Source organism: Hordeum vulgare, chromosome 6H, assembly GCF_904849725.1.
Source record: "Hordeum vulgare subsp. vulgare chromosome 6H, MorexV3_pseudomolecules_assembly, whole genome shotgun sequence".
Classification (NCBI taxonomy): Eukaryota; Viridiplantae; Streptophyta; class Magnoliopsida; order Poales; family Poaceae; genus Hordeum; species Hordeum vulgare.
The window spans coordinates 541430847-541502935 of NC_058523.1; the positions used below are offsets into that span (position 1 = coordinate 541430847).

The window sequence follows — 72089 nt, forward strand, 5'->3', positions numbered from 1 at the left end:
TCCGTGACATCATCCACGGGGTAGTGAGGCGCCGACGGTTCGACTGCAGGACCGTCTTCTAGCTGCAGCTGCGTGGAACCCACGCTGCTTCTATGCTGAGATGGGACGGCATCTGCTACAGGATCGTCTTCTAATTGCTGCCTATCAGCGTCAGGTGCAGGATCTTCTTCCTCCTCTTCAGTGTCAGGTACAGGGTGTCCCCCTTTCTTCAAGAGAAACGACACCTTTTCTTCTAATGTCGCTATCCATTCCAGTGCCTTCCTCTTGCTTCTACCACGGCTTCTGTAAGTGCCAAGGTCCGCCGGAAACCCTTGGTTCCACGGGGTAGTGGCTCCAAAGCCTCGTGTTCGTCCCCACTTTTCGGGGTTCCCGAGTGCCTTCGTCAACTCGTCGTTCTCTCTATCGGGAACAAAAGTTCCTTTTCGAACAGCTTCTATTGCCTTCTCTAGATCTGATACGACTTGTCTTATTTTTTCCGACCATGGTCCCTCCGCAACAATCATCCCAGTCTCAGCGTCCAACGTTGCCCCATGCGCGAACAACTAGAACTTGGACCTATCGGGCCAGTCATGTGTCTGTGGAATGATATTTCTTTTCAGAAGCGCATCTTCATAGCGTCGCCACCTAGGCAGGGCAGTCATGTAGCCACCTGACCCCAAAATATGGTGATATTTCTTCTTCTTCGCATTCTCCGTATTTGTGGCTGATCGGGATGTAAAGACACCCGATTTCTTGTACGCCTTAAAATCAGGCCAAGCGTCTCGTATCTTCACTAGGTGCCCAGTGAAAACTGGATCTTCGTCCTTATATTTCTTCCACAAGTCTTTCTTCCACCTCTGGAATTGTGTGGCCATCTTCTTCAAAGCCCACTCCTCGACTTTCTTCTTCTTATCTTCCGCTACGCTGAAATTTAGCCAGACCGTGTCGCAAAGCACTCTTTTCAATCTGTCATCGACATAAGTAGCTCCAACGTTGGCGCCGGTCTTCGGCTTATTCCATTCTATTAAGTTGATCGGGACCAGGTCTCTTACAACAACTCCGTACTGATTTACAAATTTGCGATAAGTTTCTGGGGGTTCCAGTGGTTTGCCATCAGCAGCAACTTTATCGATCGAGTACCTTGCAGTATCTTTCAACCTTGCGGTCAGGCCTCGTTTCGACTTTGTATCAGTACTTGCGCTAGGTGTTCCGGAGGGCACCTAAACGGGAAAATAATGATTCGTTAGTAAGTGCAATACAAATTAATTGTTGCGTCAACAGTGACTTGAGATATACATTGGCAGAGTTTGTTCCGGAGGGCACTTCTTCATCTACTACATCTTCTATATTCTCAGCTCCGTCACCGGAGTCGTTCAAAAATTAATTGCTAAACGCATGCCCACCGTCGTCATCATGATATATGGCCGTTGCATCTTCAAAAATCATCTGGCACATGTATCTTTCCTTCTCCGCCTCACCCATTTCCGCGAGCTGATCGGCGTGCTGATCATGTGGTTCTTGGGGATCCATAGCTCAACACCTGCTAGTAACAAGAATTTAACTTACCAAAATTATTTACAGAAAAGTTTTACAGAACCGGAAATTTTACGGAAAAGTTTTACGGAATCGTCGGAGTCGTAATCATCGCAAAGTTTTACGGAATCGTCGGAAAGTTTTACGGAATCGTCGGAATCGTCGGAAACTTTCCCCGCAGTTATGGAATTAATCGTCGGAATCGTAGGAAAGTTTTACAGAATTGTAATCGTCGGAAAGTTTTATGGAATCGTCGGAATCGTCGGAAGCTTTCCCCGCAGTTATGGAATCGTCGGAATCGTAGGAAAGTTTTACGGAATTGTAATCGTCGGAAAGTTTTACGAAATCGTCGGAATCGTCGGTTTAGGGTTTTATGGAATCGTCGGTTTAGGGTAAACTATGAATCGTCGGAATCGTCGGTTTAGGGTTTTACGGAATCGTCGGAATCGTCGGTTTAGGGTAAACTATGAATCGTCGGAATCGTCGGTTTAGGGTTTTACGGAATCGTCGGAATCGTCGGTTTAGGGTAAACTATGAATCGTCGGAATCGTCGGAATCGTCGGTCTAGGGTTTTACGGAATCGTCGGAATCGTCAGTTTAGGGTAAACTATGAATCGTCGGAATCGTCGGAATCGTCGGTTTAGGGTTTTACGGAATCATCGGAATATGATGAAGGCGGCTTCACGTAACTTTTTTTTATAGGATGTCCTTACGTGAATATACGAAAATATGGATATACCTTTGACGACGGCGCGGCGAAGAGGCGGCGAGGAGGCGACGTTGCGGCGAGGAGGCGGCGCGAGGATCGGCGAGGAGGTGGCGCGAGGAGGCCGCGCGCGAGGAGGCGGCGAGGATCGGCGAGGAGGCGGCGGCCGGCGCGGCGAGGAGGCGACGGCGCGGCGAGGAGGCGGCGAGGATCGTCGGCCGGCGAGGCGGCACGAGGAGGCCGCGGCGCGAGGAGGCGGCCGGCGCGGCGAGGAGGCGGCGGCGGCGCGCGAGGCGGCGGCGCCGCGCGCGAGGCAGCGGCGGCGCGAGGAGGCGGCGGCGCGGCGAGGAGGCGACGGCGCGGCGAGGCGGCGAGGAGAGATCGAGGTGGCGAGGAGGCGAGAGAAGGAGAGAAGGCACGCGCGGGAAGGCGAGAAGTTGGCGACCCCGGAAAGGTATAGGGCCTTTAGCACCGGTCCGTGTTAACAACCGGTGCTAAAGACCCTTTAGCACCGGTTGTTAACACAGACCGGTGCTAAAGGGTCCAAATTCGGGCGCGAACCGAACCCACCTTTAGGACCGGTTGTTGTTACAGACCGGTCCTAAAGGTCACCTTTAGGACCGGTTGTTGTTACAGACCGGTCCTAAAGGTTTTTTTCCTTTTTCTTTTTTCCTTTTTTCTGTTTCATGTTTTCTTTTTCTTTTTGTTTCCTTTTTCTTTTTCCTGTTTCTTCTTTTATTTTTCTTTTTTCCTTTTTTCTGTTTCCTGCTTTCTTTTTATTTTTGTTTCCTTTTTCTTTTTCCTGTTTCTTCTTTTATTTTTCTTTTTTCCTTTTTTCTGTTTCCTGTTTTCTTTTTCTTTTTGTTTCCTTTTTCTTTTTTCTGTTTCTTCTTTTATTTTTTTATTTTTTTCCTTTTCTGTTTTTTTACATTTATTTACAAATTGTCAAAATGTCATTTTTACACTTAAAAAATAAAAAATGATATTTATCAAAATGATCAAATTTAGTGGAAACTGGTCAAATTTTTAATATTTATCAAAATGGTCAACACAATTACATAAAAGGTTTAATACATTATTACACATCACCAACAACACCCCCTATCTATTTTTCTTCTTGCCTTTCTTCTGATTGCGCCGTAACCATGGACTATCTTCATCATTTAACGGGATGCTTGGATCATCTTTGACTTTGAAGGGAGGAATTTCATCAAATTTATTGTAATCTTCTCACATGTCTGTCTTGTCCTCGACTCCCACGATGTTTCTTTTCCTTGAAAGAACTATGTGGCGCCTTGGCTCATCGTCTGATGTATTCGCTTCCTTATCTTTTGTTTTTCTCGGTCTGCTAGACATGTCCTTCACATAGAAAACCTGAGCCACATCATTGGCTAGGACGAATTGATCATTGCCGTACCCAAGATTCTTCTGATCCACTGTTGTCGTTCCGTACTTCGGGTCTACCTTCAGGCCTGACAGGTTGAACCATTTGCACCAGAACAAAGGGACCTTAAAGGAAGGTCCGTAGTCAAGTTCCCATATCTGCTCTATGTAACCATAGTATGTGACCCTTTGCCCGTTGTCGTCTTTTGCATTAAACTGGACGGCACTGTTTTGGTTGGTGCTCTTTTTATCTTGGTCTGCCGTGTAAAATGTGTTACCATTTATCTCGTACCCTTTAAAGGTCAATACAGTCGAAGATGGTTGCTTGGCCAACAAGTATAGCTCATCTTCAACAATGTTGTCATTAATGAGACGTCTTTGCAACCAACCGCCGAAAGTCTTCGCGTGTTCTTTAGCAATGAAATCTTCAGGTTGCTCCGGGTATTCCGAGCGTAAAATATCCTTGTGTTCCTGGATATATGGAGCCGCCAAGCTGGAATTAACTAGAACTGTGTAGTGTGCTTGAGTGAAAGATTGCTCGTCCATACATGTTGTTGATTTCTTTCCTAGCGTGCCTTTTCCACGCAGTCTCCCCTCATGGCGCGACTGAGGAACACCGATCGGGTTCAGGTCAGGAATAAAGTCAACACAAAACTCAATGACCTCCTCTGTTCCATAGCCCTTGACCATGCTTCCTTCTGGCCTAGCACGGTTTTTAACATAATTCTTCAAGACTCCCATGAACCTCTCAAAGGGGAACATATTGTGTAAGAATACAGGACCGAGAACGGAAATCTCTTGGACTAGGTGAACTATGAGGTGCGTCATAATATTGAAGAAGGTTGGTGGGAACACCAACTCGAAGCTGACAAGACATTGGACCACGTCCTTCTGTAAACTTGGTAGAGTTGCTGGATCGATTGCCTTCTGAGAAATTGCGTTGAGGAATGCACATAGCTTCACAATGGGTACTCGCACGTTTTCTGGCAGAAGCCCCCTCAATGCAATCGGAAGTAACTGGGTCATGATCACGTGGCAGTCATGAGACTTTAGGTTTTGAAACTTTTTCTCTTCCAGGTTTAGTATTCCTTTTATGTTCGACGAGTAGCCAGACGGGACCTTGATACTGCTCAGGACTTGGAAAAAGATCTCCTTCTCTTCCTTGGTAAGAGCGTAGCTAGCAGGACCTTTGAAATTCTCTCGATTCATCAGGTCGTCTCGTTCGTGCATACGTTGGTGGTGCAGCCGTGCTTTTGGTGTATCTCTCGACTTCTTCCCATGCACGCCCAATAAGTTTAGCAGGTTCACGCAAATATTTTTCTCCACGTGCATCACGTCGATCGCAGAGCGAACCTCTAGGAATTTCCAATAGGGTAGTTCCCAGAATATAGATTTCTTCTTCCACAAGGCTACGTGGTTGTCGGCGTCATTCGGAACAGATTGTGCACCAGGACCCTTACCAAAGATTACTTTTATATCTTTGACCATGTCATATATATCAATACCTTTAGGGAGGGTTGGCTTCCTCCGTGTATTTGCCTCGCCTTTGAAATGCTTTCCTTTCTTTCTTACGGGATGCCTGTCTGGAAGAAATCGACGATGCCCCGGGTACACATTCTTGCCTATATGTATACTTTCAGTCTCGCCTAAACAGTGTGTGCATGCGCTGTATCCCTTGTTTGACTGTCGTGAGATGTTACTAAGAGCGGGCCAATCATTGATGGTTACAAACAGCAACCCTCGTAGGTCAAATTCCTCCTGTTTGTACTCGTCCCACACACGTACACCTTCGTCAGCCCATAACTCTAAAAGTTCATCAACCAGTGGCCTCAGGTACACATCAATGTTGTTGCCGGGTTGCGACGGGCCTGGGATAAGCACTGTCATCATAATGAACTTACGCTTCATGCATAACCAAGGAGGCAGGTTATAGATACATAGAGTCACGGGCCAGGTGCTATGACTGCTACTCTGCTCCCCAAACGGATTCAGGCCATCTGTACTTAGACCAAACCTTAAGTTTCTTGGGTCACGTGCAAAGTCCTCGTACTTATCGTCGATGTTTCTCCACTGCGACCCATCAACGGGTTGTCTCAGCATATCGTCTTCCTTACGGTCTTCTTTGTGCCATCGCAGCAACTTGGAATGCTCTTTGTTTCGGAACAAACGTTTCAACTGTGGTATTATAGGAGCATGCCACATCACCTTGGCAGGAACCCTCTTCCTGGGGCGGTCGTCGCCCTCAACATCACCAGGGTCATCTCGCCTGATCTTATACCGAAATGCACCGCATACCGGGCAGGCATTTAAATTCTCATGCTGACCGCGGTAGAGGATGCAGTCATTGATGCATGCATGTATCTTATGCACTTCCAATCCTAGAGGGCAGACAACCTTCTTTGCTTCGTACGTACTGCAGGGCAGCACGTTATCTCTTGGAAGCATCTTCTTCATTATTTTCAGCAGCTTTTCAAATCCCTTGTCAGATATTCCATTCTCTGCCTTCCATTGCAGCAATTCCAGGGTGGTGCCCAGCTTTTTCTGGCCATCTTCGCAATTTGGGTACAACAATTTTTTGTGATCTTCTAACATGCACTCCAACTTCAACCTCTCGTTTTCACTTCCGCAGTTTATCTATTCTTCACGAATGACCTGACGAAGATCATCATCAGACTCATCAACAATGTCCTCAAGTTCAGGCTCGTCTTCCCCCATTTCAGTATCACCGTGTTCACCGAACATAGGATAGTTATCATTATCCTCTTCTTCTTCATTGTCTTCCATTACAACCCATCTTTCTCCGTGCTTGGTCCAACAAAAATAACTGGGCATGAAGCCTTCTTGCAACAGGTGGGTGTGTATGGTTCTTGAGTTAGGGAAATTCCTCTTATTATGGCATTTTTTACATGGACAAAAAATAAATCCATTCTGCCTGTTTTTCTCAGCCACATTGAGAAAACTATGCATGCCATTAAGGAATTCGGGACGACGTCGATCACTGTACATCCATTGCCGGTTCATCTGCATTATATAAATTTATCAAAAACCATTATGCTAAATCATCATGACTAAATTAATTAATTAATACAAAAAGTTCATCACACGTTAAAACCAAAGTAGCGTAGTGACCATACATATATAGTTCTCATAAAAACACACACTGAAACCAACCATAAAAACTCTCTCTAATTAATGCATTTAAAAACAACAACAAATGCGATCAAAATCGCAACAAAGGTAACAATTGACCCGACGGCATAATGATACCAAGCCTCTTTACTAATTGCATATTTTCTAATCTTTCTAATCTTCACACGCATTGCGTCCATCTCGCTCTTGTGACCATCGACGACACCGGCAAGAACCTTTTCCAAGGTCATCTTCTCTCTTTCAGTTTTTTCCAACCTTTCTTCAGTTTTTTTCAATCTTTCTTTCAGGCCAACATTTTCTTGTTCAACTAAGTGTAACTTCTCACCAATAGGGTCGATTGGCATTTCCGGTTCCACTACCTCCTAGATAAAAATATCTATGTCAAGTTGGTCGGCGTAATTAATTGTCATATAATTAGAAAATGAAAATATGTAGTTATAAAATATAATATACCACATCCGAATCATAGACTGGACGAGGGCCAACGGGGACGGATATCAAAACCATGGCGCTATACATATAAAAAAAATCTTACACGATAAGAAAATTATATACAAGTAAATATGTAAATCATACAAATCAAAATTTGTTTTGGTAAATAAAAACAATAGGCTCACCAAGGTTGTGTCGGTGACGGGGCGATCGACGGCGGTGAGGAAGGGGACAAGGCGCGCGACACTAAAAAAAACCACAAATCATAATTAAATTTGAGCTCAAATTGCATATGTATACATAAAAAATGATGAACTCTCTCTAGCTTAGGCATTTCATCAAACACCTAGCTAGCACAACAAAAATGAAATGAGCAAGAAAACGAGCAAAACTTGCAATGCCGGAAGAGGGAATGTTGATGCTAACCGTAGGACCGATGGGTGCCAACAATCTTGACAAATGGTGGAGAAAAATGGGGATGGATTAGAGCTCCCAAGAGGAAGGAGAGAGCAAAAATGGAGTTGAGCTAGATCTAGAAAAAATGGGGTGGAATATAGGGTGCTCAGGGAGGAAGGAGAGGAGGGCTTTAGGACCGGTTTGTGTCAAAAACCGGTGCTAAAGGGTCTGACAGCGGGGCCCTGCAGTTGCTGCAAAAATGAGAAAACCTTTAGAACCGGTTTGTGATACAAACCGGTTCTAAAGGGTCTGTCCACTGGGGCCCCTCCCTGCAGCAAACGGTCCAAAAATCTTTAGGACCGGTTTGTGTTACAAACCGGTCCTAAAGGCCTTGCGGCCATTTGCTGCAGGGAGGGGGCCCAGCGGACAGATCCTTTAGAACCGGTTTATATCCAATCCGGGTCAAATGATGTTGGCTCAATGCCCTGTTTTCTACTAGTGTGGCTTGGGTTTGCCAGAGACCAAGACACTTACAGAAGCCGAGAGAGAGCAAAGAAGCGGCAGCAGGATGAGGAGAATGACAAGTTCAACCAGTTGCTTGCCAGGATTAACGAGAAACATAAGCAGATTGATGAGCTTAGAGGAGTACCACGCCAGGAACATCCTACACTTGATATTACCGGCGCCCCATCTAAGCGGAAAAGCGGCGTGGCTGAATATGAGGCCCCACCCGACGATGAACGAAGAATGATAGAGGGCGGTCCCGGCTACCCCCGTGGATGGAATCAAGGATTCAACATCATGTGAACTTCATCAGAATTTCAAGAACATATCCATGAAGGTGGCCGTCGGACAAGCTTTACCTTCTGGCCCTAATGCACGCTGGCATGGCCGTGAGATTCCAGCTGGCTTTGCTAAAGTCGGGGTGGATGAAATCATGACGGGGTTTAATGATATGGAGCTCGACATAGCTGGACCCGAAGATGAGAGGACACTCAGAGAAGTACTGGGTGGAGTCATCCTATGGGACAAGAACTACATCAAGCTTCCAGGCTCGGCCCCAAGGACAACACCGCCTCCGAGTCATCGCAGGTCACCTACACCTCCATTACCTCCAAGCCCTCCACATGACGTCGGCCAGCACAACACGAGTCCATCTCGATCACCGCCGCCGGACTTGGGTCGTCCGTCTCCGCCGCTGCCCGCTCGGGATACAAACCCTTAGCCTACCACAGATACAAAGCGGGAGCGTGCCACCAAGAACGCTCCGCCGCTGCCCGCTCCGGATACAAACCCTGAGCCTGCCACGGATACAAAGCGGGAGCGCCACCAAGAACGCTCCGCCGCTGCCCGCTCCGGATACAAACCCTGAGCCTGCCACGGATACAAAGCGGGAGCGTGCCACCAAGAACACTCCGCCGCTGCCCGCTCCGGATACAAACCCTGAGCCTGCCACGGATACAAAGCGGGAGCGTTCCACCAAGAACACTCCGCCGCCGCCCGCTCCGGATACAATCCCTGAGCATGCCACGGATACAAAGCGGGAGCGTGCCACCAAGAACGCTCCGCCGCCGCCCGCTCCGGATACAAAGCCTGAGCCTGCCACGGATACAAAGCGGGAGCGTGCCACCAAGAACGCTCCGCCGCCGCCCGCTCCGGATACAAAGCCTGAGCCTGCCACGGATACAAAGCAGGAGCGTGCCACCAAGAACGCAACGCCGTCGCCCGCTCCGGATACAAAGCCTGAGCCTGCCACGGATACAAAGCGGGAGCGTGCCACCAAGAACGCTCCGCCGACGATTCCTAAGCCACAGAGCACCCCAAAGCGCAAACGGTCGCCCCTCCCAAAGGTACGTCATGCTAATCTTCCTATCGGACCTTATGATCGTACCCCCGAGGAAAACGCCAGGATAGCAAAGGAACATCATGATGCGCAGATGAAAAAGAAGGAACCCGAGCCCCGCCCGGAATACACCTAGAAGCAAATAGCATTTGCAAAATACTTCACGACCCTTCCATCACAGTATGACTTACACCATAAGCCTGATGACTATACACACACATTGCAGAAGGAAGTGAAAAAGAGCAGATCTCGATCACCGCCGCCGGACTTGGGTCGTCCGTCTCCGCCGCCGCCCGCTCCGGATACTAAGCGGGAGCGTGCCACCAAGAACGCTCCGCCGATGATTCCTAAGCCATAGAGCACCCCAAAGCGCAAACGGTCGCCCCTCCCAAAGGTACGTCATGCTAATCTTCCTATCAGACCTTATGACTTACACCGTAAGCCTGATGACTATACACGCACATTGCAGAAGGAAGTGAAAAAGAGCAGTTCAACTACAAGCAACAAAAAATCAGACGTTCCTCAGCTTGGACAATAGGCCAAACTGTCGATCCCACCCCTCAAGGTGTTAACCGAGAATGTTCCCCCTCCGATGCAGGGGCTAGCTTTAGAAAGAGCAAAGGAGTTGGCGGCTGCATGTGGTATCTCGGTTGAAGAATTGTTGTCTTTCCAAGACGACAAGATACCCAAGGCTGTGGTAGCCCCTAAGCCAAAGTTTGTCATGGGTGAGCCTTTGGTCAGCAAAGATGATCTCCCAACAAATATGCGTTACTTGCATACATGGTACTTAAGTGAATCAAAGAATGGGAGAACGATGATCGTGCTGAGTGTCCCACAGGAGTACTACGGCCGTCCCGAACAAATCATATCGACTTTGATGAACTCTTCCAGATGTACAATGGCGACGCCCTCGACAAATCGCTTATGAGTTGCTATTGTCTCTAAGTTTTTCAATTCGTTGTCTACATATAACTTGTTTAGTTATTTCAATTCATTGTCTATATATAACTTGTACTCTATTATGCAGAATGAAGATTCTGGATTGTAAAAGTAAGAGCATCCTAAATATTGGGTTTATTGACCAAGATAAAATACATATAGCGATGCTAACTAATTATCCCAAGGAGACGGAGGAAAACCTTCTAAGGTTTCTAACAGATCAAAAAATTTGTGACCACATATTGTTTCCATACAACTTCAAGTGAGGGTCTTTACTCTGTTGTGTCCATTCACTTATAAGTGTAATTGATAAGTTATTCACACACACACACACACACACACACATATATATATATATATACATGTGCAGCTTTCATTAGATTCTGTTGGACATTCAAATTGATAAGGGAAGAATTGATGCCTTCGACCCATTATCGAGACTCTTGGAACAGTTCCAAAGCCTGCAGGACATGCTTCAAGGGTAATTTTAATCATTCTTGCGCTCTATCGGTCTCTTTTGATGATTTTCTGATATATCAATTAATGAAAAACTTAGCAAATCATTATCCTTGTCGGGCAGGGTTTGGAAGCGGTTCAAGTGCGTGACTCCCGGTAAATTTCCTGAGAAGCTGACCTTTAGAGCGGCTCAGGTAAGTAGTAGTATGATATACTTCTATTAATTTTCAATACATTTATGATGCTAGATTATTATTTTAATTATATATATTCTATTCTCGTAAAGTGCGACCAGCAGCCACGGGGAACGCATCTATGCGGATACTATGTTTGCGAGACCATTCGCACGTTTACCTCGGAGCTCAAGGATCACAGATTCGACGTAAGCAATGAACATTCACACCTCTATTTTTACCCGTCATTCTTTCTTATCATGATTGATATTCATATTCATCTCCTCTTCTTATATAGCACACGGCCATGAGGACGAAGGTCCTACCAGAGCAACGCGATTGCTGTTGCAGAGGAGCTTGCGGGATTTCTGAGGACGGAAGCTATAGATGACAAAGGACGATTTAGTGTAAATAGGGGCCATTACTGATGTTCGTCCATGTAATCGAATAGACGGGCTCTAGTTCCGATAATTCAGATCTGCATATAATTGCATCTATATGCTCGCTTGTAAGATAAGTTAATCTTACATATATACTATTTAAATTATATGAAAACTAATTTTCGAACACCAAACGAGGCATCACGTTAATCTCCCGAACACCTAAACCCTAAAACCCCTAAAACCCAAAATTAATTTCATTTAAAAAAACCCCAAAAACCAGCAAAATCTGGAAATCTTTAGTCCCGGCCCGTGTAACGAACCGGGACTAAAGGTCCTGCCCGTGGGGCGCTACGAGACGCCCACATGGAGCACGTTAGTCCCGGCTTGTAACAGGGCCGGGTCTAAAGGTTAGGCCCCTGTCCCCACTAGTGATAAGTCATTTTACGAAACTAAATAATCCCAAAACACTTAGACACAACGCGTTAACTTTCATTTTGTTTTTTGTTTTTTGTCATGAATAAAGGAATCAACCAATAAGAGACGTGAGGCGTGTATGTTTTTAATGACTTGAGACTAACTAGCATGACATGCAGTGGTTAGTTCATTGTATGCAATTGTATTAATTAGCAAAATAACATTAATTTTCTTGTTTTCCTCTCCATCTTGATCACGATGCACAACCTAAGATGACCTATACACCGAGACGGAGGGAGTAGATGTTGTGATATATCATGAACGGCGTCGTTTTTTTTTCTAATTCACTTTAAATGTGTGGCACGGGAGCTATTCGCCAACCACCGAAGAAAAACAAATCATTCAATTGAAGAGAATAGTTCCACTGAAGCGTCGTTGGATAGGGGTTATCAACGAAATAAGTTCGGAAATCAAATGTTATTACAACCATTCAGTTCATAACTCCTGAATTAAAAGCATAGCTTCATGAGCACCGGGTTAAACTGCTTCACCCCCTCCACTGCAACGCCGTCGCCTGCTTCATCTTTCTTCCCCACGGATTCCGACGCCTAGGGCCAGGTGCTGCTGGTGCTGGCCCTCGCGGTCTTCTCCTTGCTGCTGGACGACGAGGATAGAGGGCAGCTGGAAGACAAGCCTGGCCTGACGACGGGGCCTGGGGGCAGCTGGTGTCGCCCCTCACCACCGGCATCTCCTCCTCCCTGCCCCTGCCTTTGCCCCTGCGGTTGGCGCAGTGACATCTGCAGGTTGCTGCCTCCTCTGCGCTGCGCCCTGGCTCCCTCTCCTTCCTGAGCTTCTCTGCAGTATAGGATTAGCCACACGATCACCCGGAAGCCCGCAGAGCCGATTCCCACAACGCTAGGCACCTGTGTATAAACAAGCGAGCACAATTCCTTACGATGCACTGTGATGGGCTTTGAGTTCTGAGTAATCACTGGGAATGTATGCGTTCACAACAAGAGAAGAGCAAGACAGTATAAGGATGCATTGCACTATGTAGCGGTGGCCCAAATCATTACCAGGGTGAACCATATGATGTGACGGCCTACAAGGGCATACGCAGTCCACATTGTGCCATTGGCCAGAGCTGCCATAGATTGGATAACTGAGAGCCTCGCACGATCGGAGTTCTTCCAAGCACCGACCTGCAAACTCATACAAACACAGGTTAGTGCACAATTCTCTAAGTCACCACATTATGAGATATACGATTGGTTTTTCAGTTACCGTTTTGAAGATGGGCGCGAGATACATCGCGACGCCGGAGAGCATAGCGATCCAACCCATGTACGTGCGTGTCCACACGTGCCCGAAGAAGACCGTGCCAAGTAGCAGTCCGAGCAATGCCATGATTGCGACCACGACGCCGATGAGGATGATCATAGGGTTTCTGCGGCGCTCGGCGGCGACGTACATGATGAAGAGGATCACGTACACGAACTCCAAGATTACGCCTACGCCGTTCGCGAGCATTACCGGCTTGTTGGTCTTGTCGGCGAACACAGGTAAGCCGTAGATCACGCACGCTGCCGCATTGAACAACACAGACATGTAGGAGTAGGGTTCCTCTTCCCCAACCTGCTTAGTTTTCACGATCCTCCAGAATGTTGGGCTGCATTCACAAAGTTATCATAGTTCAGGCACATACACATTCGCACTGACCCGTAGCTGTATATGCAGAGAAGTAACAACAGAAAAGGCTCTCCTTTTCGGACAAAGTGCTAGGACCAAGTAAATCAAAATTGGACAGAGCGCCAAGAGCAGAGCATGTCTTGTCAGTGCGCGTGTTGATGAACCAGCGTGTACCTATGCATGTCGAGCATTGGTCGCAAGATGCCCCCAAATGGTGTGTGGTATACCTGCGGACCGGTGTTCCGGCGCCGGCGTGGGGTGCGCTCGCGTGTGGCACCGTCTACCGGGTACGCGCGGTTAAGTCGCCAGTCGCCGGCAGGGTGCGTCACAGCGAAGACGCGGCCCGCCAGCGAGGTAGGTCACAGGCCGGCGCTCAGGAGCTCTCCAGAGGTGCGCGGTGGTGTACGTGCGCCGGCGAGTGCACGCGCAGAATGCACCACAGCGAGATGGGGTACCCGCGGCCGGCGCGTGGAGCAGCGGCGGGCAGAATGCATCACATCCCTCGTAGCCAGCCAGTGAGCTACGCTCGGGCGCCGGCGTGGGGGTGCGCGCCCGAGTGGGCGGATGGTGTCCGTTCTACAGGGTACACGCGGCGGTGAGGTCGGCGGTCGCCGGCAGGGTGCGCTCGCGCGCAGCGCATGGAGGAGCGGCGTGTACATGCTCTCGGCCGTGTGCCGGAGCGGGATCGGGATTCGTGCAGCATGCTCTGCGGCGGCGAAGGGTGCGTGCGCAGATGAGAGAAGTGAGGAGAGGACACTTACATGGGGGATCCGATCAGCAGCAACGCGGTGCCGACGCCCAGGTACCCCAGCAGCAGCTGCGTCCCATCCACCTCCAGAGACGAAGCAGGCGCAGGCGCCGGCGCCACCATCTTGTCTCCGGCCGCCACCGCCGCTCCCTCTCGGCTCTCGCTCGCTACGCTGTCTACTGCAAGATGTGGTCTGCGCTAGTGGTCTCGTAGTGGCAGGGTGGCGGCTGGTCTAAATAGAAGGATGACGGGCCAGGATCACCACGCATGACACCATCCAACCCTTTTTCTTTTTCTTTTGAACGTTGCCCACTAGTTTTACTCTTTCACTCTTGTCTGTCTTTAGGTTAATTACCCTAGATTTATAGTATACCTTTAGTTACCAACTATTTTAATTAGTTACACAATAACAACTTTGGTGTATTTTACAACAATTTTCAAACTTTAACATTTCTACAAACTTGAAATTTTGAATCTAGTTATATGAAATATATTTTTTACCATGCAAATGTTATCTATCATGTATGCATCCACTGTCCATTACTTTGGAGACTTGGAATACATCTTTTTTCATTTCACCAGAGGATGTTTTATTGCAGAGTCTTATTTTTTGAAGTGTGCCATTATGTCTCGTGGTGTACCAACAAAACAAAAATGCACTCTTTTCAATTGTTCTCTAGCTAGTTTGCCATATGCTTCTTTTGTTTCAGAGTGTATCCTAATGTCTTTATAATGTACCGTTGTAAATCAACAAAATCCGGATGCACGAATCTTCAACGCATCGAACGCTGGATCAATGCACCATGTATATCATGCATGGTAACCCGGCAAAAAAAAATCATGGTAGAAAATTACTCTCCTCTTCTTATCAACACAACACAAAGTAGCTTGTTTGCTATCTTTGACAACAACTTTGACCATCTTGGCCCACCTGTCAAGACTATGTGACAAACAAGGAAGGTGTTGTAGTCTTACAAGCGTGACATTGGTGTTACAACCAGCCGATATCCCTTGTTCTTCCTTACATATGTGCAATTGCGGAATTATGGCGACCATCCCGCTAGGCACCATCTTCATATAACTGCAACTCTTTGTGGAGCGTCGTCGACTTTTGTTGTGTCGAGAAGTCTAGGAGGGATGGTGTACCCAAAGGCGAGAAATCTTGCCCCACTCTATTATGAATGGGGATATGTGTGTGTTGCCGAGAAGTCCATGAGTGACGGTGTACTCGAAGCCGCGAGAGATCTTGATTCACCTTGTTGCGTATGACCGAAGTTGTCAGAATCGTGACTCAAGTCTTAGAATCTTAAGATTTTACGATCCAAAATAGCCCCTCCGATTCTACGATTTTGCTCATAGAATCTAAGTTTCTACGATCCTGATAGTTAAGATTCTACGATTTGCGATCCTAGTAACAGAGCTCCGATCCGATTCAGAATCGCGATTCTGACAACTTTGGTATGACAATATGGAGCAACTCCTTGCCCTTGGTCGAGTTCATCTTGAGGTAATCGCGTGGTCGGACCCTAACTTCGAGTGTGTTGGTGGGCTCTTAGATGAAGTGCTAGATGCTGCAATGCCAATCTTGACAAGATTCTAGAGGCTAGTGACATGTGTTATGGCTTATGGGCGATAGCTAAGACATCATCTTGACGATGTATGGGAGATGGTCCCTGATTCACATGCCATGGTAGACATGGAAGCTTCGTGAGGGCATCATGCCGAGGGTGCACACGTTAGCACGGTAGGGGTTATTGCGAGTCTATTAGAGGCAAAAGTAGAGCAACTCAACTGCTTTCAAGGTGAGGTGCGTGCATCATAAAAGGGTTTAGGCCTAAAGGTTGGGGTTGGTTTTGGCCTCCAAACGGAGGCGGTAGATAAGTCGAGGCTATGTGAGATTGTGGAGGATTGCTTGCATGTCATGTTTTGGGCCTGACATGTGGGTCTGACTGGTTAAAATTGTTGCTAGAGAGGATAGATATTAAGGTTTTGAGTTATGATATTGTGTGGTAGATCTAAAAAATATGGTAAATTTTAATAGGATATAGTCAAGTTCTGGTTCAGTGTAATTAGCTCTACTGTGCTGAGTAGGCTAGAACTATTACATGACGCTTGAATGATGTTTAAGAATAAATTAACAAACTGAAATTAAATAGACTAATCAGGGGCGGTATCTTGAGGGACTTAACCTCTCAATGGAGATGCTCACACAGATTTCCGCCGACAAATCGTTCACACATGAGTAAATTTACTAGTTACTGCTATGGACCGCCCATGCATGCCGTTACCTTTTAGACATACGACCAGAGCACTTCTCTACTTTCCCTTTTTCACCCGTGGCAGTATGGCAGATCGCTACCTGCCAAGCGCTGTATCCTGCCGTTCTGGCCGGAACTGGCGCACACACAGACTACAGACTCTGTCGCTTGTAACCAGAACCGAAATGCTTCGTGTAGTTCGAACAGGATCACCTTTTCATTTTCTCTGTTCCAAGCCTTTGGATAGATAAGAACAACATCAACCGTGGGTTTCAATTTGTCAGTGTTTTGTCCTTTAGGATCGATATGTTCGTCCCTTTTTTGTTTGGATCCGTGCCGAATTATTTTCATCCGTGCGCGGGCTTACGTTCGTTTTTAATTTTTTTTGTTAGATATATGTTCAAATAAAAATATAGCTAAACATTCAATTATTTCAAGTATATTTAAAAGTTTAATCCAAATAAATATCTTATAGTTTACAAGGTAAATATACATTAAATTATCTCAAATACATCTAAAAGAAAAGGTTGCCCATACATCTATTGGTTGCTTACATGAATTCACATATGTATAACAAAATCATTTTGCAGTTTTATGTGAGTTTTCAATCACACATCTTATGAAGAAACTTGACGAATTGTGCAATCGTTGCCCCTTCAACATGCTCAGACACAACATTATCATTATGAAACTGAAACCCTTGATCATATAGATGTTCCAGGCGCTCATCCTCTACGGACATGTTGTGCATGATCACGCAAACTGTCATCACCTTTCATAATTTTTGGTGCTCCAAGTTTATGCGGGATACCGACCGATGCCCCATCGAGATCGAAGAACGCCAAAAGCACGCTCTACATCTTTCCGACCACTATCTTGCTCTTGAGAAAATCTCTTTCTCTTCTCTCCTAAGGGGTTGAAGATTGTTTTCACAATAGGAGACCAATGCGGATAGATACCGTTAGCTAGCTAGTATCCATTGGTGTATTGGTGACCATTGATCTCAACATTGACCTCCGCGCAATTGCCTTCTGCCATCCTAGTAAACACGGAGAACGCTGGAGCACATTAATATTGTTGTTAGATCCGGCCGTGCCGAAGAAAGTGTTGGGGAACGTTGCACGGGAAACAAAAAATTTCTATGCACACGAAGACCTATCATGGTGATGTCCATCTACGAGAGGAGATTTGGATCTACGTACCCTTATAGATCGCACAACAGGAAGCGTTAAGAAACGCGGTTGATGTAGTGGAACGTCCTCACGTCCCTCGATCCGCCCCACGAACCTTCCAACGAATCGTCCCGCGATCCGTCCCACGATCCATTCCGATCTAGTGCCGAACGGACGACACCTCCGCGTTCAGCACACGTACAGCTCGACGATGATCTCGGCCTTCTTGATCCAGCAAGCAAGACGGAGAAGTAGATAAGTTCTCCGGCAGCATGACGACGCTCCGGTGGTGGTGTGGATCTATTCCTGCAGGGCTTTGCCCGAGCTCCGCAGAAATACGAGCTAGAGGTAAAACTATGGTGTCTAGATCTGAGTTGCACGTGGCAAAAGTTGTCTCAAATCAGCCCTAAATCACCACTATATATAGGAGGGAGGGGGAGTAGGCTTGCCTTGAGGGCCAAGCCCTCAAGGGTGCACCGGCCAAGGGAGAGGAGGAATCCTACTCCAATCCCACTCCAATTAGCATTGGAAAGTGGAGTCCTTCTCTTCCTTCCCACCTCCTTTTTTTCTTTGGTTTTCTTTCCTTGGCGCCAAGGCCCTCTTGGGCTGTCCCACCAGCCCACTAAGGGCTGGTGCGCCACCCCTAGGGCCATTGGGCTTCCCTCGGATGGGTTGTCTTCCTTCCGGTGAACTTCCGGAACCCATTCGTCACTCCCGGTACATTCCCAGTAATGCCCGAAAACCTTCTGGTAACCAAATGAAACCATCCTATATATCAATCTTCACTTCCGGACCATTCCGGAAACCCTCGTTACGTCCGTGATCTCATCCGGGACTCTGAACAACATTCGGTAACCACACATATAACTCAACTATACTGAAACATCGCCGAACCTTAAGTGTGCAGACCCTGCGGGTTCGAGAACTATCTAGACATGCCCCGAGGCACTCCTCGGTCAATATCCAATAGCGGGACCTGGATGCCCATATTGGATCCTACATATTCTCCGAAGATCTTATCGGTTGAACCTCAGTGTCAAGGATTCATATAATCCCATATGTCATTCTCTTTGTCCTTCGGTATGTTACTTGCCCGAGATTCGATCGCCGGTATCCGCATACCTATTTCAATCTCGTTACCGGCAAGTCTCTTTACTCGTTCCGTAATACAAGATCCCGTGACTTACACTTAGTCGCATTGCTTGCAAGGCTTGTGTGTGATGTTGTATTACCGAGTGGGCCCCGAGATACCTCTCCGTCACACGGAGTGACAAATCCCAGTCTTGATCCATACTAACTCAACGGACACCTTCAGAGATACCTGTAGAGTACCTTTATAGTCATCCAGTTACGTTGTGACGTTTGATACGCACAAGGTATTCCTCCGGTGCCAGTGTGTTATATGATCTCATGGTCATAGGAATAAATACTTGACACGCAGAAAACAATAACAATAAAATGACACGATCAATATGCTACGTATATAATTTGTGTCTTGTCCATCACATGATTCTCCTAGTGATGTGATCACTTTATCAAGTGACAACACTTGCCTATGGCCAGGAAACCTTGACCATCTTTGATCAACGAACTAGTCAACTAGAGGCTCACTAGAGACAGTGTGTTGTCTATGTATCCACAGATGTATTTGAGTTTCCAATCAATACAATTCTAGCATGGATAATAAACGATTATTATGAACAAGGAAATATAATAATAACTAATTTATTATTGCCTCTAGGGCATATTTTCAACAGAAAGAGTGCCAAATCCAGAGATCTTAGGAAGCCACAGCCTCAAGTATGACAATGCAAGCTCGGACATGGCCCTTATACTCGCCCTGCCAAGCAAAAGGGCAGTTTTTTCACTTCCAGTGCATACAGTCTATGCTACCAAGCATCCCCGAGAATACCCTGCTAGCATTCATCATGAACAACCGTGATGTATCAGCAGCAGTTGGCTCTCTCAACCACTCTGGCCCAAACACAGCTATGAAAACTTTGCAAAAGCTATACATGGACTCAATGCATCTGGACTCACTCATTCGGACGTACTCATCAATGAGATCACCGGGAACTCCGTATGCAAGCATCCGAATGGCAACATTTCATTTTTTATAAGAGGAGAAGCCAATCTTTCCAAGGCAATCCCTCTTGCACTCAAAATAATTATCGTACTCGACCACTCCCTTCCAAATACACGGTTGAATACATGCCTAGCCATACGAAAATGGCGTCGAAACATGTGATGTTTGAAGAACGGGTTTGGGGTCTCTAAATAGCCCTTCCAGAGTAGGAAATGACCACTCTCCCGGTTGTGATTCAGCGTCGGCGTGTGCCCCGATATGGAGCTCCTAAACTGCGACCGCTCCATACTAAAGTGGTCATGGATGACCAATGCAGCTGCCATGATCTCCTCATCGTCTGATGAAGAATCATTGGAATCAGAAATAAGGTTGTAGAAGAAAAACTCATTGTCGAAGTCCATTTGTACCTTGCGAGTAAAGCATCGAACAACTGGCGGGCGTCTTGGGAAAATCCAGCCAGTGAGGAGCCCCACGCCCCACCGAGACAAAGTAGCAGAGCTAGGCGACGGGGATGGCGGCGGCAGGAGAGGCTGCCGGGAGAGGGTCGACGGCGGGGCGGGTGGGAGCATTGGAGGGGAAGAGAAAATAGGAGAATGATGTATGTTCCACCGACTGGCGGGCCAGGGGAAAAGAAGAGTGGGCGACACGAGCGTTCGTCCCCTATCCGCGCTGGCGTAAATCCGGCCAAAAATTTGGCCTGGAATGGGTCCCGGGCGGACAAAAAAAGGACGCTTGTCCATTTGGTCGGCGCGTTGGACCGTGTTTTCTGCCTGCACAACTCAAACAAATACGCGCGTACGAAATGGATCTTACGATTGGAGTTTCTCTAAGCAGTGCATGCAAGGCTCTTTATCTATAGATGAGATTACTAAAGGGGGTATAAAATTCAAGGAAAAAAATAGCACGCTATATAAAATACTGTGGTCCGTAAAAATATGCTATTAGTGAGATATTGTACTCTGATCAATTTAGCAAACCGATTCTCTACACGCTATAGCATGGTATTAACGACGCTATAGCATGCTATTTTTTTCAATGATACAAATACACATCTTAAAGTTCACTATTGATATGATTATGAGAGGAATAATGATACCTAGGCTTCTTAATAAAAATATATTTCCACTTATTTTTCTAGAGATGACAATCTAAAAGGCATCTCTGTCTCTATCTGATAATAATTACCAAGGAAAGCAGTAGATAGTTCAACTAAAGGACAACGAGACACAAAACGACCTATAAAATAATAATAAAATTACTTCAGCAATCATACTGATCATCTTCTTTCTCCACTTGTCCGTCGTCCGTGGAAACTTAAAAGATACAGTAAATATGCAGTAAGGTATAGCGACACATACATGAAAATTCGCATATGAGGCCGAGCACCTTGGTGCTCTACATCCCGTCCATCCACACTCGCTAGGGATCCGCACGCCTCACCGTATAATGGGAGCTGTTCCCCGTATCGATAGCAGCACGCCGTGTATTGCGTAAGTCAACAGAGTGTACCATCGACAGGGTAGTAGACCAGCAGGTCACGGCGCGTGATGTTCCAACAGATGTCAGGGTTAGCTTCCAACGCAAGCTTGCCGTTCATCAAACGGGCTCGATCACTGTAGAACCATGTGAAAATTAACAACGCAGACATCAATTCAACAGCATGCTCAGGTCAAATCGGAAGTATTTTTTTATTGTTTCTTAGCCCATTCAACATGCATGCCATTTACTCCCTCGCCGTCCATCGTCGCCTCGTCTATGTCATCAGGTTTTTTTCGCCATTTTTGTTTTTTTTTGTAAGATGTCCCGGACGAAGTGGCGGTCGTGGGATAGCACGTGGCGGACGGTTGCAGGAACTTTCACATCGTTTAAACAGGGAACTGCCTCCGGGCGCATCGTCTCCCTCGTCGCCTCGTCTCCCACTCCTCCCACTTCGTCTTCTCGCTCTCTCTCGTCGCACCATCTCCCCGTTGCTCTCATCTACCACACCCAATGGAGGGCGCTCGTCGCGCTGCCGCCGTTGCGGATGTTGAGAAGGAGATGCCGAAGCAGGAGGACACGACCGCAACCGTTGTCGTCGCTGCGGATCTTGAGAAGGAGTTGTCGAAGCAGGAGGGCACGACCGCAACCGCTGTCGCCGCTGCGGATCTTGAGAAGGAGGTGCCGAAGCAGGAGGACACGACCTCGAGCGGTGCTGCGCAGGCTCATGACGATGAGGTGGGTTTTTTAGATGAGGTTTTCTGGTTTTTTATAGTTGATTCGTGCTTGAATGCTCCATAGATTTATTTAGACTTGGATTTCTTTTTAAGTTCAATCTTTGATTTGTGCATGCGGATGTGTTAATGCTTCCCGTTCAACTGTTTTCATAGCACATATATTCAGAGAGCAGAACACACTCTGCTTTTGCATGTGTTGACGAACTTTTGCATTTTTGTTGGCTTGAATCAACCGATTCTTTCTCTTATTAGTAAAGATTTCACCCAGGTCACGCGCTTGATATATACGAACACCCATTTCCTAAATTTCGCCTAGATTTTATTAGTAAGGATTATTAGTACGGATTTAATAAGAGTTAGGTTTTGAATTGGGATCTCTGATTGCTGCATGTGCTTTAGATTTTATTCTCATAGAGTACATGCGAAGCTCAAATAGTTTAATCCAGTCCGTGGTCCTCTTGAATACTATTATTCATTTGACGCATCAGACAACATGTCAGATCTGGGACACCACATATACGTGAATCAGTCAACACAATTACCAGGCGCATTTGCTAAACAATGTAACACAATTACCAGGCGCATTTGCTAAACAATGTAACTGATTCCCTTTCTTTTTTTAGGAAAAATGTAATTAATATTTAATCATATGCGTGTATCAATTTTGTCTGTTCGGTCAAACAACAAACAACAAACAAGTTAATAGTTTTGTTGTGGTTATCCCCTCACCGGGGCACGCCAGAGGCTGAGCAGCCCAATTGTGCAATATTTAATTTTTTTTGTATAAATCAGGCTATTTATGTTCATGAATAGGATCAGCCGCATCACTATGAATGTAATTAGAAGCACATTGTTGAATGGCTTGACCTTTTTAAATACTATGTTACATAGTTTGTGCTAATCAAATTACTTATATTGTAGGAAAGGGAAGTTGCAGGCATGAAGAGGAAGCTCGCCAAGACTGGGTTCAAGAGCCCGTATGACTCTGACTACGACGACGACGACCCGTACGAGGTAATCCCAACTATTTTTTAGTTCAGCGTAAGCACTATATGAATGCATGTTGGTGGGCTTTTTAATGAAATTGATGTAGAGAGTGTTTTAATGTTGTTTGTTTAGTTAGATTACTGTACATGCCTTTTTTCTTTGTGTTGTTCATTAAAATTTGGTAAATGGGAATTATCTGATGTTTGTTCATTGCATCATTCTAAATCAGAAGTGTGTGTTCTGGCTCCATAATGCTTAATTTGTGTGCGTAGTATAACTCTGGAGATGACGTCGAGGACGGCAACAAAGAGTCCTTCATTGAGAAGGAAGCTCAGAAGATCAGGAAGAAGGGGAAGGCGGCGTACTTCAAGAGAGAAATGTCCAGATGCCCATACTACACCACAAAGCCAAAGCCCAAGGATGGGATTTATGAACACCTTATGTCGCATGCACGCGGTTTAGCAACGAGTGCTGCAGACATCAAGACCAGGGCAGAGCATGCAGCCCTCCTGAAGGCTCTAGGTCCCATTTAGTCAACCTCCATGATCTAGATGTTGCTGTGAACTGTTTTACTTTTGCGCAAATGGCAGGTTGTTTGTAAACTGTTGGAATGTTTTATGGCAGGCTGTTTTTGGAATGTTCTACTTTTGAGTTGGAATGTATTATGAGTTTATGTGCTGCAACGATCACGGTAGCTGCTTCTATTTTTGCTTCACTGATCATAAAGATTGGAAACAATGAGATTTGCTTCTATTTTTCTTTACAGAAAAAGATTGTAAACACCTGATCAATAAAGAAGAAACAATGAGAAACAATCACATTTGAAGTTAGCCTTGCAGGCTCAAAACTAAGTAGGCGGTACACTAAATTCATACTCCCGCAAACAAAAATCCATAACCATGGATGATATTCGTTATCCAGCAAATCCCGCACAACAACATTGACTACAACTCAGGACCATCAACTGGTCCATGACGGACCTCACCTTCAGGTTGAAGAAGAAGAGCTAATGGGGATAGCAAATGGGCCCGCACCCCCCTCAAAGTTAAAAATAAGGCAAAGCGGTGACAGGACATGTTCCAAAGAGAACAGTAGACACATGTATCACGAAACATGTGTGCCAAACCAATACGTCTATGATGCCTAGATCCTCAACCTAACACGAGCTAGCAGGGGACAGCCAGCAGACAGCTTACCATCCCAATGTGCTGCTGGACGTCCCGGATTCAGAGCACCGAGGTGCGCAGTCACACAAACTTCGCACTCGACACATACAATGCTTTGAAGACTACATCAGTCGTTCGCCACTGACAACAAGATCTAATAGTCGTTGAAGAAACATCGATTAGGGCCTAATCTGACGCAATACATGCTTGCAATCCTTCACCATCAATCTAGAGAGTTGTGGAAACTGGATCCTATTATAGAACAAAAGGAATGGTCGAAGTAACCGCATCAATAACTAGCCAACTTCATCTCTAGATAGACACACCAACCGTCATTATGAAGGACGAAGCTAGATGAAGAATCTGATGACGTCAGCTCTATATCGATGTGTTATTGAAAAAATAGCGGTGTCAACTGACACCAGTGCATATGTGGGAACTTCGTCCTTGGCCATGATCCAAAGAGAACCACAAATCTTGTGACACCTTTCGTCACAGGCCCTTCGTTGACGTCGAATTAGATGTCATCGAGGTACAGAGAAGCCAGTGAGACCTTATTCCAAGGTGTCTTCGCCGCCACCTCATTGTTGCCGCTATGAAAACAAAAATCACAGGAAAACATGATCTAAAAAAAGCAACAAACATGACAAACACGAAACCAAGTACCGTAATGAACAAGTCTATCATACCAACGACATGTCCTATGGCATGCAACGCTCGTCTGCTAGAGGTTGTTGGGTGATACCATATGCTGTCGACACACATCACGGTGATGAAAACGGTGGCGATGACGAGCTCGACGGGGATCGCATAGCACAAGCAGGCATATTTGTTACATTGCTTGGGCTCCGCTGTTGCGGCGAGTGCATCCAAGATGAGGTTTTGTCTTTTATTTATTTGTACAGATTATATATTAGCCTAAAAACAGCTAAAATAGGTTTATAATAGGGAAATTAGACGTGCTGATGCGCTAAACGTGTCGATGGATCGGCCCGTTTCCTTACTGTGCCATGCTTGGGCAAGAGAGTGCAGCACGTGTGCCGGCCCGACATGGTATGTGTAATTAGCGTCTCTGGTTGAGTATAGGACTGTACGTTATCTATTCTGACAATGACTCTTTAATTTAAACCGGAGAAGGTAATCCCAACAGTCCCGCGTCCGTAACGCCATGCAAAGCCAAGTCGTCGGTGACGCACAACCCTTGTGATCCGTGGCATACGCAGGTAGACCGACCGACCCGACCCAACCCCAAGATGCTTTTGCTTTTGATCTTGCATGGCTGGCTGCCATCGTGACACACGTAAGTCGCAGCAGCTAGCTCGCCGATACATATATCTTTTTCTTTTTGAGCTACGTACTCGACGATGATTCTAAAAATGAGTGTGCTATAAAAAATAATACTCCATCCGTTTCAAAATATAAAACCTTTTAAAAAATTTATTAAAAGACTACATACGAAGCAACATAAATGAATTTATACTTTAAAATATGTCCTTGTACATCTGCATATAGTTCATAGTGCAATCTTTAAAAGGTCTTATATTTAGAAAGAGTACATCAATACCGTAGTAGGAGTAGTACGTAGTTTAAGAATAATTGAACAAACGGAAACAAGACTAATGTTATACTACAAAGGAACTTAATTACATGCTCCAGCCATGACACTCGCCGTTTTCTTTTGGAATATAAACGTCTCTACTTTATTCCATCAAAAAATAAGTCCCCTACTTTGTCTCTCCAATGAATCCGTAGCTAGCTGGCACGGTAGCAGGTAGCTGACTATGACTAGAGTAGATGCCAAAGGTTGTATCCTGCCGTTGTGCAGAGTCTGTTGCTTTTTACCAGGAACCTGAAACCGTGGGGTTCACATAAAATCCCTTTGTTGCCTCCTCTATCCGTATGCTCCAGCCTTTGGACAGATATATACACAGTGGTGTATGGCTTTTATTTATTTCCAAGACATTACTAGTCGGGCTCTAAATGCACATCTTAAAATGTTTTTTTTTGGGAGGGGGGGGGGGGGGTGATTTTTAATTGTGCCCGGTGGAATTTGGCATGCCCATAGACACATGGCATACGAACTGGCCACATTCGGATCATGGCATTTCTCCTCCATTGGATCATCGGTTCTTCCCGTGGTCTAGAACTGAGAGATCCCATGAGATTGAAAAATAATTGCAACGGGGTAAAAAAACAACAACTAGTCACTCTAGAAAACAATGTAAAATTGTCTAGTAACAAAACTGCCGAGCCAATGTAAAACACATTGCAAAATATTCGACAATCACACATAGCCTGTTGAAAAAGTTGGATAATATTTCGATACAAAAAAAAAAACAAGAACGTTATGAACCCTTGTGAGTCTCGTTCGAATTACATGAATAATGAATCTATCATTCTATACCCCTCGGGATTTCCAATCTCTGCTCGAGCACAAAATGAAGGACAAGGATGAATCCAAGTACCATAGTGAACAAGCCTATCATATCGACGACATGTGCTATGACATGCAACGCTCAACTGCCAGAGGTTGTCGGGTTGAACCGTATGCCGAGAATCGCCAGGGTGATGAAAACGACGGCGAAACCGAGCTCAAAGAGGATCCCATAGCACAAGCAGGCAAGTTCGCTTCCTTGCTCGGACTCTGCTATTGCGACGGTTTCATCCGGGTTAGGAGCGTCATCGGGAGGCACCATAATCCTATTTATGGTATCTATCCATGCCTGGTATCGAGGTCGTTCAGGTTGTGCTTGGATCATGTCTTCGTCGTCGCCACCGATATGATCAGGATTTTCAATGTCGATCATCTGGATGCCGTCCATGTTGTGGCTCGGTTGATTGAGTACGTATCTTGTACGTACAGATGATCCGATGGAGGAGATGAAATTAGAGAGAGATAATCGACGATGCCTGGATTTTCATGGTAATAAAACAGCAGCACCAAAGAGAGTACCTCGTATATATATAGCTAGGCAAACTAATCGAGGAGATGGATACTTCCGGCTGCAACGTACTTGTCACCTCTCGAAATTCAACGGCGTGCTCGCCTGTACGTATATCTCGATGGAGTTTATTTATTTATACATCTAATCAACATAAAGTGCACCCTGATGGAGTCGGTACAGGACTCTCTAATTATCTCGGCTCTTTCTCTGTTTATTACAAACTCAGGGACAACAGGCTGCTGGGTGGTGTGGGCCTCCTGACGGGCTTTCACAAAAAAGGCTAAATGTTTTTTTTTCACCTCCTCCCCATGCAAGGGCGAGGCGTACGTTCGTGGCTGGCCTGGTTTACGCACGTAGACTGCTTTTGCTTTGCTTTTATGCGTGCATATATATGGGCATGGCCATATATATGGTGTAGACCATCGCGATGACCACACCATCCTCACACATCCACATCCATTGGTGCCTCCAACCTGTGACTAGTCCACATGACCCTAGGCGAAGCATAAGACAAGACTTCACCAACGTTCGATCCACGGTGAGATGAATATATTAACGTGGTCAAAATAAAAAGGTTCAGTAAGCAAATACTAATTTTTGATATGATCAGACGAAACAACACATGCCTTCTCAGTCTGTAAGGAGTTACATGAGCAAATCAATCATTCTACGCATCCTATCAAGGGCATCTTCTATAAAATGAAGGACAAGAAGGAACACGCCAGACACAACAAGGATCAAGCCTATCATACCCATGATTTTTTCTCCGCCCCTTTTCGTAAAAAATACCCATGGTTTTTTAATTACACATGGTAAACCTGGTTGTTGGGTTAGAGAATTTGTAGGGCATCATAAAGGTGACAACAATGAGCTTTCTAAAGGCCACATAACACAAAAGGGCACATACAGGCGTGGACATGGCTGTGGAGGTTGACCACATGAGCTCTGGCTCACATTGAACATATCACGAAGATATCTAGGACATGTACCATGATGTGCACACCGTGGTAGAGATAGAACCTCGAGAGAAAATCACGTCCAATTGCACTTGTTAGTGTGCTTGGCCTCTCGCTGCCAATGGCACCCCCACCCCCACCCCGAGTGTCTTGAGTGTGAGGCTCTTGCTCATATCTCGAGACCGGATATCGTGCCAGGTCATGGTGTCGCTGACCAGCGCGAGTCGGGACCTCATCGGAGACGGGGCCTTACAGGCGCCGATGAGGAAGAAAAATAACTTGGGTGGGGAGAACCGGTGTTTGTTTGGTAAGGTCACACGAGGAGGAAAATGGGAGAAAGAAGACACTACGACGAGGGAAAATCAACTTAAACGTTGATTATTATTTTAATCAACTGTTATGAATGAGCCCCTTCCACCCATTGTAATTGTGCGGACCAGGTCATGGTCTTGCCGGCAAGGACGCGACGTTGTGATTTGTTGTTTGAGAAATAGAAAAAAATGTTAATTTTATATAATATAACTCGTTAAAGTGTTTCTCGAATTACTTAAAAAAAATCTATCATTTGCTGGTCCTCTAGGTTCGTATCTCTAACCATGGTTGTTGGTAGGAAAGTTTGCATTGCCATAAGGGTGGTGACAATAGTGACAACAAGGAGCATGATGAATGCTTCAAAACACAAAAGACACATTTGCTACTCCCTCCTCTCATAATATAAGAGTGTTTTTGACACCAATGTTGTGTCAAAAATGCTCTTATATTATGGGACGAAGGGAGTACCTTGCTTGAGCTCTGCTACCACGGCAAGGCCATCAAGTTTAGGGTTGTCCTTGCAAAGCATCGTAACCATTGTTTGTTAATAATTATTGTTTTCTAATCATTGTTGTTTATTTTAATAATTGTTTGGAATTTAAAAAATTAAATCATGTGACATCAAGACCTAAGGATTAATAGGATTGATATCTTACTATTGTCAAGAAAACAACAAGTGCAGACTTGAAAACTAAGGGTGATAGAACTCAAAAATTAAGCGTGCCGGGGTTGGAGAAGGGTAAAAAGAACAACTAGTCACTCTAGAATACAATGTAAAAAATGTCGAGTAACAAAACTGTTGAGCCAATGTAGAACACATTGCAAAATATTCGACAATCACACATAGCCTGTTGAAAAATTGGATTATGTTTTCATAAAAAAAATCAATAACGTTATGAACCCTTGTGAGTCTCCTTTGAGTTACATGAATAATGAATTTATCATTCTATAGCCCTTGGGATTTCCAATAACTGCATCGAGCACAAAATGAAGGATAAGGATGAATCCAAGTACCATAATAAAGCCTATCATATCGACGACATGTGTTATGACATGCAATGCTCAACCGCCAGAGGTTGTCGGGTGGAACCGTACGCCGACCACCACCAGGGTGAAGAAAATGACGGCAAAAACGAGCTCAAAAAGGAACTCATAGCACAACCAGGCACGTGTGCTTCCTTGCTCAGGCTCTGCTACTACGATGGTTCCATCCGAGTTAGGGACGTCGTAGGGAGGCACCACAATCCTATTTATGCTATCTATCCATGCCTGGTATCGAGGTCGTTCGGGTTATGCTTCGATCTCGACTTCGTTGTCGCCACCGATATGATCAGGATTTTCAATGTCGTTCATCTCCATGCCGTTCATGTTGTCGCTCGATTGATTGAGTATCTTCTACGTACGGATGATACGATGGACGAGAGGAAATTAGAGAGTGATAATCGATGATGCCTGGATTTTCATGATAATAAATCAGCAGCACCAAAGAGAGTACCTCGTATATAGGCAAACTAATCGAGGAGATGGATACTTCCGGGTGCAGCTTTGTCAGCTCTTGAAATTCATCGGCGTGCTCGCATGTACGTATATTTCGATGGAGTTTGTTTCTTTTATATCTAATGATCAACATATATAAAGTGCACCAGCTGGAGTCGGTACAGGACTCTCTAATTATCTTGGCTATTTTGTTTAAAAAACTCAGGGACAACAGGGGCTGGGTGGTGTGGGACGAGCTTTGCTACAACTACGAATGTTTTACATAATTTCTACGGATGAGGCTGAGATGGATTATTTTAATTGGTGATTAGAGGATGAGGCCGGCCCATCATGAGGGGACAAGAGTTTGTCTGTAACTTCCTGTAAAAACAACCCGTAAGTCTAGCATTTTTGGTGTGGGACGAGCTTTCACAAAAGAGCAATGCTACGTTTACGGACTCTTACAGGCCTATTACGGGATAAATTTAAGGTAGCAATATGTGATTGGATCAAAGGGGGAAAGAGGGTCCCACCCACCGAAAATCAGGGGGGGGGGGGCGCAAGTTTAGTTGGTCGAAAGGTCCGTAAAATCTCTGTAATGAGGCCGTAGATGTAGCATTTTTGTTCACAAAAAGAGCTAAATATTTATTTTTCACCTCCTCCCCATGCTAGTGCGAGGCGTACGTACAGGAGGCCCCTGTGTCGCGTGGTTTACGCACGTAGATTGCTTTTGCTCTGCGTTGATGCATGCATGGGCATGGCCTAGCTGCACACTGTGAGCCACGTACGTACGTATCAGCAGCAAGCTCGCAGTCATGTCCCCTCGGGTTTCGTTTCAAAACACTCTACTCTGCAGGGCCGGGCCAACTATGGTGCCAAATGTGCCACCTGCACAGGGCCCACAATTTCAAAGGGCCCCAAATTTTGTATATGAAACAAGCAATATTTCACAAAAAAAAAAATCATACTCGTTGGAATTGGGACTTAGTCGATCGAACGCTAGAGTTGGGCCCGAGTCAAGCCATCAAGCACAGGTGCTTCATCGATATTTCTTAAAAAAAAAAGGAAACCGCCCGATCGATAATATGGAAGCGCTAATGTCAGTCTAAAAAGGGTACGGTCGCTATAGAAAACATGATCGTCTCGTCGCTTTCGTCTCACCAGATCAATCGAATTTAGACTGTTGTCGTTGTTGCCTTCGTACTTTTCTCTCCCGAATTTTAAATTCGTTGCCTCGTCAGATCTATCTGTGACCGACTCTATCCTTCAAGTCCTTAGCGAGTCTCGCTTTTCGATTAACTTATGTTCCTATTCCTAGTTTCAAATCTTCTAGTTAACTTTTGACAGGGATCGTTACTTCGTTAGAAATTGGTATTTACCTCCTCAGTTAAAGATTATAGTGTAGCAGTTCAACCGGACATGACCCAAAATTAGGTAAGTTAAACGGATTGTCTAATATCCAAACATTGACGCATGATCTTCAATTAATATATGCTACTTTATAATTTAATTTAGATTTTTATCTTGTGTTTCGGTAATACAGATTTGCATTATAATGAAAAACATTAGTCTGATTTCTATAGTTGCTCGTTAACTTAGTTTTTAAGTGAGATAGGGCCTTATTTTTTAGTTTCGCGGCCTCAGATTTTGCCGGCCCGGCCTTGCTACTCTGGTAGCTACATGTAACGTGACAGCCCGTTATTATATTAAAAATCTCATAACCCGCCTACGTCAATGTTATTGTACTTACTCTAAGATCCGACTTCGCAAAAACAAACAATCTTAAACAATTCAATGGACACGTTTAAGTAAAGCTGACTACCGTAACCGTTGCCATATGCCAACATTCGTCATGCATTGCCACGGTAGTCCTGTCAACACCACCGCGACCGTTGCGATGGTCATACCATCCTCACACATCCATTGGCCCCTCCAACCAGTGACCACTCCAAGAACGACGGCCCCAAGGGAAACATAACGCAAGACTTCACCACCGTCTGTGACGGAGGGACTATCTCATTTTATGTTGCGCGGGGCGTAATCACGGACCCGGGTACTTATGTCACCTGGGATGTTTTTTACACCGCTTGCACACGGGAAGGTGGAGGGTCGCGCGGACGCATAGTTTTGCGTAGGGCTGTAGACATAGGTTGGGTGGGATGTTTTTATATATTCTGCTTTTTCGGTGTCAAGTAGCGAGTTTCTATCTGACATCTGATCAATCCTAAAAGTATAAACTCTGATTTATCCTAAATTTGCTGGACTTTTGAATCCAGAAAAATTTGAAGGACAAATTTTGAATGCTTCGTAGGGCAATCATGTTATTCAGAAAACGTTTGCTATTTTCATAGTTGCGAACATAAAATTAAATAACTTATAGGCTTATACGCACTACGAGTTATATAAATCCAATTGATTGGTACTCCCTCGGTCACGTTTTAAAAGATACGCTTGAAAAATCTCTGGGGCCAAGGTAGTCACCGATTGGTTGTGAGATGTAGTAGGTGTAGATGCTAATGCACCTAATCATCTGAGAAAATACTAGTACTAATGCGTGAGCAGCAAATTAGAAGGGCGCATGCATGAGTAGTACTAAGGCCCTGTTTGGAACCATAATAGATTATGATAATCTGGATTCTGAACATAGATTATATAATCTGGTTTATAACAATAATCCAGGTGGGCATGTTTGGAGGCCAGATTATATAAACTGTAGACCAGCTTTTAAATTGTACAATGACATGTTTGCCCTCTGTTTACAAGGAAAAAAAGGAAAGTGGCGGTGGCACTGCGTAATTCTCTTGAAGTTTACAAGGGTAACACGTCATTTGTAATCCATAATCTCATTTTAGCTGGGGTAGAGCAGATTATGAGATTATAATAATCTGGTCATCTAGTTTATAAAATCTATAGCATAAACTATCCTGTTTGGAAATACAATAGATTATAAAAACCAGATTATATAATCTGGGTGGTTCCAAACAGGGCCTAATACTAATTAATAGGAGTAATTGCTTTGGCGCCTTAAACCTTGTCTATTTTGAAAATGCACGCAAGTTTAACTGTGTTTTCTAAACCGTGATGGAGGAAGTAATATATATAGAAAGACGCCTAATGTTAATTCCTATATCAATTAAATCATCAGTAACCGTTCCAGCCAATTAACAAAAATCATGTCGCCTAATATTGATTGCTGCCAATCAAATCGCCACTAAACTCTCCAATATTATGCGTAAAATCAATTATATTTCTGAATATGGAAATACGCCTAATTTTAGTTTCCACAAATCAATACCTTCCTACTCGTGGTTACCCAATCCTCTCTATTTAAATGCTCCTCAGCTCCTCCTCTTCTCCACACACGATCTTCGTTTCTATACAAAAGTTAGGAGTAGCATAGCCGCTGCCAAGACACGATGAGAGGTACCAGCTTCCTCCTCCTTGTCCTCGCCGGTGCTGCCATTCTCTTCGTGGCTGTTACACCCACGGCAGCGCTTGCTTGGGAATGGCAACCGATCGCTGTCGCCGACACTCGTGTCCAAGGGCTCGGCAAGTGCGCGGTGGACGAGCAAAACAAGGTGACAAACTGCGGGCTCAGGTTCGCCAAGGTTGTGAGCGCCGAGGTTCAAAACAATGGCGGCACTATATATCTGCTTGACGTCGACGCGCTGCGGCTCGACGGCTCGCACAAAATATATCAGGTGGAGGTGGCCGAGCAGAGCTCTTCGGGCGGTTCCGCATGCAAGCTCGTCACCTTCGGCCCAAGTTGTTGAACGATGGAAGGCTGTTGCAGCGGCAGATCGTTGAGGTCAATTATTGTTGCGTGATGTATGCTGATTAGGCCATCTCTTTCCATCCAGCAATAATAAAAAATTATGTTCCATAATTAGTTCTATTCTTTATTTGCCTCTACGAACTTTCTCCGTCTTGGTTTATATGGCAAATGCGTGATCCTAGGTCATTAATTTAACTAAGTAATAATGTTATATGTTATTAAAATATATCATTAAATTCTTCAGTGGATGTAGTTTCTCAACATATTTTTTTATCACATATAAAAAATATTTAACTAATTAAATTATTAACCTAGAACTATGCACATGTCCTATAAACCGAGACAGAGGGAGTACATACTTCTAGTATAAGACATTTCATACTCCTAAATACTATACTACTGCAGTACTTAATTTACTATACGTAAAAACTTGACAGGTGTGTTGGATGTTTGCCTGCCAACGGAACAAGACTCTTGTCAGATTCTGGGGATTCTTCCAGAACATCTTCCGGAATCTTTGACTTCATTTATTTTATAATTCTAATTAATTAGGGGTCAAATTCTAGGAGAACTCTCAGATTCTGGCAAAAGAAGTGGGCCTTTGTCAATCTCAAGACCTGATCTGTCGACTAAGTCTCCTGAAGGCACCTATAGGGTAGGATGTACGTGTATATGTTCATAAAGTTGAATGTACGTGCGTGTTATGAGCATCTGCTTGTGTACATTATTTATTCAAAAAAAGGAACAACCATATTTTTTGCATTTTTCCTTGTTTAAACAAATGTATGCAGTTTCTCTAAACTTTGAAAACAAAAAAAACCATATGGGATTGCCACGTGTGGCCCAGCAGTTTGCCGAGTTTTGACACATAAAACTCCGCAAAGTTTGGCCAAAATAAATGATTCACGTGCCAGCACACATTGTACAGTGCAAAACATCTGCAGAGTTCTTTACCAAGCAGAACTTGGCAATCTGTTTGCCGAGTTCCTAATTGCCCGTCCAATAAGAGCTGGACGTGTGGTACATCGTTATTACTCGTGCTACATATCTCACCGGAACTGGACAATGCATTGCCGAGTTTGTCTCGTATGGCTGGCATGCATATGATACTATTGTATGATTTTATCTTTATACTGCCTCCGTTCCTAAATATAAGTCTTTCTAGAAGTTTCACTAATGGACCACATACGGATGTATATAGACATATTTTAGAGTATAGATTCACTTATTTTGCTTTGTATGTAGACATTTAGTGAAATATCTTAAAAGACTTATATTTAGGTATGGAGGGAGTAATATATAGTATCATAAACAAGTATCATAGATGACCTCATTTATTAACATGCATGACACATAGTAGCATAACATTTAACATGTTTCGGTATCTACCTATGTTACTCTAACACACTCTCTCTTCTTTAATTGTCTGCCACCTAAGTTACTTCCACTATGGCCAGCCTTATTAACCGGTGCAACAAACGTATGGCACTGCCTTATTAACCGGTGCAACGAACAAAACTAGGCAAACTTTTGTCGTTCATTTGCCTAGGAATGGTCCACATGTGAGACTTCTCGGGAACTCCACGAACTTGATGTTCGGCGAGTTTTTTTGTTCATCGACTTATTTTTCATCAGAAGCTGGCAAAGCCAAAGCTCTGCCGAGTTGATTATCACTACCAAGTCCAAATTTGAATTAAACTCGACAGAGAAAAAATTGGAGTTCCTGATAGAATGAACTCGGCAAAGTATTGAAACTCAGGACAAAACACGATTCTAGGAATGAAGGATATAGTCGACCTTGCTGATGCACACACCTTAAGAGGGTAGATCTCTCTTTGTAAATAATTCTGACAAATGTACATAAAATGGTGTTCTCGTCCTTAGGAGGGCTATAAAAGGTTATTGTGTGATCATTTTGACCAGAGCACACGAACATGGCAAATTGCGTACATGGAATGAATAAAATGCTTCCAACAGGACGGAACAAAAACTTGTTTTCATCGCTTGCATGGAGAGAAAAAAAAGCAGACATTTTTGGAGAACGGAGAAGATCCTTTTTGACAAAAACAAAGGTACCAAATGGAGGGTTCAGTGTGCAGTGCACTGCTTATTAAATTGTCCGCCTTGAGGATGAATCGATCTTCAGAATCAGGCTAGGCGCCCCCTTCGGCGCGCCTTGAATGAGCTGTCCCTCGCATGCTTCTTACTAGCAAGGTGCTTCCATGTAGTGGACTCATGCTCCTCCTCGGAGTTTGCCAGAGGGGTCTGGTCGTAGGCAGCTGCTACATATCGCTGTAAAAGCAAGAGATCAACAGGTATCAATATATATATATATATATATATATATATATATATATATATATATATATATATATATATATATGTTACAATGCTACATATATATAGTTTTCTTTAAGTTAGCAAAAGAGCTGCTAAGATTCCATTGCACAAGAAGAAGCCGATGGCTGAAACTGCTCAGTTTATTAAAGGAAAATCGGATGAAAACCTGTACAAAGGACATACCACCCCTAGCTAAACTAGCTGTAAAGCACTACAAGGCATACAAAAGCGTCAAGAATCCATACAAACAGCAGGAACATCAACGATATAAGCGACGACATCGTACATCACCAACCACGCTCACGGCCCAACGACTTCGACTTCACAGCAACATCACAAAAATGCACCAAGCTGTCGCATCGATCATGGCGGTCACAAGCATGTCGAACAGCTTCGTCGACACTGAAAAGAAAAGACATATCCGTAGGGGAGCAGACATGTGCCGCTCCGATGGCAAGAGGACAGACAACATGACTTGCTTGGTGCTGAATGCATGCCAAGAGTGCTCCAATGCTCACACATCGCCGGCCAACAGCCAGCCCCCAACGGACGTGACACCACGGACCCTACAACCACCCTGCCACCGCCGACTCCGGACTAGGCACTTTACCATAGACCATGTGCTCCCATCAAGAGGTCAAATCTCCATAGCGATGTTTCCAACAAAGAAACGACGTGAAAGATGCCGTCAACGCTGATCCAACAATGCAGATCTGGGTTTTCATCCGGAGGCCGAACTCGAAGATGAGAGAGGTGCAAAGTCTCCTCGATGAGGCCTTCAATAAGGAAACAAGACCCACGGGTGTTGTCATCACCGGCCACGAGCAGGACTTTCGTCCGGAGAAATTGCATACCTGCGTCGAGGATAGCTCCCCGGACGCACCCACAAGCTGATCTAGAGCTACCCCTCCTCACGTCCAGGCCTGAACACGACAAAGCATTGACATCCACACCACGCGCCACGGTCAACACCACCTCTCGACCAGCCACGGGCCAGGAAGGGCCCAGATCTGGCCGGCCCCGCCCGCAGCCGTCGTGGCTTACCCACCGTAGCCGCGATAGAGGAGCTTCGCCTCCAACCTCCACCAGCACACACCACAACCTGCGCGTCCTCCTCCGGCCCGGACCGCCTCGGATCTGGCCAGCCCGCAGCAGCCACCACCGCAACCTTGGCCCGTTGCTTCGGCATCTCGAGCAAGGTTGCCGCACCACGCCACCATGGACGCTCGACGTGCCGACGGCGAGCGTCCCCGCCACCCCGCCGGTCTTGGCTGAAACCAGCCCGAGATCCGACCACCACCTGACGAACGAGGTCATGCCTCAGAAAGTCGTCGCACCGGCAGAAGAGCGCCTTGCCGTCGTCGTTCCTGAAGCCGGTCGAACTTCGCCAGCGAGTCCCTCAGGAGGCGGCAAGGGGAGGGATGGGAGTGGGAGGATGGCGGCGGTGGATTTAGGGTTTTCCCCCCGAGCCGCCAGAGGAGGGCGACGCGGGGGCGCTTAGGGAGCGGCCGCTACGCCGATAAGTATCCTATATATATATAGTAGATATGACATAAGGGAAGCTTGGAGTTAGAATTCGAAGAGGATCCAGCTGGTAGTACTGGCTAGCTATGAAATGTCATGACCTGGCTTAGTTCAATGGCATGGGTACTGTAGGAGACAATGCTCTGCATCCAGTCGAGGCACTCAAGAGGACTGGTCGGTGTTTGGCCGTCGCGGTACAACTTGACCGCATTCTTTGGAGTTCCCCTCAACGCGGCAACCGGCAGATGAGCGACATCGTGCCCTTCATACTTGACTTGAATATATTTGAGGTTCTGGCAGCACCCGCGGAGTGGGGCGCCGCGGTGACTGAGCCTCATACAACTCCCCGAGATCTGTAACCATGAATGTAGTGAGATGATGGTGGTAGGGTAGCTAGATTAAGCCAAAGTTCATTACTACAGTAAACGCTCTATATACATTAGTTAGATACTAGCTTGCAATTAAAAGAAAGATACATCACCATGCAATCTTGCAGGACGATTCTCTCCAGACTCGGGACGCTCTTCAACACATGCGTCAGAACCTGGCATCCATCCTTAATGTCACATTCAGTGAGGACCAATGTTGTCAGGTTATGGAACTCGCGGAACAGTTGGGGTTCCTCCCCAACCAACGCCTGCATTTGGAATCCATGCATACAGATCGATACAACATACATGCAGATTAGTTGATTTGATGCGCAAGTTAATCAAGACCAGTTCGTGCACAAAGATGATAAGTATTACGTACCGGCCATGTGTTGAACCACCGCAGTTCGAGAGATCTGGCGGTTCGCAGGGACTTCAAGAGGGCGAGTACGCCGGCATGGCACGAGATGGATGCCACGGCGAGGGAAGGCATCTCTTCTTCCACGGCGACGGGCATGTCGACGTTCAAGGAAACAAGGGCAGGAGTGCTGAGGCAGAGCCGCGAGGGGATTGAACTGCCATCGATGGCCAACCTCTTGAGGGAGCGGGAGGCGATGCAGATGCGGTTGGCTTGGCCGTCCCAGGACTGCCGGTGGATCACGCAGTTGACGAGCTGCAGGTCTTCCAGGACGGGGCACTCGGATCTCAGCTGATCCTCGAAGTGCTCAAAGAGGATCAATCCGGAGAGGGACATCCTCCGTAGACGGCTGCTTACCCCGGTGACGCGGGAGAAGATGCCCAGGGAAAAGAAGGGATCCTTGGAAGATCTGTGGTGGCCATTGCCATGGTCGTAGTCGCAGGCGATTTCGAGCTCGGCGGGGCGGCGCGCAAGGCCGCGGCGGATCCACCGGTCCATGCCCCTCCGGAGGTCGACGTCGCTGCCGAGGTTCAGCCGGTACGTGTCGAGCGGCCACGCGACGTTGAGGGGCAGGACGGAGTCGGCGAAGTCCTCGAAGTTGCGTCGCTGCATGTACTCCCTGCCCATTCTCTTGTCATGCGATTGCATGGCCGCGTCGTACATGGCCGCATCGAAAGCGCCATCTTCCCCGTAGAACGCCTCCGGCTCCGGCTCCGGCTCCGGCTCGTCCAGGAAATCGCGATGGTGGATGTCGATGCACGGCACGGCGCGCCACAGGTGCCTCCACCGCCGCGACAGCAGGCTGGTGTGCACGACCTGCCGGGAACGGAGGTACGAGAGCACGCTGTGCAGGAGGCAGTCCGGAAGATTGCTCAGCCGGTCGCCGCCGGCAGATGCCGTCCCCATCGAGAGTAGTTCGATCCCACGATCTCGATCCCACTATTTACGGGTGGGAATTAGGTTACATATATATACATACCTTGGGTTATCCTGGGCCAGCATTGGCACATCGGGATTTGGGCCAAAATATTTGGAAAAAGCTTTGGTTCAGCCGGTGGATAACTTTTAGTCCACTTGTACGTCCACGCCTTAGCCTATACTAGTAAATATGTCCGTGCGTTGCTACGGGTTGTTGTCCAAATCATGAATTATAACCCGTGCATTGCAACAGTTTCACGAAATTAATTATAGTTAGTTTACTAATTATTGTTTACAGATTGCAAAAATTAAAAAACAACTTATCAATCAAGTTGATTAATCCTAACAAATATATGCCACTTCCAACAATTATACAGGAACTGATCATAGGTTATTATTGGATTTGGATCAAAATAAAGTACCTTGGTTTTCCGAAAAGAAAGAAACTTCCTTCAAAGTGGAGAGTTACCTCTACAGAAGATGTTGAATGTAAGCAAACCTTTCTATAAGTCTATGCAAAACAAAATCACTGAAGTTGCGACAAAGATGCATGACGCAATTCCAAAGAAGAAATCGGAATACAAACTCGTGGAACTCACAACAATGTTTGTATGCAAGGCCTCACAAGAGGTTTCCGCAATTTCACAAGACACTGGGTTTAGTCTAGATGATCTTCTTCATACTGTGTCTCGATGACATAAGCAAATGGTGATCATGCTTCAATCAGATAGTGTTGCATCACAAGCATAATTTCTAAGCAAATACTACCTCTGTTCCTCATAATGCATTGATTCCACACCAGGTTTGTAGCTCTGTTGGAATGTGTTGGTCTCATTTGTACCTTTTCATAATTGTGACTTCGGTTTACTTCTCCATGTATTCAGTGATGTCCCACATGTAAATAAGGCTATCTAGCACCAGCCTACTAATGCCATTGCCGGATTAACATTGTGAAAAATTTACAAAAAACTGGCATTAAAATTTCTAAAAGTGGACAACTAAAGGTAAAGTACAAACAAAATTTAATTTATGTCAAGTAGGTCGTATCAGAACTATAAAATGTCATTTCTGAAATGGCTGCCAAGTATATTATCAGTATCTAAGAAAGAAGAAGGAGCCTTGTACTGTGATTCGACTGAAAGACGCACATTGGTGACCTTAATGTAAACAACATGTCTTGAAATAGTTCATCCAAAGGCTGCAAAAACATATGAAGAACATATCCCTCCAAAGTCAAATGGTGTTTTGTACCATTATATCATAGCCATGAAGATTTGAATCCCCGAAAACAGGGCAGTATTAAGATGTAGATTTCTAGAGTCGTTACACTGTTGTTTGTATCCCTGTGCAAAACAAAATTAAGTACAATTAAATCATGTAAACCTGATGCAATAATTCAATGTAATCAACCGAATTGCATTTACTGAGCATGAGAACTTATTCTTGGAATATGTCAGAAAGGAGATTAGACACCATCAACAATAGGTTATATAGAAAATAAATGACATGTCAATTGGCATAGAAAATCTTCAAATCATGTTTCACATGAAACTTTGACTGTTACAAACGGCAACTAAATTACGCCCGAGAAAGGAAACATCAAGAAGCTACAGAGAAAATAGACCTACAATAACCACCTGAACATACAATCGCACTAACAGGAAAAAAAATCCATCTCCAACCGTGGAAGTTAAATCAAATCACGTATTAATCCCTTTAGCCATCCTCATTATCCCCTTGAAAGCAGACCAAATAACACCATTCACCTGGCTATGATAAAAAATGACAATCCCATCAGCAAGCTACAGAAGACTGGCAATAGAATTCCTTGTGAACCTCTCAGTTGCTATAGCATGGAAGAATTTTGTGTTCTCCTTCCCCATCTTGGTATACCTAATGGTTCGTCTCTTTTTCCAACACAGATATTGCAATGCAACAAATGTTTCACATGCAACTTAACAATCTTCCTAAAATTCAACTCCTGTCTATACAATGGCCTCAATTCCTCCAAATGATTCAGAATAACAATGACCTTGTTGCACTTACTTATTAGTAGCTTCATTATAGCAATGCTCAATTGCCATTTCTTCAAATCCCACTTAAGAGATTTCAGCTTATGAGATGAGTCTCTCTGGATGGCCTCTCCCAAGACTGCTTGACACAATAAAAAGAAAACTTCAATTTCCACCCAATAATTCTTAAATCTGAATAAGTTAGATTTATGGATGGAGGTTGTAATCCTAACTACATAAGGAACATGTTCAGAAAACAAGATTTTGACACCAAAGATAATCAAAACTTGAACTATTTTATTGGGAACCTGGATGATTCCGCTATTCCAGTTCCGGATCAAAATAGTACGGTTACAGACCAAAAAGGAAAAATAACAAAAGAAAAGCCGCATCCTCTATGCACTTCAAAAGTGCAGCAGAATACACAACACAACAGGCTTCGTACGTTGCTTCATTCTTCTCAGCTACAACGGAAGCAGGGGTTATTCACCGTGGATCATATAAGATCCTTATTACTGCCAAGCATCATCGTCCAATGCCTCTTGATTGTGCCTCCTCTTCATGGAACAGGGCAGGCCGAAATGCCCCAGATCTCCTTCGCGTACTGGTCGATGGTGCGGTCGCTGCTGAATTTGCCGCTTCCAGCCGTGTTCAAGATGGACATCTTGATCCATTTCTTCTTGTCCCTGTCATGGAAACATGAGTTAAGCATTCAGTATTACGATATTCAGCAAATCCCTGTCATGGGAACTGCAATGGTATTTAGTTCTAGAATTCAAAATATAGCCCAATAGAACGAACATTGTGTTTGTATCATTACTTGTAGGCTTCATCAACCCGGGCCTGTGCCTCAATGTAGCTTGGGAAGTCATAGCCAACAAGGAAGTAGTCACCACGCCCAAATCCAGTGTTCCCTTCAAGGGAATCCAAGAGAGGAGTGTAGTCATAGGTGCCGAAAGCACCACTCCTGATAAACTGCTTGGCTTCTTCAAAGCGTGGGTCTGGCTTGAACTGTTCATAGTGAGACAAAGAATAAGTTAATAGCCCATCTGATAAGTGACCTGGTGAGAATATATATTGAATCAGTAGACTATGAACATCACAAATAGATTAGCTATTTGCAAGTCCGGCTAGTCGAATATAGTACTATTGCCTATAACTAACGCACAATCCACTGGAAGATATCTTACCAAGCCATTTTCCCTTTCCTTCCTCAGACCAGCAATCTGATCTGCTTTGGCACCGAAAAGGAAGAAGTTGTCTTGTCCCACTTCTTCTCTGATTTCAATATTGGCTTCATCGAGAGTTCCAATGATAACACAGCCATTCAGAGAGAACTTCATGTTACTTGTTCCACTTGCTTCCATGCCTGCAGTACTAATGTGCTGTGACAGTTCACTGCCAGGAATGAGCACTTCAGCCACTGAAACGTTGTAGTTTGGAATAAACACCACCTGGAGGAACAAGAACCTCATATTAAATCAAAAACCACAATGGAATGTTTATTTAATATTTCAGTAATGTTCATTCCACGAAAAATATATATATTTTTGGATTGAATGGCAACTGCCAAAGAGCTGTGGACGGGACAACATGCTGTAAAATCGATACCTTCAGATATTTGTTGACGTCAGCATCGTTGTCCACCCAATAACCACGAATCTTTACTTCCTAATAGCCAGTTCAACATCTTCATTTTCTCTTTCCATCCAGTGTTTCTTCCTCCGGTGATGTCCATCGACAGAAGCAGAATGCAGAGCTAAAACTTTGAACCATATACAATACCTGTACCTAGTATTTGCACAAAAAAGTAGGTATGGCAGCATCCAAACCATGCCAGATACATGGATCCGCCCGTAAGTTCGGGAGTTGTTTGCATGTGAGCCCTTTGTTGTGACAATTTTTGTCCGGTTTTTCGTTAATTAATTAGGAAACTATCTTCTTAATTACTGAATCAGGCAATACTTTTGCCTCCTTTTAAAAAAATGTATACGTCCAATTCAGCAGAATTAGGAAAGAACATTACAACAGAATATATGAAGATGGAAATTAATACCTTAATACCAAAATACTATTTGGTGCCTAAGCAAACTGTCGTTTCTTTTAAATTCCTGCAGATCACAGGCCATAAAAAGATTACATTTTAGCAAACTTTGCCTGGAGTCAGTGGCGGAGGACGAAAAATAAATAAGGTGGGGCAAACACTGAAGCATATTTTTTAATGCAAAACCCGCATAGATAACACACGTTAACAGACAGGCCTGGATCACCTTGTATGTTCTCTGTCTACGTTTGGTCGAGGATGGAATTGTGGGCTGCTTTCTGGGCCATGTCATAGGTGGGGGGTGGGGGTCGAACGAGGTGGCCCATCGCGGGATGGTTAGTCGTACGAGGGGTGGGGGATCGAGCGTGGTTGAACCATCACGACGACGGCATATCCCCCTTTAATAGTAGAGATAACTCAGGATTTTTTGTCAAAGTAAAACAACGAAAAAATTAGATCAAGGACAGTGAACTGTTCCAAAATAATCAATGGGCGCATTGCTAACTAAGCCTGAATTGCTAACCAACATGTGTGTCTTCTCTGAATATGAAACAAATCAACGTTCTTCATCAACCATAAAGGAAATTAAAAACAAGTCATGCGATGATAGGATCTACCTCCAAATGAAGTACTATGGCATTCTTATTTTCTGGCTCCTATGCTTGTTTGATTCCTCTGTAAATGCACTATATAAATTAATTGTGAAAATAACAGTAAATGATTCTTATAAAGTGAGGGAATGCCGATATGAATAGGAGTACTAATTTGTCAGTACATCTATGTTTATCATCAGTCTGGTCAACCTTATCGCATAAGTAAAAATCTCACCAAATGCCTGGTTGGTAGATGATTCCAACGCTGAAACAAACCGAAGGAGTTTTTTTTTCACTCTTCGGTGTATACCTGAAAAAATAAGACATCATAGCACACTGCATCAGCTTGAACGAAGGAAATTAAACATGAACATAATTCAAAATCTGCACCATAACAGAGACTATCATTGGTTGATCATACAGAGGTGGCATACATGTCGACCCAGGTGCGCCCTATGTATGTGAAACTGGAGCAATGGAATAAAAGAACATGCATGCCCGGGATATCACAGGAGGGTTTCATTGATCCGGAGAAGGATTTGTGCCCTTTGTTCTTATTTAAAGCTTGCATCTCTTGCATTCTCCATACAAATACTTTCCAGAAATCCAGCTAGAACTGAATGAATTAACGATGGGCAGAGGAAGGAGGAAGCACCTTCGTGGCACTGCTGTTGGTACTTGCTATCTCCCCAACTTAAACTATTGTGGCTGCCTCATGGCGAGCCGACTTTGCCGCTCCACCGTTGAAGAGGGGCATGAACGGTGGGCTGCCATGCCATCGATGCTCGTCAGCCACCATTGAGCCTATCAAAAATATGCAGATATGAGCATATCACTGCTTGATATAATCACAAAATGATGGCTATGAAGTAGTGGAGTAGCTGATGATGTCAAAACTCAACCAGTATCTATTAGCCTTGGTGGATTTCCCTCTATATTGGCACTTGCTTATTTGAGATTCTTGGACACACTAATTCTGTAAGACACAAATCAAGCACGACATGTTATATTAGAACAATCAAAACATGTTATATTAGGACAAGCTTGTTCGGATGAGTATTAGATCACTACTCTACTTCAACAACACAATCAGCATTGATGTCATCATCAGTCAGTCTTGATGCAATCACCTACCACCACCATGCCGAGGATATGATATGAATATGGTTCCTTTTTGGTCGATGATATTATCCGGCTTTAGTGTTGTTCAGAATTCACTACACACCCCTTGCAATCTCTCTCGACCAACACATTCTAACTAAACCAAAATTCTATCATCACTGAATCTAGTCGAGAGAGAAGCACGCCTTTTCTTCCCTGTTGTTATCTTCTGGTAGAAACATCAAACCAATGCAATGTTATATGGTGTGAATGAAATAGACATTGTTAAGACGTAAGAGGAAGCACATATAATGATGATGCTGATGACATTGCCAAAATCATTTAAGAATGAAACAGAAAATCAAGAAAACAACAACACACGTATATTTTTGTAGTTAGGTGCGCAAGGAAATGTTGGCACCATTATTTCATCACTTGGCCTATGTCTAGTAATACTTAGTGCAATAGTTCAACCATAAGGAAGCCAGTGATCAAGGATGGACATCTCCTTCAGGCCGCATTATGTCAGAAATAAAAAATCAAAGATTCAAGTGTCCTTAAATAAATGAAATATACCTTTGTGCAATAAACTTCAATTCGTACCACTAAGAAGGCGTGAGGATCCTTTTCTCCTGCAAGCATGTCCTCTCGTGCACCGCTTTCTCAACTGAGAACCAATCCTAGCAAGTTGCCTTTTGTAAAAAAAATAACAGCGCGACCTTTGAGGCAATGTATTTACATGATATATGCAGCATATTCAGTTTGCTAAAAACTTGCATATCAGTGTTTATCTTTGCCACATAACATATTTTTAGGCAATGCAACAAAGCAATTTTGACCATTCTACAAATGATGAAAGAAGTACTCACATCTTCTATTTTACTTTCGGAATCTGCACATGATAGCATTATGTCCATTCAATGACTTCCAGCGTAGCAAAGCTCCTTCAGGTTTACAAATTCGAACGCCTGAACATGAAGATGCAAGGAGAACACCATCAGTTCTCTTTCTTTCTAGGATTCCTTTGACACAAATTCATCAGTTATAATCTGATGAGCTCATCGGCACAATCATAGAGTACTCAAGTGCGGCTGTTAAGGCATGCTTATGGTTGGAGGAAACCAAGTGCAGTTTTCTAAGTTCTTCAACGTTCTCAGGTTGTTTTAACTCTACATCATTATTTAATAGTAGAGGTATCTTTCATACTATTCTTTTTTTCTCACAGTCGCAAATAATAAACCACTCCTAGTTTTTTTTTCTAAACCCCTGATCATAGAAATAGTGCCATCCGAGTCTATTGTAAGGAGGTAATGAGTTGGTATATTTTCTAACTTTCAATTTTTTTTATTGACAGGTTTTGAGACAGCTTACTGTTGGTGCCACGTGATAATCTATGCCAAACATTCGTTATGTCTGTCATTTTTTTCTCCTGTATACCACTATTGCAAACGAACTCAAAAAACTTGGCCATGTACACCGGGACTTATTCATTTTTGCGTGCCTGATTTACAAACTACATAGAGAAAACTGTCCTACGAGGCTACGACTAATCCAACTATACGACAATCAAATCCTGAAAAAAAACAACCAATGGTTACCTCACAACGAACAGGGCGATCATAAGAACGCCGGAAGAATGAATCACTGGACGGAGGACACGGCGGCACGCGCGAGCCTGCAGGATTCGTCCGCCTTCCACAGCCCGTCGTCGAAGTTGCACGCGTAGCCCTCGGAGTCGTATCCGCACCCGGCCGCCACCCTCCTGCCGCGCCAGCTCCTCCCCCGCGCCCGCACCAGCATGCCCCTCGCCGGCGCCCACCGCCCGCGCCTCAGCGCCGCCCACGCCCCCCCCCCCCTCCGCCGCCGTGGCGGCCGCTCCCGGCGACGGGGCTCGACAGCCTCTCGTACGACGTGGCGCCCATCGCAAGCTCGCAACCGGCCGACCGACAGGAAGCCTGCTTCTCCGCGGCTCGTGCGACGGATGACACTATGCGGTGGCGGCGACGTTGTGGGTAGGTTGGACAGGCGCTCGCAACCACGGCGGCCAGATGGAGGCGGCCTCCTCCTCCTGACCGAGCACGCCAACAGCGGCAGCCACATGGAGGGGCCGTCCCTCCTCCCGCTGCTGTCCGCTCCTCCCTCTCTCTTATCTCTTTCTCTCCCCCTCTCTCTCTACCAAGGCGGGCGCAAGGGACGGGAGGCACCCCTCACCGATCCAGAAGGCGTGCGGCAGCGGATGTAGAGGTGACGGGGCGACGAACACAACCGGCGACGGCGGCGAGGATCGGGATCGGGATGGGTAGGAAGTTGGGAGTGGGGGAGGCGGAGACGTGGGGAGGGAGTTGGGAGTGGGGGAGGCGGAGATGTGTGCGCGTATTAGCGATTTTTTTTCGTTGGCTGATTTCTGGGCCAAGTCGAACGCCGGGTGGGCTGCCTCTTTTACGCGCGGGTGGGATCGCTGGGAGGTCGAACCATCGGTAGGTCGAAATCGGTAGGTTGAACCATCACACGTTCGATCCTGCTTTAATAGTAGAGATATTTTCTTCCAGTTACACCCGAATCATCCACACACAGAACCTCATCTCCTCCCTTGCCTCATCCATCGTCTTCCTCCTTCACTTCATGTACACATTTCTATTTTCTCAACAGCTCATGTCTACATGATGCGGCCGACCCCTCCCTCCCCCACCCCCCCCCCCCCCCCCCCGGTCGCCGTCAGCCAGCCGCTCGCCCCCGACGCCGGCCGGCCCTCCGAACGTCGCTTTTTTTTTTGAACTCCTGCGACGCAATGGCCACCACCACATCTACCTCCTGCAACGCTGTAGCCCCTCCGCCCCTGATGTCGGCCAACAAGCCAAGCCTCCCCCCCCCCGCGCGCGTCAAAGCTGGACGACGACGGTGGAGACCGGAAGGTGGCGGCGCATTGACAAGTTTCCGTAACATGACCTCTTTTAAAAAAAATGGAATAAATATCATGTTGCAAAAGTTTTCTGCAACCTGAACTGTGTTGCAAAAGTTTTCTGCAACATGACCTTATTTGCAAAATTTTCTTCCACAACAGTACCTATGTTGCAGAAAGACGAAGAATAAAAATTCTGCAAGAAAGCGATTGTTTCTGACACTCGACCATTGTTTCAGGAATTAATGGGTCCAAATGTACTTTTTGCAACATAGCGATTGTTTCTGCAACTCGACCGTTGTTTCAGGAATTATTTGATGCGGAGAGGCGACGCAGCCGCGTAGATCAGATGGTTGCACGCATACATCGAACGGCCGTCGAGATGACGGATGTTTACTAAACATTCGTCGGTGGATGTGTAGCAGCCCCAAAATATTTGTAGTGCAAATACCGAATTGCAATACAAAAATTTAAACAGTGCTACTGTATGCACTTGGCCCATGGCCATGGGTGGACCATATTCAAGTGAGCCACATGAAGGCGCATAAAGATTCGTTGCCAAAAAAAAGATGCATAAAGATTCTTGCTGTAAGGTGTATTCCCTCCGTTCCTCTATATATGGTGTATTTGTTTTTTGATAAAATTTTAAAATGCAAGGTGCATTTCTTTTAATACTATATAATTTCCTTGTTAGCCCTCCTAAAAAAAGGAAAGTATCTATTTTCTGATTGTGTGTATCTCTCCTTATAGAAAAAGAAGGAAACTATCTCTTTATCGATTGCATGTATCTCATATGATTCACTTTCCACTAACCAACAAATTTTCCAAGGGTAATTTAGTCTTAGCCTGTCTATAATTATGTGCATTGGTCACTGTGCTAAAAATAATACATCTTACATAAAGGAACGGACGGAGTATTTCCCAATCGACAATCGTATACATACCGTACGCGTAAATAAAAAAGAAAAATTAGTCTAAACACAGTTTATTAACGATTAAAGCCCCAAAGCACACGAAAAAGCAGAGCGGCACCCGGGCTCCCGTGAGCCCGGTATTTTTTTTATTACCAAAATACCATTTTCACATACTAAAAAAATCTGAAAAAAGCATATACATGGATACGTATTTGTAATATACGTGTATAAATTTTCACTAATGTTTATGTTTTTATGTAGCGTATAAAAAAAACAAATACACAGATTAAAATGGGCCTTATTTTTGTTGTATTTGGGCCAGATTTTTTTTTTTTGTGTAGAATGCAAAAAGCCAAATTACTTGATGAAACTTTTTACATACTAAACTACCATGTATATGTATTTGTATACAAAAAATTGATATTTTTTGAAGCTTTTAAATATATATTACTTTTTAAAAAAAATACCGGGCTCACTGGAGCCCGGCCTTTAGGTCCAGGGTATCTAGGAGCCACACTTGGCGTTCAAAAGAAAGGCCTAAAATGTGCTTCAATATTCGTATCACGTCCCTTGAAGATGAAAGAACATGTAGTATATTGTTCGGCAGTTGATCTAATCTCCTTCACATTGCCAGCGTAAACGGCTCCCGTGCCATTGTTGATGTTTGTAACCACATCCTGGCAATTAGAGGCTATTATCACATGTGTTAATGAGAGATCTAAGGAAAGTGAGAGAGCCTCCCGGCATGCTAATGCCTGGAGTAAAGCAGGATCCTTCATACCATTGCATCTTAGGGCATGTACAATGGAGGCAGCACCAAGTCATCTACATAGATAAACTGAAATGAAGCTACTAGTCTATGTCACAATCACCCAATGAAAGCTACTCCCTTCAATGACATGATCACACTTTTTCTTTTACAGCTACATTTCAACACATGCAACCTTCAGTACATTTAAACTTTACCATCAACCTTTTGAATCAACAATATCAACAAGCTTACACACTGAAAGTCATAAAAAAAACTTGATCCCCAAACAAAAAAGCAACAATTTTGATATCCAAACGATATCAACAATTATGTTTTGACCATGATAGAGAACATCCCACAACAATAGAACATTCTTACCAGCAATTTTTTATATCCAAAATATAACAACAAGTATTTCTTGACCATGACACAAAAAAACTCACAATAATAGAACAATCTTAAGGTTTCCAAGCACAAGAGAAGATTTGTAAACACGCATATCATATTTATTCAAAGTTCAAACTGAATTTGTTGGTGTATCCGTTGGCCCTTCTCGTTCAAAACAAAACAGTCTCACATCTTCTATGCTTCCTTGCACATGAAGCTCCCCTTTGCTGCACACATATCTACAGAACATCCATAACAAGGAAGACACATGTTAGAGTATATTTAGAACTAGCATGTCACAAACTATGTGGAAAACAGAGGAAATACATATCTACAGTTTGGTTTTAGTCAAGGAAATACATATCTACAGTTTAGTTCAAAATGTAGTAACTCCAAATGAATATCAACAATTTCTAGCATGGCGCATATCTACAGAGCATCCATAATAGTTTGGTTTGAAAGACAAATGAATATCAACGGTTAGTTTATCTCCAAATGGCCGACACGCAAGCAGTACAATCAGGTTTAGCATCCAACTTTAGCACTCAAGTTCAGGTTTGCACTTACAAAAACAAAGACAAAACAGGTTTAGCATCCAACCTTTGCACTCAAGTTCAGGTTTGGCTTCAATTAACTACCAACGTTAGCAGATAAGTTGAGCAGGTTTCAATCAGCTTACGGAACACACACAACATCTAAACAAAGGAGAGACGAACAAGTTGGACCACATACCTTCTATCCCTCCTTGAAAAGTTGATCCCCCAATCTCGTGACAGCCCTCACATGCATCTCCTTTGCCCATGGCTCCATTGTTGTAGTGTCGGCACTCAACATTTGTGTAAACTTATCAAACAACTTGGTTCTTTCCTCAGCTAACTTTGCCACAGTCCTCTCCTTTGCTGCCTCATATGCAAGTCGGTTAGCTTCTACCTTCTGAGCAGATAAACGACTCTGCAATTCCATCATCTCATTCGTTTGGACCTTAGTATCAGCTTGTGCTTGTAGGAAGGCCTCAATCTGTTCTTTCATGTCATTCATCTCACTAGGGGCTTCCTTCTCTTTTCCTGTAGTTTTCTTCGCCCTCTTTGTTCCTGGGGGACGCTGAGCATTCTCAGTTGGTGTTAGCGCTGACCTCTTTGTTCCATCTCCTTCCGTGTATACATGAATCTTCCACTTTTGGCTGTCTTTCACAGCTTTCCACCAATGCACATATATGAACTGGTGTCCATTGCGGCTGTGGTACAGGTCTAGAGCACTTCTGCCGGGTCAATGATGTCATCTTCGAACTCGTCGGAACTCGATTGTGACATATTGCAAGTTGAGCTACAATTTAAATATCAAGTAGTAAGAATTATGCACACAACTACACCTGGAACTATAATCTTGGACATGGCCATTTTCGAAGTTATTAATCAAAATAGTAACAAGCATTCCACAAATAAAGAAAGCAAAATCCTAACATAACAGATACTTCAACATATACTTCTACTAACTAACTTCAACCTATACTTCTACTAATAGATTTCCTGTTAGCAAGAGAGTATTTTGCCAACACGCGTTCATGAAGTGTAGAAATAAAATCCTAACATGAAGTATATATCCTTGCCTATATATTTGCCTGAGATGCTAATCTTGCATAAGAGTGCATGTTACTAGTCTGATTGATCCTGAATAAATAAATAAATAACTATATGAACAGCTCGGGAGGCAGAGTAATTGGACTGGAGCTTAGTACTTGGAGCTGCTAGTGCAAAAAACAAAGTTGCAGTTCAAAATCTATGCTTGAACAGATTCAGTAAATTAATTTACCTGCGCCCCAAAATATATGTGACCAAATGCCTAGCCTTGTCAAAATATTCGCCTAAGATGCTAATCTTGCTTGACTAGACAGAACGTGAATTAGTTTGGTATTTGAATCACACATAACTATACTGCTTAACAATCACACATAACTATAAAGTGATAGAAATATCTGAATCCTAGTAATATGCAGCAGCACCAGCATCAGCAAAACGAGGCTGCAAATCACATACAAGAGAAATATCTGAATCCTAGTAATATGCAGCAGCACCAGCACCAGCACCAGCAAATCGAAGCAGCAAATCACATACAAGAGAAATATCTGAATCCTAGTAATATGCAGCAGCACCAGCACCAGCAAAACGAGGCAGCAAATCACATACAAGCAGCAGCACCAGCAAAACGAGGCAACAGATCACAATAGCAGACCAAATTCGTTTACTGAACCAGATTCAGTTGAGCAACTAACAGGAAGAAACAGAGGAAATCAGTACCTGCAGGACGACGCCGACGGCACGCTGAGGACGGGGGTGAGGACGAGGACGGCAGGCTGAGGTCGACGCCGACGGCAGGCTCAGGGCTCCTCTCGTTCGACGGCGGGCTGACGACGGCGGGCTCCTCTCGTTCAGATCAGATCTTCCCCCGATTCGCCCTCCCTTCCCCTGATTCGCGCCGCCTTGCCTTCTCCCGATTCGTGCCGCCTTGCCTTCTCCCGATTCGCGCCCTCCCTCGATTCCCGCGGTTTTTGATGCGTGGTCCACACCGCGTCGCCCGAGCGAGGCGCCGGATCCACACCGCGTCGCCCGAGCGGCTGCTTGGTGCTTTTGTCAGGGAAGAAATCGGCTCTTCTGCAGGAGCCCGTTTTGTTCGGCAAGCAACAGGTTTGGAGGAGGTGGCATCGGACATGTAGACGTGGGAGATGAGGCAATGGTCCAGAGTGGAGCGGTGTACATTCTCTTAGCTGAGGAGCCTGTGTGGTCCCCCCATGTGCCCTGCCCTGCATCCTTATCTTTTGCCCACGCGCTCCTCTTCTTGCTTATCTCCTTCCTCCTTCCACTTGAGATGCGAGCTTCGTCTCCTCTTCACGTGCTCTTCTTCTTTCTTATCTCCTTTCCTCCACGGGAGTTGCAAGCAGCGTCGCACTCCAACGAGCCGGTGATGCTGCAACGGCGTTTGAAGAAGTCAATGGCGGTTATGGAGAGGGTGCGCCGGTGCTATGACCAGGTAGTTGCAGCAATGGTCGGCGACGACCGGCTGCAGTAAGGCCCACTGCTCGCCTGCTCGGTAGAAGGAGGGGTTGCGGTAGCGGTGACTGGCGGCAAGCCGGCTACGACAACACCGGCTGCCGCGAGAGGGAGTTGCAGCAGCGCTGACCGGTGGCGAACTCGGTTGCAGCAACGCAGATTGCTGCGACGAGGGGTTGGCAGTCCGTGCTCCAAGTGGCCGCTGGTGCGGCGATGGCACCGCCATGCTGCGACAGCACCGTCGCGCTGTGAGCCGGTGCCGCGACGGCCGTTGACAAGGCTACGAGCCGGTGTTCCAACTTCCAACGCCATGGCCGCTGTGAGCCAGTGCTGCGACGGTCGTCGACGGGCTACGCCCCGGTGTTGCAATGCCATGGTCACTGCAAGATGGTGCTATGACGCCATGGGTGCCCCCAGAACGGCTGTTGCCAGTACTGGCAGATTATTCCATACCACCGGGGATGCTTCGAAGCGATGCTCGTCGCCGACGTGTCGTGTGTGCGCGGGGTGTTGCAAGCCACCTCACCGGTGCTCGCCGCCGATGCTGCAACACCACTGTCTACTGCGAGCTCGCCGGCAATGGAGGCTGGCCATGCAACGAGCACTACTGCGAGGGGGCGAGTGCTACAACAACTTCATGCAAAGTCCAGTGGCCGATGAGCGGGGCATCGGTGCTGCGAGCTCGAGGCGCCCCAGCGCCGCTGCTGCGAACGCGAACGACATCCGTCCATGGTCGTTGTGTGTTTGTGTTGACTTCCATCCAGTGGCTATGAATGCATAGATCGTACAGTGGGGAAGGAGGTTGTCTTCTGGCTAGCTACACCCGATTGCTGCCTAGCACGCGCCATAAATTAATCAATTTCGATGCATATAAGGCGCAATCCCTCCCAGCATGTTTAGATCTCTTTTGTAGCCCACTTATTCTAACGTGCACATGCATGATGAATCCCATTTGGGGACGTGATGTTTTTGCAACCGAGCTTAAATGAGCTCGGATGAACAGTAAAATCATAAGATATTTAAAAAATGTTCAAAAAATCTGAATTTTCTAATGACAAACTTTGAAAAAAAATTATGAGCTCGCAAAGTTTCGTAATGAGATTACAATCGTGAAAGTCGTGACAAAAAAAAAACAAAATCGAAACTCTGAGAAATCTACTTTTGAAAGCATTTTGGAGCACTAATTTTGTTTTTTGTTAGTACTTCCACAAATAAAATTTCGTACTGAAATTTTGCGAACTCTTAGAACATTCGTTAAAGTTTGTCGTAAAAAATCAGATTTTTTAAACATTTGTAAACATTTTATGATTTTAATGTTCATCCAAGGTCATTTGAGCTTGGGTATAGAAGGGCACTTTCTCCATTTGACGCTTATAGCGCTAAATAAAGTATAATTTGTATGTGGCTCATACCACTTTGATCGGTTACTTCGTTAATAGGGAGACCTATACACGTAGCATAGTGCGATCCCATCAGAAGCTCCTCCCAATTTTAGGAATCTTCCAGCCTCACTTTCGGGAAACTTCTGGAAGCTTACACCCTATTTTTTGTTTTGCTTTTATTGCCCTTTTTTCGTTTTTCTTTTCTTTCCTTCTTTTTTAACCTTTTTCCACTTAAAACATGAACTTTTGAAATATGCAAACATTTTTAGATTCATGAAATTTTGAAAAAGTGTGAAGATTTTTTAAATTCATGAAAGTTTTTAATTGATTAATATTCTGTAAAGTGCCTGAACATTTGAGTAATCGTAATCCTTTTTGAATCCATGAAAAAATTCACAAAGTTTTTTCAAATTCATAAATATTTACAAATCCTTGAATGTTTTTTATTTTGTGAACAAAAATCCGTGAACTTTGGAATTCGAGATTTTTTTCAAATTTAAGAACTTTGTTGGGATAATGAATATCCTAGAATCTCCCATGTTTATTATAAACATCTCGCCGGTGATAACGTTGACCTGTTAAATTTAAAGTATTTTTGATGGCTTATGTTTAATAAATGTTTCTCAAATAAACGTTTAATAAATTAATCCACCTCGATTTATATAAGGCTCAGTCAAACCCAATCCATCCCTACAAGTTTTGGTCTGTTCCATGGCCCACTTATTCTCACGTACACATGCATGATGAAACATAATTGGTGCTAATATATACTTCCTCCATTCCTAAATATAAGACCTTTTAGAGATTGTACTATAAACTACATACGGATCTAAATAGACATATTTTAGAGTATAGATTCACTCATTTTGTTCCGTATGTAGTCTTCTAGTAAAAATCCCTAAAAGGTCTTATATTTTGGAACGGAGGGAGTAGTATAATTTGTACGTGGTGCAAACCCCTTCCATCGATTACTTTGTTAACATGCCTGCTCATATAGCTTAGCATAGTGCAATCCCATTGGAAGCACCTCTCGATTTTAGCAAGATTCCAGAAGCTTCCAGGCCCGGTTTTGGGAAGCTTTTGGAAGCTTCCACCCTATTTTTTATGTTGTTACCCAGTTTGTTTGTTTATTTTTCTGTTTTTCTTTTTCCATTAAAAACCATGATTTTGTGTCAAATGTGCAATACAAAAAGTAAAATACGAGTCAAAATAAGGAAGTATGCTAAAAAATCTCAAATTAATCACACATATTTGGCCATTAATTACGCGGGCGCTTTATATTTGAGTATTTCTTTGATGGCTCACTTTTAATAAATTAATCCACCTCGATGCATATAAGGCCCAATCCCTCCTAGCATGTTTAGATCTCTTTTGTAACCAACTTATTCTCACATACACGTTCATGTTGAATCCTATTTGTCAATTATAGCATCAAATAAAGTATAATTCGTATGTGCCGCATACCCCTTCCACCGATCACTTTGTTAATAGGCTATCCCAGGTAGCGTAGCATAATGCTATCCCGTTCTAACCTCCTCCCAAATTTTACCCTTTTTTTTTTTTTCTTTTTTCTTTTATTTCATTTCATTTTTCTTTTTATGGTTCCTCTTTTATTTGAAAAACATGAAATTTAAAATTGCACAAAGTTGTTTTCGATTCAGAAACTTATAGTGCACAAAGTTTGGACAAAAGTGCGAACATTTTTTTAACTTAATGAAGGTTTTCGAAATGAACATTTTTTGTAAAATTCATTAACTTTAGAAAAAATTGCAAACCTTTTCAAAACGACAAAAAATATCAAATTCACAAATATTGTTCAATCCATGAATGTATTTAATTCTATGGAATTTTTTTAATCCAAGAACTTTTTTGAATCCATGAACTTTCTGCAAATCTGCAAACTTTTTTCAAATCTTTGGTCCTTTTACAAATTTGTGCTTTTCGACTTCATGAATTTTCTTTGAATTCACAATTTTGTTGAATTCGTGAACATATTTGCGAAGGATAAGTGGTTCAAGCGTACCGGCGAAAAATATCTTGCAAGCCAGCGGACAGTGATCTAACCGAGCGAGCGCTAGCGAAATCTATTTTTGGGCTCAGCCCATTTAAGCACGAAGATGAGCGCTACCGTACGAACCGGCGGCGATTAGGAGGTCTCCACGTTCACGGTGCTTGTGGTTAAAAAATGCCAAGCCATCATATGGGGACAATATTTTCCTTACACCATTTTATATAGCAACATACGCATAGTATTTTTATAGCACTTCTATATGCCTACAATGCATCATCAAGTTTTTGAGACCCATTGTTTCTAGATCTATTGCTCAATTGTACTTATCCACTAGACTAAGGATGATAAGGTGATACTATTATATGGTTTATATCATATTTAACGAGAACTTTATAAAAACACCATGAATAAAATAGGAACCATCATCGGCCACTAAGTATCTAGCGACTCCAAACCTTGGAAAGGTAACATCTTTAAGCATTTTCATAGAAGTATTATGATAAATACTATTAGTTGTAATAGTTTCTACCCATTTAATAAAATAATCAAAAGCAACTAGAATACGAGTATAACCATGCGAGGGAGAAAAATGTCCCTTGTAATCAAAACCCAAGCATCAAATGGTTCAATAACAAATGAATAATTCATATGCATTTCTTAATGTTTGCTAATATTACCTACTCTTTGTGATTCATCACAACAAAGGAACTTCTTATGCACAACTTTGAAGAAACTAGGCCAATAGAAACCACATAACCTTGTGCACAGTTCTGTCTCCAGCAAGGTGCCTCCATATGAATCAGAGTGGCACTTTATCAAGATGTGTCCATGCTCATGCTCAGATACACAACGTCTAATAAACATATAATCATTCTATATATAGATGTGAGTCATCCCAAAAGTAATTTATTAAATTAAAAAAAGTTTTTGTTTTGTTTTGTTGTTAGGTGTACTTAGGTGATATATATTTAGCAAGAATGTAATTAGCATAATATGCATATCAAGTGTTATAACGAGAAGAAGAGGCATTTTTAACAGCTAGTTGCTCATGAGAAAACTATTGTTAACGGGTATTGGGTGATCCAGAATATTTTCCATTCTAGACAAGTTACGTGTGACATGATTATCAACCTCCTTTCTATCAACAATATGCAAATCAAACTCATGTAATAAAATCACCCAACTAATCAAACTAGGTTTAGCATATTTCTTATTCATAAGATATTTAATAGCAACGTGATAAGTGTGAGTAGTAACTTTAAATCAACTATATAAGGTTTGAACTTATCACAAGAAAACACAAGTGCTACGTATTCCTTCTCAGTAGTAGCATAATTTATTTGAGTACTATCCAAGGTCTTACTAGAATAATGAATAACGGTTAATTACTTATAAACTCTTTGACCAAGAGCAACACCAAGCATAATCACCATCATCACACACAGTATTTTTTAGGTGGGGCGGTATCTTAAGAAAAAAAAATGTAAAAGCAACATAAATATTACACACCAACAGCGCATACCAATATTTTTAAGCAAAAAAATGACACTAAATTCCAGAAAAAATACCTCTACCATTCGTGATCTTTGCTATCCCTTCCATATTCACCTTCTGGCCGCCCGAAACTAGCACTCACGTGGCGCTCCCGCTGGCCGCCAACGCCGGGAATGACGCGCTGTCCTGCTGGGTGCCGGCCACGCACAAGCTACTAGCCGTGGGGAACTGGCCGTCGCCTGTGCTCAGCTAGGGTCCGTCCTGCTCCTGGCCCTGGCTGTGCGTGTTGGCTCCCGCTCGTCCGGGCGTGGCGGCTTGGACGAACGAGTGGATCCAGCCTTCGAGCGATGTTGTGCGGGTGCGCCTGTGGGCTGTGCTACTGCCCAATAAGGTATCCACGCTAAATCACGGTCCAATAAAATGTGTTATGATGTCAGATCAGCTGTATGTACGTATACTTAGTACAAAATTGTCAGAAATCAAGGTAGGGCGAGCGCCACACCTCGCCCTACCGCGTCCTCCACCTGTGATCACACATAATTTCAAAAGGTAAATTTCAATCTGTTGGTTAAACAATAGGGACACTTATTTCAAAGGCTTCTACATAATCATCATTAAAAAACAAATGTAATATCCTTTTGTAAGAGATTACCAAGTGGCCTAGTAATTTTACTAAAGTCCTACACAAACCTTCTATAGAAACCCGCATGACCGAGAAAGCTTCTTATACCTTTGATATATTTAGGTCATATGACATTTTCTCAATAGCGTCAACTTTAACTTTGTCTAGTTCAATGCCTCTTTCACAAATTTTATGGCCGAGGACAACACCTTCGTTCACCATAAAGTGACACTTCTTCTAGTTCAAGAAAAGACTAGTCTCTTCCAATCGCTACAAGACTCTATCAAGATTGCTCAAATGATCCTCAAAAGAAGTTCCGTATACAGAGAAATCATCCATGAAATACTCAACATCATTCTCAAAAAATTTACCGAATATAGTAGTCATACATGTTTGGAAAGTAGAAGGTGCATTAGGTAAACTAAAAGGCATATGTTTATAAGAATATGTTCCAAAATGACAAGTAAAAGTAGTTTTCTCTTGATCTTCAAGTGCAACATGTATTTGAGAAAAACTAGATTAACCATCTAGGAAACAAAAATGTGTATGCTGAGATAACCTTTCTAACATTTGATCAAAGAAAGGCAACGAATAATGATCTTTCCTAGTGTATTTCTCTAATTTCGTGAAATCAATTACCATCATGTAACGAGTGACAATTCTTTGTGGCATAAATTTATTTTTATCATTAGGAACAACAGTAATGCCCCCTTTCTCGGATACACCATGAACAAGACTTAGCCATCTATTATCAACTATAGGATAAATTATACCTTCCTCCAGAAGCTTTAATATTGCCGTTCATACCACATCCTTCATCTTACGACGATCGACAATAGGTTTAGCATCAGGCCCCATATGAATTTTATGTTGACACATAGTAGGACTAATGCTATTGAGATCATCATGAGTATATCCAACTGCATCTCGGTGCTTCATTAGAGTTTTCAATAATCTCTTTTCCCCGAGCACTAAGAGGTTAGCATTCATAATGACATGATATATTCTCTTCCATCAAGGTAAACATATTTCAAAGTCTCGGGGAGTTTCTTTAATTCAAACACTAGGTCACCCTTAGGTGCATAAGGTTCTCCCAAAACTTCAGCAGTAAAATTATGCTTAGGGATAGGTTCTTGCCTAAAGAATATTGCTCTAAAGGATTAGTAGGAGCCACATCAATAGAGGCAAAACCAATAATATCATCTTTGTTAGTTAAATCTTTAGTATGTGTGGCTTTAACTAACTGTTTGCTTGTTGAACATCGACTGACACTCATTTCACTCATATAAATTCTTATTAATTATTGTAACGCACTTCTTATATTTTATAACTACTAATTTTCATTAATCTTAAATAATATGGTGTGTGTATGTGGATCAAGGTTCAAACTATAATTTATGTATGAAATGCAATATGATGACACGATCTAGGTAATATGTTATAATTCAATTATGTCGGCTTGCAACAATAGCAGTGGCGAGCGGTAGAAAATGACCTCCACAACGATGGGCAAATCCTGTGGCGGGAAACACCGAGTGTTGTGGCAGGCAAGACCTAGAGCCCGCCACTACTCCTGGCCTAACAGTGACGGGTGGGTGTCCGCCAGTGATGGTGTTCTAGTAGTAGAGGGAGGTCAGTGGCGGGCGGCCCTGGGAGCCTTTCCGGCCACTTCTGAGCTTTTCCTACCCACCACAGTTGGGCATTTCTCTAGTAGTGGATGTGGTTTCTTTGTATTGCTTGAGTTTACTTTGTCTACATCATGTCACCTTGCCCCCAAGAATTACTCTATTTCATAATTAATACTCTAGATGCATGATGGGTAGCGGTTAACGAGTGAAGTAGTAATAATAGATGTAGACACGAGTCGGTAGCTACTTGCTTATGGACGAGATGCATATATACATGATCATTGCCTTGAATAAGATGTAATAGCTATGCGCTATTATCTCAATTGCCCAATAGTAATTTATCTATCCAATGTATGCTATTTTCAAGAGAGAAGCCTATGGCAAAAAATATGGCACGTGGGTCAACTCAAATTATATTATAAAAACTATAAAAATATTGCTGCCATATATTTTCTGTAATTTACTTTTATATTTATGTCATCTATCTATCAGTATTTAATCGTTGCAAGTAACGGGTTCAAGGGGCTTGATAACCCTCTTGCCCGCGTTGTGTGCAAGTGTTTGGTTCGGTATGTGGAGGTGCTGATGACGGGAGTTTGCTTAATACTTCTATTGGTTGGATAACCTTGGTTCTCACTGTGGAAAATACTTATCTCTACCGTGTTGCATCTTCTCTCCTCTTCGAGGAAAATTCCAATGCAGTTTACAAGTAGGAGTCATTGCTTTTCGGTTTCACCAAACCGAGTCTCTGTTGTACCGAGTTCTTAGGGTTTGGCATAGGTTCTGTGTGGGGCTAACTCGGTGGGACCAAAATGGAAATCTTGGTTCCATCGGTTTTGGTAGTTTAGGGTTTTGGACATAAACTTTTGTGATAATTTGGTTGAGTCTTTTGGTGGCATATCTGTAAGCACTTGAGCAACCAGATCATCACTAGTACTTCATACCCTTTTAATAGTATTGGCTTTTCTATGTACTCAATTGTGATTGCACACATAAAACAAATTGTAGTGTCTTGAAGCTTTTGCCAATAGGGGTTCTTAGCATCTTAGCGGATCCTTCTCGTGAAATATACTTGATAGGCTCATTAGTTGAATGAACTATATGTTGTTTATTGCTGCCATATATATTCTTTAATTTACTTTTAGATTTATATCATCTATCTATCAATATTTAATCCTTGCAAGCATTAGTAGAAAAATGGCTAGCCACAACTCTCGTTTGTGGCGCGCTATTTCTCACCAACGCTCGCACTAATATTTTAAAATAGTACCGACATCGGCCAAATTCGCACGCCATAGCTATTTGCTTAGTGCTCGCGTTGCCAAATTAGGCCCATCATGGCTCGTTAGGCCCATTAGGCCCACACGAGCACTAGGCTCCCGAACGACGCAGCTTATCGTCCTTTCGTCCTCCTCTCGATCCCAACTCCACCCCGTCCTCCTTTTGATCCCCGCCGTCGCGCCGCCCGACGTCTCTGCCGCTCCACGAGACGTCACCACCGCCTCCACCCGACGCCGTCGTGCCTCCGCTAGATGCCACCACCGCCTCCGCGCTCCTTCGCCTGACGCCGCCACCGCCTCCGCGCGCCTCCGCCCGACGCCCCCGAGCACCTCTGCGGCAAGTTCGACGTCCCCTCCCTTAAGTTCTTGATTGAACCATCAACAGAGAAAGGGTGGAAACATCCGAACATCCATTAAATTCCTCACTTCTCCTTATATTTCTAAGGAATCTTGGAAGGTCAATTCTAAGGAACAACGGGTTAGTCTTTGTAAAATCATCCGCATAAATTTCAAGAAGCCGAATAAGTTTGTCAACATTAAACTTGGCAAAGTATTGAAGAACCCAAAAGTATTGTGCATGGTTGGCAAATACTCTAGTATCAAACTTAGGTCCGAGGTATTTTATATTATGCACAGAAAATACTGTGGTTCGGCAAATACTCTAGTATCAAAACCACGGTTTTTAGGCACAACCAAACAACCCTTTGTAAATAAAATTATAGTAATCTGAAAAACTGCAGTATTTTTAGAATATCTTTAAAATATTTTGCTATCAAACAAGGCCTTAGGTTGTGTTCGATAGCTAAGTATTATATAAATCAAAGTATCCAAAACAACAGTAAATTTATCTCTAGGTACATGATACCATGGTTTTGCCATCAGAGAGTATTTTAAAGTATTCACAATACATAAAACTTGTTTGGTCGTTGCCGCAAAGCACATTATTAGTTGTTGCTGCAAAACACAGTATTATTGTTTCCGTTGAGATTTTGTAGCTAGCTAGCTGGATATCCCTGATGACGTGTGATACGTCCATTTTACATCATGCTTTCATTTTGATATTTTTTGCTTTATGGGCTGTTATATTACTTTATGGTACCATATTTATGCCTTTTCTCTCTTATTTTGCAAGGTTTATTTGAAGAGGGAGAATTCAGGCAGCTGGAATTCTGGACTGGAAAAGGAGCAAATCTTAGTCCACTATTCTGCGCATCTTCAAATGCCCTGAAAATTTACGTGGAATTTTTTGGGATTATATAAAAAATACTGGGCGAAAGAAGTACCAGAGGGGAGCTACCAGGGCGCCACAAGCCTCATAGCCGCCACCACCCCCTAGTGGCGGTTGGCAAGCTTGTGGGCTCCCTGACGGCCCACTGGCCCCCCTCTTTTGCTATATGAAGGGTTTCGTTCCAGAAAAAATCAATCGGGAGCTTTTTCGTGGTTTTGCCGCCGCCACGAGGCAGAACTTGAGCACATCCAATCTAGAGCTCCGGCAGGACGATCCTGCCGGGGAAACTTCCCTCCCGGAGGGGGAAATCGTCGCCATCGTCATCACCAACACTCCTCTCGTCGGAGGGGAGGCATCTTCATCAACATCTTCATCGGCACCATCTCCTCTCCAATCCCAAGTTCATCTCTTGTAACCAATATCCGTCTCACGACTCCGATTGGTACTTGTAAGGTTACTGGTAGTGTTGATTACTCTTTGTAGTTGATGCTAGTTGGATTACTTGGTGGAAGAGTTTATGTTCAGATCCTTGATGCTATTCATTACACCTCTGATCATGATTATGATTATGCTTTGTGAGTAGTTACTTTTGTTCCTGAGGACATGGGATAAGTCATGCTAATAATAGTCATGTGAATTTGGTATTCGTTCGGTATTTTGATATGCTGTATGTTGTCTTTTTCTCTAGTGGTGTTATGTGAACGTCGACTACATAACACATCACCATATTTGGGCCTAGAGGAAGGCATTGGGGAGTAGTAAGTAGATGATGGGTTGCTGGAGTGACAGAAGCTTAAACCCCAGTCTATGCGTTGCTTTGTAAGGGGCTGATTTGGATCCACTAGTTTAATGCTATGTTTAGACGTTGTCTTAATTCTTCTTTCGTAGTTGCGGATGCTTGCGAGAGGGGTTAATCATAAGTGGGATGCTTGTCCAAGTAAGGACAGTACCCAAGCGCCGGTCCACCCACATATCAAACTATCAAAGTAACGAACGCGAATCATATGAACATGATGAAACTAGCATGACAGAAATTCCCGTGTGTCCTCGGGAGCGTTTTTCCTCCTATAAGACTTTGTTGAGGCTTGTCCGTTGCTACAAAAGGGATTAGGCCACTTGCTGCACCGTTTCTACTACTTGTTACTTGTTACTTTTCGCTTGCTATGTTTCACCTCACTATACCATCACTTGTTACCGCTAGTTTCAGTGCTTGCAGTTATTACCTTGCTGAAAACTGTTTACCAGAGCCTTCTGCTCCTCGTTGGGTTCGACACTCTTACTTATCTAAAGGACTAAGATTGATCCCCTATACTTATGGGTCATCAATACTCTTTTCTGGTGCCGTTGCCAGGGAGTGAAGTGCCTTTGGTAAGTGGAAATTGGTAAGGAAACATTTTTATACTATGCTGAAATTTATTGTCACTTGTCACTATGGAAATTGTTCCTTTGAGGAGTTTGTTCGGGGTATCTTCACCACGAACGGAAGCACGAGGAGTTGTTCCTCAACCTGAGGTACCTACTGAAAATATCTTTTATGAAATTCCTTTGGGTATGCTTGAGAAACTCCTGGCTAATCCTTTTACAGGAGATGGATCTTCACATCGAGACTTGCATCTGATCTATGTAGATGAAGTTTGTGGTTTATTTAAGCTTGCAGGTTTGCCCGAGGATGAGGTAAAGAAGAAAGTATTTCCTTTATCTTTGAAGGATAAGGCGTTGACATGGTATAGGCTATGTGATGATACTGGATCATGGGACTACAATCGGTTGAAATTGGAATTTCATCAAAAGTTTTATCCTATGCATTTAGTACATCGTGATCGGAACTTTATTTATAACTTTTGGCCTCGTGACAGGGAAAGCATAGCTCAAGCTTGGGGGAGGCTTAAATCAATGCTATATTCATGCCCCAATCATGAGCTCTCGAGAGAAATTATCACTCAAAACTTTTATGCTCGGCTTTCTCATGTAGATCGTACCATGCTTGACACTTCTTGTACCAGTTCTTTTATGAAGAAGGATATTGACCACAAGTGGAATTTATTGAAAAGAATCAAACGTAACTCTGAAGATTGGGAGGTGGAGGAAGGTAAGGAGTCAGGTATGAATTTCCAGTTTGATTGCGTTAAATCTTTTGTTGAGACAAACACTTCTAGAGATTTTAGCGCTAAGTATGGACTTGACTCTGAGATAGTAGTTTCTCTATGTGAATCTTTTGCTGCTCATGTTGATCTTCCCAAAGAGAAGTGGTTTAAGTATCATCCTCCTGTAGAAAGCAACATAGTAAAAACCAATCTAGTTGAGGAGAAAGTCATTGCTTTTAGTGATCCTGTTGTTCCTTGTGCCTACACTGAGAAACCACCATACCCTGCTAGGATAAAGGATTATTCTAAAGCTCCAACTGTGATACATAGGGGTTACATTAGACCACTTGCACCCCCTGAGGAGATTAGAGTTGAATCTAGTGTTGCTATTATCAAAGATCTCTTAACCGAAGACGTAGACGGGCATGTTATCAAATTCTATGAGGACTCCGCTAGAATTGCTAAACCTCACGCGAAAGAAAAATACGGACCTGTAGTTGGCCTACCCGTTGTTTCTGTCAAGATAGGAGATCACTCTTACCATGGTTTATGTGATATGGGAGCTAGTGTTAGTGCAATACCCCGTTCTCTATATGATGAAATCAAAGATGAGATTGCACCTGCTGAGCTAGAACCCATTGATGTCACTATTACGCTAGCTAATAGAGACACTATCTGCCCTCTGGGAATTGTGAGAGACGTAGAAGTCCTGTGTGGTAAGACGAAGTATCCTACTGATTTCCTCGTCCTTGGTACTGCACAAGATAGCTTTTGTCCCATCATATTTGGTAGACCCTTTCTCAACACTGTCAATGCTCACATTGATTGCATTAAGCAGATCGTCACTGTTAGTTTCTAGGGTGTGTCTCATGAATTTAACTTCTCCAAGTTTGGAAGACAACCCCATGAAAAAGAGTCGTCTGGTAGGGATGAAATTATTGCTCTTGCCTCTATTGCCGTACCTCCTACGGATCCTTTAGAGCAATATCTGCTTGAGCATGAAAATGATATGCATATGGAGGAGAGAGATGAGATAGATAAAATTGTCTTAGAACAATATCCTATTCTCAAGATTAATCTGCCTATTGAACTGCTTGGGGATCCTCCCCCACCAAAGGGTGATCCTGTGTTCGAGCTTAAACAGTTGCCTGATACTCTTAAGTATGCCTATCTTGATGAGAAGGAGATATATCCTGTTATTATTAGTGCTCTCCTCTCAGAGCACAAAGAGAAGAAGTTACTAAAAACTCTGAGGAAGCACCGTGCTGCTATTGGATATACTCTTGATGATCTTAAGGGTATTAGTCCCACTCTATGTCAACACAAGATTAAAACCGATCCTGATTCTAAACCAGTTGCTGATCATCAAAGGAGATTAAATCCTAAGATGAAAGAGGTCGTTAGAAAAGAAATATTAAAGCTTCTGGAAGCAGGAATCATTTATCCTGTTGCTCATAGTAATTGGGTAAGTCCAGTACATTGCGTACCTAAGAAGGGAGGTATCACGATCGTTCCTAATGATAAGGATGAACTAATCCCACAAAGGATTATTACTGGCTATAGGATGGCGATAGACTTCTGGAAATTGAACAAGGCAAGCAGGAAAGACCATTATCCTTTGCCGTTTATCGACCAAATGCTAGAAAGGCTATCAAAACACACACACTTCTGTTTTCTAGACGGTTATTCAGGTTTCTCGCAAATACCTGTTGCACAATCTGATCAGGAGAAAACCACTTTCACCTGCCCCTTCGGTACCTTTTCTTATAGACGTATGCCTTTTGGCTTATGCAATGCACCTGCCACCTTTCAAAGATGTATGATGGCTATATTCTCTGACTTTTGTGAAAAGATTGTCGACGTTTTCATGGATGACTTCTCCGTTTACGATTCTTCCTTTGATGATTGCCTCAGCAACCTTGATCGAGTCTTACAGAGATGCAAAGATACCAACCTCGTCTTGAATTGGGAGAAGTGCCACTTTATGGTTAATGAAGGTATCGTCTTAGGACACAAAATTTCTGAAAGAGGCATTGAAGTTGATAAGACTAAAGTTGATGCAATTGAGAAAATGCCTGGCCCCACAGATATCAGAGGTATACGAAGTTTCCTAGGTCACGCTGGTTTCTATAGAAGGTTCATTAAAAACTTCTCTAAGATTTCTAGGCCTCTTACCAACCTCTTGCAGAAGGATGTTCCTTTTGTTTTTGATGAGGATTGTGAGGAAGCTTTCGAAATACTTAAGAAGGCTTTGATAACCACACCTATTGTTCAACCACCTGACTGGAACTTGCCCGTTGAAATCATGTGTGACGCTAGTGATTATGCTGTTGGTGTTGTTCTAGGACAAAGAGTTGACAAGATGTTGAATGTCATTCACTACGCTAGTAAAACTCTAGACAGTGCCCAAAGAAACTATGCCACTACGGAGAAGGAATTTTTAGCAGTCGTGTTTGCATGTGAAAAGTTCAGATCTTATATAGTTGACTCCAAAGCCACTATTCACTCTGATCATGCTGCTATTAAGTACCTTATGGAGAAGAAGGACGATAAGCCTAGGCTGATCAGATGGGTTCTCCTGCTACAGGAATTTGATTTGCACGTTGTTGATCGAAAGGGTGCTGATAACCCTGTAGCAGATAACTTGTCTAGGCTAGAGAATGTCCTTGATGACCCACGACCTATTGATGACAGCTTTCCTGATGAGCAATTAAATGTCATCCGCACTTCACATAGTGCACCGTGGTATGCTGATTACGCAAATTATATCGTAGCCAAATACATACCACCCAGTTTCACCTATCAGCAAAATAAGAAATTCTTCTTTGATTTGAGACACTACTTTTGGGATGATCCTCACCTTTAAAGGAAGGAGTAGATGGTGTTATTAGATGTTGTGTGCCTGAACATGAACAGGGACAAATCTTGCAGAAGTGTCATTCCGAAGCCTACGGAGGACACCACGCTGGAGATAGAACTGCTCATAAGGTATTGCAATCAGGTTTCTATTGGCCCACTCTCTTCAAGGATGCCCGTAAGTTTGTCTTGTCCTGTGATGAATGCCAAAGAATATGGAACAACACTAAGCGTCAGGAAATGCCTATGAACTATTCACTTGTCATTGAACCATTCGATGTCTGGGGCTTTGATTATATGGGACCCTTCGCGAGTTCCAATGGGTACACTCACATCTTAGTTGCTGTGGATTACGTCACTAGGTGGGTAGAAGCTATCCCACTAAAAATGTTGATCACCACACCTCTATTAAGATGCTTAAAGAAGTCATTTTCCCAAGATTTGTAGTCCCTAGATATTTGATGACTGATGGCGGTTCACACTTCATTCATGGTGTTTTCAATGGCCTCGCATCCCCAGAGCCTCAGACTGGCCTGCCCTTCCAATCGGGGTTTCCTTATCCTGCCCTCTCTACTCGGGAACAATTCATTCTTAACACATGAACATACTCTACCACTACTACGCACGGTACGATACATAAATCCTGGAACAGGAAGCAAAATTTTGCTACTGGATCAACATCCACCGTCTTCTTCGGACTCAGACACAAGAACAAAACCGCCAAAAACATGAGAGAAGGAAAGGAAAGGGGTAGTGAGTGGTCTATAACAATAAAAGCGTCGGAAAAGGGGATGTGACCATGAAGAGGTTGGGCTGGTTTTAAGCTGCCCTATTTATTGAACTTCGAGGGATTACTTTCGTTCCAGCATTCGCTTAAGGATGAAAGGATAGGAATAGTCATATCGGTCGGGACTTCAGTTGGATAGCGTACGTTCACCATTTCTTCCTTGGCACCCCCCCCAAACAAGCACCACTCGACGAGGGGGGGGGGCGGGGAAAGCTACAGGCCCAAAACCTTCGTCCCTTCTTTCTATATGGAGAAGAGCCTTTAGAGGATCAAGAGTGATTCCTCAGTAAAACCGTAAAGGGATCATTGTTGCTTGGTCGATCGATCCATCCTTCCACCCACTGCGGAATGGGTGCCACCTAACTATGATTCGGTGAAGGTTCAACATTCCTTCCACAGATATAGTTATAGTAGTTCCACTCGATGTCCCTCACCCTTTCTCACACACTACCTATGGGAGGAATGAGCTTTAAGGAAATAGAAACACAGGTGCTTTCCAAGAGCCAACGCTAATGGTTCAACGGACAACAAGAAAAACAATAAAAAAACATAACTTAGAAAGAGAGGTTCTGAAAGGTTCAACTATCTCTGCTGATCTTTTTTTAATCAACAACTAGTACCCCGTCGATATCAGAAATCAAGTACAAATGAGCCCTCTTATTAAGGAAATAAAGAATATGGTTGTGATTGTCATCACAATGGAGTGATCGAGTAATCAGCCCTGTAGGTTCCTCTCTATTTAGATAGACCCCATCAACATGGCCATTCCCTTCTCCTGGTAGCAAAAACCCAGAATGGTAAGATAGGATCGTATTAGTGAGCCGTGGGAAAAGAGTTTTTTCATACCTTGATTGGACCCACCCAAAAGCAACAGGAATCCCTTTTTCCGCAAGATGCTCGCTAAGTATGATGTCAACCATAGAGTTGCATCTCCTTATCATCCTCAGTCTAGTGGTCAAGTGGAGTTGAGTAATTGGGAGATCAAATTGATCCTACAAAAGACCGTCAATAGATCTCGAAAGAATTGGTCTAGCAAACTTGACGATGCACTATGGGCTTATAGGACTGCTTATAAGAATCCCATGGGCATGTCACCGTATAAAATGGTTTACGGTAAGGCCTGTCATTTACCTCTTGAGCTGGAACATAAAGCTTATTGGGCAATCAAAGAGCTCAACTTCGATTTCAAACTTGCCGGTGAGAAGCGTTTGTTTGATATCAGCTCATTAGATGAATGGAGGGCCCAGGCATATGAGAATGCCAAGTTGTTCAAGGAAAAGGTTAAGATATGGCACAATAAACGAATACATAAACGAGAGTTCAATGTAGGTGATTATGTCCTGCTATACAATTCTCGTTTAAGATTCTTCGCAGGCAAGCTTCTCCCTAAATGGGAAGGTCCTTATGTTATCGAGGAAGTATATCGTTCCGGTGCCATCAAAATCAATAAACGGAAGGAAATTTTCCTAGAGTGGTAAATGGGCAAAGAATCAAGCATTACATCTCTGGCACTCCCATAAATGTTGAGACCAATATCATCAATGCCATAACTCCAGGGGAGTACATAAGGGATGTTTATCAGCCTGTTTCAGACCCTGAAAACGAAGAGGTATCTTTTTCGGTAAGAGATTGGACTCCGATGCTTTTCCAATAGGAAATTTCCTCCGTTTTGGAATTTTTGGAAAATTAGAAAAATAAAAAGCAGTCCGGAGAGCGCACGAGGCGGCCACAAGCTTGGAAGCCGCCACCTACCCCCTGGTGGCAGATGGAGGGCCTGTGGGCACCTCGTGTGCCTCCCAGACTATGTTTCCTTGCGGAGCACTCCTTTTGGTCCAGAAAAAATCAATATATATTCGCCCGAAGGTTTTGATCTCCGTATCGTGCAGTCTTCCTCTATTTTTGTTTCGAGCCTGTTTCTGTGGGAGATCTAGATCATCATGACTTCCCCAAACGCTCCTAAGGACAAGATCTTCGAGAAGGTCATCAATACCTACCTCATGAAAGTGCTGAAACACCCTCAATCTATCAAGATGAGCGAGGGGATGTTGCACATCCGTGATGTTGAGGGGCCTAAGAACACCGGAAGCATGGAGACGAGGCTCGAAGCAATGGAGCAACAAGTCTTCAAGTGTCAAGGGATGGTGGAGCGTGGACTCAACGCCAACCACATGATGATCACGGAGTTCACTAGCAATCACAAGATGGATGGCATTGACATTGGGAAACACCTCTCCAGGCTCTATGACAGGGTTGATCAACTTCAGGGCCAGATCTATGACCTGCAGAACCAAAACTGTGAGTATGAGTACAGATTTAAATCAATAAGGTTGGCTGCAGATTTGAGGATTCCGACGACTCGTTCATCCTACCATGATGGAGCACCTATGCCTTGGAAGACGGAGGATCAGACTACTCCAACAACTCCACCACCATCACCACCAAAGGAAAACAACTAAGCATTGGTATGGGCAATCCCCTTGGCTTCTGCCAAGCTTGGGGGAGTTGCCCTGGTATCGTATCACCTTTATATCTTTTGCTTTTACCTTTGTTTTAGTTCTTTCCTTTTCAGTTTTTATTTGTTCTCTTAGAGGAATAAGTCTTTAGTGTTTAAGTTTTGAGTCTTTTGCCTTGTGTATCCCCCATTGTATTCGAGCTTACGAGCTATATAATAAAGAGTATCTTAGTCAAGGGCTTTGCTTTGTGCCATGATCAAAAGTATCAAAAGAACGATAGCATGAAAGATCATGAGATGATCTTATGGAAGGTGATAATTTCACATATGACACGTATGATGATTGGAACTTGTTGAGAATAAACCAACATATACCTCAACCATTGTTGCAATTAATAAGAAGTAATAAGGAAAGAGAGGTTCACATATAAATATATCATCTTAGACACTTTTTACAATTGTGAGCACTCACCAAACTATTACATGCTTAGGAGTTGATGTTGGACAAGGAACACAACATAATGAATTGTGTTAGCTTGGTTCCAAACAATGTTATATGATTAGAGATCCCTTAGCATGTGACGATTTCTTCCACCTCATATTAGCCAAAACTCCCGCACCAAGTAGAGATACTACTTGTGCTTCCATAAACCTTCAACCCAGTTTTTCCATGAGAGTCCACCATACCTACCTATGGATTGAATAAGATCCTTCAAGTAAGTTTTCATCGGTGCAAGCAATAAAAATTGCTCTCTAATATGTATGACCTATTAGTGTGTGGAAAATAAGCTTTGTACGAACCTGTGATGAGGAAGACATAAAAGCGACAGACTGCATAATAAAGTTCTTTATCACAGGAGGCAATATAAAGTGACGTTCCTCCGCACTAAGAGGACACACATTCAAACCTCAAAAGCACATGACAACCTCTGCTTCCCTCTGCGAAGGGCCTATCATGTACCTTTACTTTTTGCCCTTGTAAGGGTCACGGTGATCTTCACCAATTCCCTATTTTTGCCTTCATCTTGGCTACCGTCACATGCTTGGGAAAGATCTATATTCATATATCAACTTGAAGTTGAGTACTTATGCTTTATTATTGTTGACTTTACCCTTGAGGTAAATAGTTAGGAAGCAAAACTATAAGCCCCTATCTTCCTCTGTGTCCAGCTGAAACTTTGATACTGTCGAGCAATTGATAGAACCGCGCAAAATCGTGACGTTATCTATGGCAATGATTATATCTATAGGCATTGATGTCAACTGTTCTTTCCCTTTGCAACGACACCAGAAGAATGCTGCTAGCACTCTCCGACAATTGAAACTAGAAGAATGTTGTTGACAACCCACAAGCGCATGGGATCGCAGCAGTTTTCAAGGGT

At 43.8% G+C, this 72089-nt stretch overlaps 3 protein-coding genes and 1 pseudogene across 3 annotated transcripts; 1 reads left to right on the top strand and 3 right to left on the bottom strand.

Annotated features, from left to right (window-relative positions):
* Nucleotides 1-12206: 12206 nt before the first annotated feature.
* LOC123403995 (bidirectional sugar transporter SWEET4-like) lies at nt 12207-14385 on the bottom strand. Its single transcript, XM_045097895.1, has 4 exons — nt 14238-14385; nt 13072-13456; nt 12864-12989; nt 12207-12710 (listed from the first exon to the last, which is right to left on the bottom strand). Exons 1-4 carry the CDS (start codon nt 14345-14347, stop codon nt 12396-12398), a joined length of 936 nt encoding a protein of 311 aa, XP_044953830.1. The 5' UTR covers nt 14348-14385; the 3' UTR covers nt 12207-12395.
* Nucleotides 14386-33211: 18826 nt separating this feature from the next.
* LOC123406102 lies at nt 33212-33568 on the top strand. Its single transcript, XM_045099591.1, has one exon. It carries the CDS (start codon nt 33212-33214, stop codon nt 33566-33568), a length of 357 nt encoding a protein of 118 aa, XP_044955526.1.
* A 7859-nt stretch (nt 33569-41427) lies between these two features.
* On the bottom strand, nt 41428-43520 carry LOC123405813 (alpha-glucan phosphorylase, H isozyme-like). The gene is made up of 7 exons (XM_045099358.1): nt 43441-43520; nt 43243-43261; nt 42936-42941; nt 42762-42821; nt 42341-42604; nt 41971-42161; nt 41428-41836 (listed from the first exon to the last, which is right to left on the bottom strand). The coding sequence occupies exons 1-7, from the start codon at nt 43518-43520 to the stop codon at nt 41710-41712; spliced, it is 747 nt and encodes a 248-aa protein (XP_044955293.1). The 3' UTR covers nt 41428-41709.
* Nucleotides 43521-46490: 2970 nt separating this feature from the next.
* On the bottom strand, nt 46491-46810 carry LOC123406118 (annotated as a pseudogene).
* Nucleotides 46811-72089: the final 25279 nt, after the last annotated feature.

Coding starts and splice junctions, on each gene's coding strand:
- LOC123405813 (XM_045099358.1), bottom strand. CDS start 43,520: ATGGGCCACCTCGTTCGACCCCCACCCCCCACCTATGACATGGCCCAG. Junction 42,605..42,761: donor ACGTCAACAAATATCTGAAG/GTATCGATTTTA, acceptor TTGTTCCTCCAG/GTGGTGTTTATTCCAAACTA. Junction 42,162..42,340: donor AGGAAAGGGAAAATGGCTTG/GTAAGATATCTT, acceptor CACTATGAACAG/TTCAAGCCAGACCCACGCTT.
- LOC123406102 (XM_045099591.1), top strand. CDS start 33,212: ATGAGAGGTACCAGCTTCCTCCTCCTTGTCCTCGCCGGTGCTGCCATT.
- LOC123403995 (XM_045097895.1), bottom strand. CDS start 14,347: ATGGTGGCGCCGGCGCCTGCGCCTGCTTCGTCTCTGGAGGTGGATGGG. Junction 12,990..13,071: donor TCGCGCCCATCTTCAAAACG/GTAACTGAAAAA, acceptor ATGAGTTTGCAG/GTCGGTGCTTGGAAGAACTC. Junction 12,711..12,863: donor ACATCATATGGTTCACCCTG/GTAATGATTTGG, acceptor GTTTATACACAG/GTGCCTAGCGTTGTGGGAAT.